The sequence below is a fragment of the Pantherophis guttatus genome, chromosome 16, assembly GCF_059756535.1.
Source record: "Pantherophis guttatus breed Tessera chromosome 16, ASM5975653v1, whole genome shotgun sequence".
Classification (NCBI taxonomy): domain Eukaryota; kingdom Metazoa; phylum Chordata; class Lepidosauria; order Squamata; family Colubridae; genus Pantherophis; species Pantherophis guttatus.
Genome location: NC_142078.1, coordinates 5,936,285 through 6,007,129, shown reverse-complemented (window position 1 = coordinate 6,007,129; position 70,845 = coordinate 5,936,285). Strand labels below are relative to the sequence as shown.

General features: G+C 45.4%; 2 protein-coding genes across 5 annotated transcripts in view; one reads left to right on the top strand and one right to left on the bottom strand.

Annotated features, from left to right (window-relative positions):
* The window catches only part of CDK9 (cyclin dependent kinase 9), a 17,417-nt gene extending 6,414 nt beyond the window's left edge, over positions 1–11,003 (bottom strand). The window contains exons 1-4 of the mRNA XM_060687041.2: positions 10,799–11,003; positions 6,751–6,832; positions 3,587–3,677; positions 1,010–1,176 (exon numbers count right to left, since the gene is read on the bottom strand). Coding sequence (XP_060543024.2) covers positions 1,010–1,176; positions 3,587–3,677; positions 6,751–6,832; positions 10,799–10,992 — 534 coding nt within the window. The 5' untranslated portion in view covers positions 10,993–11,003. The remainder of the gene's footprint in view (positions 1–1,009; positions 1,177–3,586; positions 3,678–6,750; positions 6,833–10,798) is intronic.
* Positions 11,004–14,853: 3,850 nt separating this feature from the next.
* On the top strand, positions 14,854–70,352 carry SH2D3C (SH2 domain containing 3C). Of its 4 annotated transcripts, none has more exons than XM_087879528.1 (12): positions 14,854–15,054; positions 21,525–22,359; positions 37,482–37,521; positions 53,602–53,730; positions 55,444–55,892; positions 56,706–56,830; positions 59,035–59,606; positions 62,247–62,362; positions 62,617–62,788; positions 64,215–64,326; positions 65,638–65,844; positions 68,839–70,352. In XM_087879528.1, exons 1-12 carry the CDS (start codon positions 15,018–15,020, stop codon positions 69,012–69,014), a joined length of 2,970 nt encoding a protein of 989 aa, XP_087735654.1. In that variant the 5' UTR covers positions 14,854–15,017; the 3' UTR covers positions 69,015–70,352. The 4 variants fall into 4 exon arrangements, with proteins under 4 accessions (XP_087735654.1, XP_034294602.1, XP_087735655.1 ...); XM_087879529.1 differs by lacking the exons at positions 14,854–15,054; positions 21,525–22,359 and adding exons at positions 24,350–24,540; positions 43,520–43,653; XM_034438711.3 differs by lacking the exons at positions 14,854–15,054; positions 21,525–22,359 and adding an exon at positions 24,275–24,540.
* The last annotated feature ends 493 nt before the right edge of the window (positions 70,353–70,845 follow it).

Sequence of the window (70,845 nt, the reverse complement as noted above, 5' to 3'; positions counted from 1 at the left end):
TAAAGGTGGTGACCAACACTTTGAATTGCACTCGGAAGACCACTGGGAGCCAGTGCAGCTCGCGCAGGAGAGGTGTTACATGGGCATAACGAGGTGCGCCCATAACCTTGATAGTACAGTGGTTTAGTGCACCCTGTTATTAACACAGCTGCCTGCAATTTACTGCTGGTTCGAATCTCTCCAAGGCTCAAGGTTGACTCAGCCTTCCATCCTTTCTAAGGTAGGTGAAATGAGGACCCAGTTTGTGGGGGCAATAAGCTGCCTTTGTATAAATATACAAAAGGATGAAGGCTATTGCTTAGCGCATTGTAAGCCGCTCTGAGTCTCCGGAGAAGGGCGGCATATAAATCAAATTTAAAAAAAAAGAAAAGAAAGAGAAAGAAAGAGAGAAGGAAGGAAGGAAGGAAGGAAGGAAGGAAAGAAAGAAAGAAAGAAAGAAAGAAAGAAAGAAAGAAAGAAAGAAAGAAAGAAAGAAAGAAAGAAAGAAAGAAAGAAAAGCTGACTTTGTATAAAATATACAAAAGTATGAAGGCTATTGCTTAACGCCTTGTAAGCCGCCCTGAGTCTCCGGAGAAGGGCGGCATATAAATCAAATTTAAAAAAAAAAGAAAAGAAAGAGAAAGAAAGAGAAAGAAGGAAGGAAGGAAGGAAGGAAGGAAGGAAGGAAGGAAGGAAGGAAGGAAAGAAAGAAAGAAAGAAAGAAAGAAAGAAAGAAAGAAAGAAAGAAAGAAAGAAAGAAAGAAAGAAAGAAAGAAGCTGACTTTGTATAAAATATACAAAAGGATGAAGGCTATTGCTTAACGCGTTGTAAGCCGCCCTGAGTCTCCGGAGAAGGGCGGCATATAAATCAAATTTAAAAAAAAAACCACCCGCGCGGCCGCATTCTGGACCAGCTGGAGCCTCCGAGTGCTCTTCAAGGGGAGCCCCATGTAGAGAGCGTTACGGGAAGGGACGAGGGCGTGAGTGACCGTGCGCAAGGCGTCCCGGTCCAGAAAGGGACACCTCTCACCTTATTCCGGTGGATGTAGTAGAGGCCATTCAAAAGCATCTGCATGACTTTCTTGATCTCGGAGAGCGTGAACTTGACGTGGGCGTTGCTGAGAAGGCCAGCCAGGTCGTGCTCGCAGAAGTCGAAGACCAGGTAGATGCTGCCTTTGCAACGATTGTAGGGAGAAGCTGCAGGGAGGAAAGGAAAATAATTTTGAGATTTTATCCGCTGTTCCCAAAGATGGTTTTTTTTTCTTCTTCTTCCAAGAAGCAACTGGACTTTTCTGGGGGGTTTTTTTTTTTCTTTGAAGACGTTTCGCTTTTCATCCAGGAAGCTTCTTCAGTTCTGACTGGATGGTGGTGGGGAATGGAAGGATTGATACTCCTGGCAGACAGCTGGTCCTTTTGCGTCCTTTTAAAGGGTCGTTGGGGCCCGTGTCACAAACCGAAGCGCAAATGGTTCCCGCAGTCCGTTAATTTCAAAATTAACGAATAATTTCGTTAAATAATTCGAAATAAAATAAATAAAAAATAAAATAAAAAAAATAATAAATTTTCCCGGAAATAAAAAATTTCATTTTTTTTCTTCCATTCCCCGCCATCCAGTCGGAGCTGAAGAAGCTTCTTGGATGAGGAGCGAAACGCCTTCAAAGAAAAACCCAGAAAGTCCAGTTGCCTCTTGAAAAAAAAAAAAAAGAGCACCTTTGGTGAACCATGAGCTGAGAATCTCCAGAGACATTGATCGGCTACTCAAAGAGCCATTTGGACCCGTTTCCCACAGAAAAGAAAACACCGGGAGCCACAAAACCTGGGTGGGCGTGGCCAACTCGATGCCACTCACTTCCACCAGTCACATGACCCCCCAAGCCACGCCTACCCAGCCGGTCATTAGGGCAGAGAACCGGTTGTTAAAAAAACACCGGGAACCACAAAATCCTTTTGACATATCTCTCTCTCCCCTCCCTCCCTCTCTCTCTGTATCTCTCTATGTCTCTCTCTCTCCCCCTCTCTATCTCTCTCTGTCTCTCTCTCTCCCCCTCTCTATCTCTCTGTCTCTCTCTCTCCCTCTCTCTCTGTATCTATGTCTCTCTCTCTCTCCCTCTCTCTGTATCTCTCTATGTCTCTCTCTCTCCCTCTCTCTCTGTATCTCTCTGTCTCTCTCTCTCCCTCTCTCTCTGTATCTCTCTGTCTCTCTCTCTCCCTCTCTCTCTGTATCTCTCTGTCTCTCTCTCTCCCTCTCTCTCTGTATCTATGTCTCTCTCTCTCCCTCTCTCTGTATCTCTCTATGTCTCTCTCTCTCCCTCTCTCTCTGTATCTCTCTGTCTCTCTCTCTCCCTCTCTCTCTGTATCTATGTCTCTCTCTCTCTCCCTCTCTCTGTATCTCTCTATGTCTCTCTCTCTCCCTCTCTCTCTGTATCTCTCTATGTCTCTCTCTCTCTCCCTCTCTCTGTATCTCTCTGTCTCTCTCTCTCCCTCTCTCTCTGTATCTCTCTGTCTCTCTCTCTCCCTCTCTCTCTGTATCTATGTCTCTCTCTCTCCCTCTCTCTGTATCTCTCTATGTCTCTCTCTCTCCCTCTCTCTCTGTATCTCTCTGTCTCTCTCTCTCCCTCTCTCTCTGTATCTCTCTGTCTCTCTCTCTCCCTCTCTCTCTGTATCTATGTCTCTCTCTCTCTCCCTCTCTCTGTATCTCTCTATGTCTCTCTCTCTCCCTCTCTCTCTGTATCTCTCTGTCTCTCTCTCTCCCTCTCTCTCTGTATCTCTCTGTCTCTCTCTCTCCCTCTCTCTCTGTATCTCTCTGTCTCTCTCTCTCCCTCTCTCTCTGTATCTATGTCTCTCTCTCCCTCTCTCTGTATCTCTCTATGTCTCTCTCTCTCCCTCTCTCTCTGTATCTCTCTGTCTCTCTCTCTCCCTCTCTCTCTGTATCTCTGTCTCTCTCTCTCCCTCTCTCTCTGTATCTCTCTGTCTCTCTCTCTCCCCCTCTCTATCTCTCTCTGTCTCTCTCTCTCCCCCTCTCTCTGTATCTCTCTGTCTCTCTCTCTCCCTCTCTCTCTGTATCTCTGTCTCTCTCTCTCCCCCTATCTCTGTCTCTCTCTCTCCCCTTCTCTATCTCTCTCTGTCTCTCTCTCTCCCCCTCTCTGTATCTCTCTATGTCTCTCTCTCTCTCTCTCTCTCTGTATCTCTCTATGTCTCTCTCTCTCCCTCTCTCTCTGTATCTCTCTCTGTCTCTCTCTCTCCCTCCCTCTCTCTGTATCTCTCTGTCTCTGCCCTGGCCGCTTCTCCATCCCCCACCGTTGCCCTTAACTTCTCAGGCCAGGCGAGGAGTGACTGGGAGGGGAGGACGAGGGGTGGGGCCAGCCAGTGGTGGGACCATTCGACAGGGAGCCACAGCAGAGGGCCCAAAGAGCCACATGTGGCTCCGGAGCACCAGATTGCTGATACCCGTGCTATTCCTGGCACCACGAAGCCAGTTCAGATTTAACAGCCGTTTGATTCGAACATGCAGCTCTTCCCTTCCAAAACCGTCTGTTGAATTGACATTGGACGCTAATTTATGCCAGCAGATTAAAATTAAGCCCTAGCAGTTTGCAGACAAATTTACCTTTAGTCCGGCAAATTTCAATGAGATTGACGACATTTTCGTGTTTCAGCAACTGCAGGATTTTAATCTCCCGTAAAGCTGTGATTGGAAACTAGAAGATAAAAAAAAGAGATGCACCATATTTGCACACAAAAAGCAGGAAGGGACACACTTCACCATAATTTCAAGCTGGGGAAACAGGTCATTTAAAAGAGAGGATTCGTGCCGATGCAGAAGGCTGTAAAAATAGGATGCATTGTTATGTTTGTCTTGTTTTTTTAATGTGTTTTTGTCCTTTTTTTCCCCTCTTCGGTTTTTAAAAATGTTTAATATCATTTTTTAATAATGTTTATAAATAAAAATTTAATAATTTTAAACTATCTTTAAAAAAAATAAAAAATAAAAGAGAGGATTCAAAAAGAAACAAAATTTCTGGTGGACATGTCCCGATGCGGAAAAAAAAAATTGGATTAAAATTAGAAGTTGGAGAGATAATTGGCTATAATATGGATTGGAAACCAGAAATGTTTTTTACTGAGGATATTGAACAGAACTTACAGTAAAGAAATTAGATATTTGATTCTGCATATAATTACAAGGATTGTCTATGCACAGTCCTGGAAAAGTGAAAAGATCCCAACAGAGGAAGAAATAATTAAGAAAATCCTGGACTGTGCGGAGATGGATAAATTAACGAAAGAAAGAAAAGGAAGATACAGAATATTATCAAGTATGGAATAAGTGGTATGATTGGCTCGAGATTAGGGAAAGTAAAGGTGAATAAACGATGGAGAGCAGAAGGTGACAAACATGTAAAATATTATAAATGAAGAAAATTAAAAATAAAGGGACGATAAAGATAATGATAATAAAGGATGAGAAAAAAGGGGAATGTATATAGTAGAAAGTAGGAGGAACGAAACTGATATGTAAAAAGAAACACATATCCGTGTATTTTGCTTTGTATGTTGTGTTGTGGTGTTGTTGTAAAATCAATAAAAAAAAAAAGAAACAGAAAAGATCCGCCAAGGCCAGCTAATCATCACACAGATAAGCAGGGATTAATACCAGACCAACAATCAAGTAAACAATACCCCAATCAAGGAACTATGGAACCAAACAGTAAAGAAAAGCCTTATCCAAGCACAATCAAGAACTCCAACCAACACAATCCACCAGTAGATAAACAGAGAATAAACCCCCCTCCCTTTTTAGCACTGATGATTTTCCCCAGTTGGGCAATGAAATGTTTTGCAAGACAATCCTAAAGGTGTTTTTTTCCCAAGAGGCAACTGGATTTTCTTGGGTTTTTTCCCTGAAGATGTTTTTGCTTCTCCTCCAAGAAGCTTCTTTGGGTTCTGACTGAATGGTGGAGAACGGAAGGGTTCATGCGAACTGAAGACGCTTCTTGGAGGAGAAGCGAAACGTCTTCGAAGAATTAAGGAGGAAGTCCAGTTGCCTCTTGAAAAAAGCTCTTTTGGGACCTGGATGACTGAGAATCTCTATAGACATCGGCAAGAAAACGACCAAGGACTCCATGATCCACCATTCAAGTGGTGACTATTTAAAACTGAATAAATTCTATTTTAGGCTGCAAAAAACACAATGGCGAGTCCCACTAAATTCCAGTTGATTTGGTCACCGAGGAGGAAAATGAACCGCGCAGCTACAAACACACAATCAGATGGATCCCCAAAGGTTGTGAAGGAAGAAAACAAGTTTTGCAATAGTAGATCAACTGATCAGGTTTACCCATTTTGCAAAACCTGGTGTGTGACTTATAAAGGAGCAAAGTTCACGCACCACACTAATCCCACATCCTTTCCAATAAATTAAATGCTCAGTCAAAGAATCCATCGCAAATCCATCGTTGATTTAGGTAGGTTTAAGGGGTTTAATCGGATTTTAAAGTAAAGGTTCCCCTCGCACATATGTGCTAATCGTTCCCGATTCTAGGGGGGCGGTGCTCATCTCCGTTTCAAAGCCGAAGAGCCAGCGCTGTCCGAAGACGTCTCCGTGGTCATGTGTCCGGCATGACTCAACGCCAAAGGCGCATGGAACGCTGTTGCCTTCCCACCAAAGGTGGTCCCTATTTTCCTACTTGCATTTTTTTTAATGTGCTTTCGAACTGCTAGGTTGGCAGGAGCTGAGACAAGTAATGGGAGCTCACCCCGTTACGCAGCACCAGGGATTCGAACCGCTGAACTGCCGACCCTTTCGATCGACAAGCTCAGCGTCTTAGCCACTGAGCCACCGTGTCCCTTAATCAGGTTTTAGACTTGGCAAAATTAAAGAGGATAAGATCTGCTGAGTGGCACAGAGCCACAGATCAAAGTAACAGGGGGGTCCATGACGGTCTCTTGAGCTCGGTGGATTTTTTTTGGAGACGTTTCGTTACCAAATTAGGTTACATCAAACTGGGCTAGACGAGTGGGGTTTGTGGAGAGGAGAATGATGGAAGAGAAGGAAAGGAAGGAGGAAGAAAATGGCTAGAAGAGTGGAGCTTGTGAAGAGGAGAAGGATGGAAGAGAAGAGAAGAGAGGAGGAGGAAGAAAATGGCTAGAAGAGCAAGGCTTGTGGAGAGGAGAAGGATGGAAGAGGAGAAGTTAACTGTAACAGAGTTGGAAGGGACTTTGGAGGTCATCTAATCCAACCCCCTGCTCACACAGGAGATCTGTATTAGGGATTCGAACCGCCGAACTGCCAACATTTCTGAAAGGGCTGTGAGCTTGGTGGTTTCCTTGGAGACGTTTCATTACCAAACTAGCTTACATCATCTGGGCTAGAAGAGTGAGGTGTGTGGAGAGGAGAAGGAGGGAAGAGAAATAAGAAGGAAGTAAAGGGCTGGAAGAGTGGGGCTTGTGGAGAAGAGGAGGATGAAAGAGAAAGGAGAAGGAGGAGGAGGAGGAAGAGGAAGAAAAGGGCTGTGGTTTTCCTGTAGACATTTTATGACCAAACTAGGTTATAGCATCAGTGCTGCTATAGCAAGAGTTCTGTGCTTGATTTTCATGTTTCCTGAAAGCGTCTGCCCTTTAAATTTGCTGCTCTGCCCCTCCTTTCTCTGAAGAAGCACCCCAGATTTTCCTTTCCCCCCTCCCCTTCACAGTTTCTCTCCCATTGCCTGTTTATTCCACCCAGATGTGTGGGGCGAGTCCCCCCCCCCCGCCCCGAGACAGTCAACTCACCCCCTCTTTTTCATTCTCCATCAGCACTTTCTTCAGCGCCACCTTCTTGCCCGTCTGCCGATGTTTGGCTTTGAAGACCTCCCTGCAGAGAAGAGCGTTAAGAGGGGAAGCCGGTTAGGCAAAGCTGAATCAGCCGAGTAAACCAGGAATGATAGCTTGTTGGGACGGAGCCCGATGGAAGATAATTCTCCCCTCCACTGGGTTCCATCAGCCTCTGCTCCGGAATCTCCGTTGCTGGGAGACCAACAACGATGGCAAAGGCTGGGGCTGATGGGCCCACAATGCGGGAGGACGGAGGACCGGCTGCAGGAGCTCGTGAGGTCTCTTTCTCCCTCCGTGCCGAGATTCAGAGGCTCGAGGTGGGGTGAAAAAAAAAAGGGGGGGGTCCCTGTGCCAGGGGCCAAAGATCGACGGATGAGCTCAGCTCACCTTGGTGGAGCAGCGGACTAAAGCGCTGTCAAAGTAGCACTTAGCTGCCTGCAATTACTGCGAGTTCGAATCTCACCAGGCTCAAGGTTGACTCAGCCTTCCATCCTTTCGAGGTAGGTAAAATGAGGACCCGGTTTGTGGGGGCAATAAGCTGACTTTGAATAAAATAGAACACAGCTCAGGGCCCCCCAAAAAGCCCTACTAAGCAGGTATATACAAAAGTATGAAGGCTATTGCTTAACGCATTGTAAGCCGCCCTGAGTCTCCGGAGAAGGGTGGCATATAAATCAAATTAGATAGATAGATAGATAGATAGATAGATAGATAGATAGATAGATAGATAGATAGATATAGATAGATATAGATATAAATATAGATATATATAAAAGTATGAAGGCTATTGCTTAACGCATTGTAAGCCGCCCTGAGTCTCCGGAGAAGGGCGGCATATAAATCAAATTAAATAGATAGATAGATAGATAGATAGATAGATAGATAGATAGATAGATAGATAGATATAGATATAGATATAGATATATATAGATATAGATATAAATATAGATATATATAAAAGTATGAAGGCTATTGCTTAATGCATTGTAAGCCGCCCTGAGTCTCCGGAGAAGGGCGGCATATAAATCAAATTAAATAGATAGATAGATAGATAGATAGATAGATAGATAGATAGATAGATATAGATATAGATATAGATATAAATATAGATATATATAAAAGTATGAAGGCTATTGCTTAATGCATTGTAAGCCGCCCTGAGTCTCCGGAGAAGGGCGGCATATAAATCAAATTAGATAGATAGATAGATAGATAGATAGATAGATAGATAGATAGATAGATAGATAGAGATATAGATATAGATATAAATATAGATATATATAAAAGTATGAAGGCTATTGCTTAATGCATTGTAAGCCGCCCTGAGTCTCCGGAGAAGGGCGGCATATAAATCAAATTAGATAGATAGATAGATAGATAGATAGATAGATAGATAGATAGATAGATAGAGATATAGATATAGATATAAATATAGATATATATAAAAGTATGAAGGCTATTGCTTAATGCATTGTAAGCCGCCCTGAGTCTCCGGAGAAGGGCGGCATATAAATCAAACCAATAAATAAATAAATGCCAGGAGGGGCAATTAAGGTCTCTAACACAAGGGAAGATCCCGTGTTGTGTGTTTGTGTGTGTTTTGGGGGGGGGGAACGGGGTGGAGGATTGAAAAAGGAAGATGATGGCAAAGGAGAGAAGTTACCTACTGATGATGAGATTATTAAGAAAATCATGGAACGTGCTGAAACGAGTAAATTGACATTTGAAATTAGAGAACAGGAAGATAAAACAATGTTATTTGGGATTTGTTTGATCAATGGATAGATAATAAATCACGGAAGCATGAAATATGAGGTTGATGCAAAGATAAAGTATCCGATGTTTGTTTTTTTTCCTACAAAAGATATAATTTTTTGTTATAAATTGGTATTTTAGAAATGGATTTACGCAAAAGAGACTAGGAACCATTCGACTCACTGTCTGTTATTGTTTGGAAGGATGATGGTTTTATGTTTTTGTTTTTTTTTAATTTGATTTGTTTTAATTTGATCTGTTGTTCCGCCAGGCAGGGCTATCAATATAATAATTTTAAATTGGGGTATTTTAATTTTTGGGGTTTTAAATCGGCCAAATTTATTTAATTATTTTAATTTTTAATCATTGTTGTGTCCTGTGTTTTTAAATTGGCTGTACACCGCCCTGAGTCCTTCGGGAGAAGGGCGGTATAGAAATAAAATTATTATTATCATTATTATTATTATTATTATTATTATTATTATTATTATTATTATTATTATTATTATTATTATTTATATGCCGCCCTTCTCCGGAGACTCAGGGAGCAATAGCTTTCATCCTTTTGTATATTTATACAAAGTCAGCTTATTGCCCCCACAATCTGGGTCCTCAATTTACCTACCTTAGAAAGGATGGAAGGCTGAGTCAACCTTGAGCCTGGCGAGATTCGAACTTGCAGTAATTGCAGCAGCTGATGTTAATAACAGTGCTTTAGTCTGCTGCGCTACCAAGGCTCTGTTCTGGTTTTGGTTTTAAAATAAAATAAAAATTCTCAAAAAAAAAAAGGAAAAAAAAGGGAGATGATGGCCATAGGATCAAAAGCACATGGGGAGAAAGGGGCAAGAAGCGACTAACCCGAGACTACAAGCCCACCCACCCACTCATTGCAGCTTCCTGGACTACAATCCCCATCTTCCTGAGCTGGGGTATTGGGGGGGAGGAGGAAGAGCTCTGTTTCTTTCTTTCCCCATCCTTCAATAGAGGATGCTGGGAGGGGGCTCCCCAAGGAGATGGAGGGTGGGGGGAGCCCGTGCTAACAGCAAACAAGAGTCGGAAGGGACCTTGGAGGTCATCTAGCCCAACCCCAACCCTTCCTTCCTGCTCCCAACAGGGAGACCCGTACTAAGAGATTCGAACTTTTCTGATTGACCAAGCTTCAGGGCTGCCTCCAAATGGGGAAGGGTGCCCTCTGGCCGGGAATGATGGGTCTTCCAATCCCTTCGCCCGTGCTGTGCACCATGGGAGAGTGGGTGGGTGCGAACAGGCAGCGCAGGGGCAGGAGGGCCTGCAGTCTGGGGGGCTGGGGAGGATGGGGCTTGTAGTCCAAGGATGGTGGTGGTGGTGGTGATGGGAGGGGGTTGTGTGTCCCCAAACGGGAGGGCACGATGGGTCTTCCAAGCCCGTGCAAAGGGGGGTCCGGCTGTGCACCATGGGAGCGGGGGTGCGAACAGGCAGAAGGGGGAGGGTCTGGGGAGGATGGGGCTTGTAGTCCAAGGGTGGTGGTGGTGATGGAGGAGGGGGTTGTGTGTCCCCTAACGGGAGGGGACAATGGGTCTTCCAAGCCCATGCAAGGGGGGGGCTGTGCACAATGGGAGCGGGGGTGCAAACAGGCAGAAGGGGGAGGGTTTGGGGAGGATGGGGCTTGTAATCCAAGGGTGGTGGTGGTGATGGTGGGGGGGGGGGTTGCGAGAGGGAACGATGGGCTAGGGAGTCCCCCCAAGCAGAAGGGGGAGGATTTGGGGAGGATGGGGCTTGTAGTCCAAGGGTAGTGATGGTGATTGGGGGGGTTGTGTGCCCCCAAATGGGAGGGGACGATGGGTCTTCCAAGCCCGTGCAGGGGGGGGCGGCTGTGCACCATGGGAGAGGGGGGAAGGGTGCGAGCAGGCAGCGCAGGGGCAGGACGGGCTTGGAATGGGATGGGGCCTGTAGTCCAAGGGTGGTGGTGGTGGGGGGTGTTGCGAGAGGGAACGATGGGCTAGGGAGTCCCCCCCAGGCAGTAGAGGGAGGGCCTGGGGAGGATGGGGCTTGTAGTCCAAGGGTGGTGGTGGTGCTGGGGGGGTGTTGCGGGAGGGGACGATGGGCCAGGGAGTCCTCCCCAGGCAGTAGAGGGAGGGCCTGGGGAGGACGGGGCCTGTAGTCCAAGGCTGGTGGTGATGGTGGGGGGCTGTTGCGGGAGGGGACGATGGGCCAGGGAGTCCCAGCCCACGTGGGAGGGGAGGGGAGGGGAGGGGGGGGAGGGGAGCCTCACCCGAAGGTGCCCTGCCCGATCTTGGCCAGCTTCTCGTACTTGGAGACCTCGTCGCAGTAGGGGCACTCGGCCGCGTCGTACTGCTTGGCCATGGCGGTGCCCGGCGCGGCCCCAAACTCCGAGGGCTGCCGGCAGCCTCCTTCCCCCGAGCGCGCAGGGGCGCTTCCGGCACCGCTTCCGCCCGGCCCCTCCATCGCCCCTTCAGCACTTCCGGCGCGCGCGACGGGGAACAGGGGAGGGAGGGGGGAGGCGGGGCCCGCCGCGGGGCAGCCTGGGAGGAGCAGTCCGAAGCTCCACGCCCCGCCCACCCCACGCCCCGCCCCGCCCGGCTCTTCCACGTGCTCCTGGTGGGGGGGGGAACAGCAGGCGGAGGCGGAGGAAGGGGAGGCTATGATGAGATCGGAGAGGATGATGGGCTCTGGGTGGGAGGGGAGGATGGGCTCTGGGAGGGGATGATGGGCTCTGGGAGGCTATGATGAGATGGGAGGGGATGATGGGCTCTGGGTGGGAGGGGAGGATGGGCTCTGGGAGGGGATGATGGGCTCTGGGTGGGAGGGGAGGATGGGCTCTGGGAGGCTATGATGAGATGGGAGGGGATGATGGGCTCTGGGTGGGAGGGGAGGATGGGCTCTGGGAGGGGAGGATGGGCTCTGGGAGGGGATGATGGGCTCTGGGTGGGAGGGGAGGATGGGCTCTGGGAGGGGAGGATGGGCTCTGGGAGGGGATGATGGGTTCTGGGAGGCTATGATGAGATGGGAGGGGATGATGGGCTCTGGGTGGGAGGGGAGGATGGGCTCTGGGAGGGGATGATGGGCTCTGGGTGGGAGGGGAGGATGGGCTCTGGGAGGGGATGATGGGCTCTGGGAGGCTATAATGAGATGGGAGGGGAGGATGGGCTCTGGGAGGGGATGATGGGCTCTGGGAGGCTATGATGAGATCGGAGGGGATGATGGGCTCTGGGAGGGGATGATGGGCTCTGGGAGGCTATGATGAGATCGGAGATGATGGGCTCTGGGAGGGGAGGATGAGATCGGAGGGGAGGTTGAGATGGGAGGGGATGATGGGCTCTGGGAGGCTATGATGAGATCGGAGGGGATGATGGGCTCTGGGAGGGGATGATGGGCTCTGGGAGGGAATGATAGGCTCTGGGTGGGGAGGATGGGCTCTAAGAGGGGAGGATGAAATCAGAGGGGATGATGGGCTCTGGGAGGGGATAATGGCAGGGGTGAAATCCAGCAGGTTCTGACAAATTCTCAGAACCGGTAGCGGAAATTTTGAGCACTTTGGAGAACCAGCAAATACCACCTCTGCCTGTGCCCAGAATGGGGTGGGAATGGGGATTTTACAGTATCCTTCCCCTGCCACGCCCATAGAACCAGTAGTAAAAAAATTTGGATTTCACCACTGGATGATGGGCTTTGGGAGGAGATGATGAAATCAGAGGGGAGGATAGGCTCTGGGAGGGGAGGATGAGATCAGAGGGGATGATGGGCTTTGGGAGGAGATGATGAAATCAGAGGGGATGATGGGCTTTGGGAGGAGATGATGAGATCATAGGGGAGGATGGGCTCTGGGAGGGATGATGGCTTCCAAGGGGGATGATAAGCTCAGGGGAGATGATGGGCTCTGGGAGGGAATGATGGTTTTTGGAGGCAAGGCTTTACCTCTCGTCCCCGTTTTTGCAAGGGAAGAAGCCTGAAACAAAAATTTCCTCGCCTTTCCAAGGATGCATATTTGCAAAGATTCATGCAATTAAATTTGGGGGGAAATTGAAAAAAGTTCTCATCTAAAGTTACCCACAAACTGGACTTTTTATTTATACACCTAAACATAAGAAGGACTAAATTTACTGTCATTCATTTAATTTTGCTGAAAAATCCTTTTCGTTTTATCTCTCTTTCTCTCTCACTTTTTTCTTTCTTTCTTTCTTCTTTCTTTCTATCTTTTTCTTTTTCTTTCTTTCTCTTCTTTCTCTGCCTCAGTCTTTCTTTCTTTCTCTTTCTGTCTCCGTCTCTCTCTCTCTCTTTCTTTATTCTAACCTGACTCATTGTCTTTTGAAATATGGTTGCAAATTTTTTTTTAAAAAAAAAACTTGCGCCCCATTCCTGCCTGGGAAATAACACAACCGTAAACACAAACTACTGCTATTCTAAAAATAAGAGTTGACGAAAACAAGGGAAAGCTATAGAAACGACATGATGCAACACAACGCTGACTTTTTTTTCCTAAAAATACACCAAAAGTCACTCTTCTTGTTTCCTCTTATAAAAACTCAATGAGGAACAGAAACATGTGCGACTTCTTTTCTACAACCGTGGATTGAATCAAGATGCAGAGCCTGTTTTGGTTAAATTTTAACCCCGACACGAGGCAGATTTATCTCGGCCCGTGTATGTCCTGCGCTGGAAAAAATAGTTTTGTTTTGTTTTTACATGCTTTTTCCAGTTAAGATCAAGAGATTTGATATGCTGGAGAATTCAGATGGGTAACCTACCTACCTCCCTTGCAAATTCAAAGGCATTTGGTTTTGTTCCTCCCCAGTTTCCAATTTTTTATTTTTAAAAAAAGGTCTTTTGGAAAATCAAGAGAGAGGAAGTGAAAAAAAAGAGACAGTTTTTTTTAAAGTTGTTTTATTTTTTACATACAGACAAACAAAACATACAATGTATTTTTTTCTGAGCAGAGTATTTGCCGGTTCACAAATTTAAACAGTTTTTAGTCATTTCAACTAAATTTACAATTTATATATTCCCTTTTTGCCATAATAATCATTTTCTCTATTTTTTTTTTAAAACCAATATTATCCTTCATCCTAACCTCTAATCTTAACCAAATTCAGTTTTTCCCTTCATCTCTGTTAAATATTCGGGCCAAAATTATTTAATTGTTTTTTTAAATGTTTTTAAATTTTATATGCTATGTTTTATCCTGGCTGTACACCGCCCTGAGTCCCGCAGGAAAAGGGCGGTATAGAAATATAATAAAATAAATAAATAAATAAATAAACCCCTTAAATTTAAAATCTCACAAGTATAACTCCTAGCATTCCCTTATATTCCTTGAATATAATCACTAATGTTTTCCATTATCAGCTGTTTCAATATCTAATATCGTAATACAAATCAATTAATTATGTGGCGTTACAATCATTCGTTTCTTATAAAAGTAGTAAACCCAATTGTTTCTTGTTCCAAATAATGTAATCCAACATCTTAATAAAGACCAGTTAATTATATAGCCAACTTTTCTCTTTATATATTAATAACAAACCAAATAACTTTCTGCCATATAATTCCTTGAATCTTATCTCTAATTTTCAATTATTTTATCAAACATAAAATAAACATAAAATCAAACATAAAAGAGCCTGAGCGGCGTAGGAGGTTAATGCCTCCTACTAAGGCAGCATTTAACATCCAGCTGCCTGCAATTACTGCGAGTTCAATTCTCACCAGGCTCAAGGTCGACTCAGCCTTCCATCCTTTCTAAAGTGGGTAAAATGAGGACCCGGTTTGTGGGGGCAATAAGCTGACTTTGTATAAAAATATACAAAAGTATGAAGGCTATTGCTTAACGCATTGTAAGCCGCCCTGAGTCTCCGGAGAAGGGCGGCATATAAAAATAAATAAATAAATAAATATGTATTTATACTTCTTCAAACAACATCTTAATCGTTTCTGCTTTCACCACAATCTAATTAATATTTTAATTAATGGGGCCAAATCTATATATATATATTTTTAAATGTGTTTTAATATTTGTATTTGATGTTTTTATTTGGCTGTTCACCACCCTGAGTCCTCAGGGAGAAGGGCGGTATACAAATTCAAAAATAAAATTAAAATAAAATAAAATAAATATGCAATATCATTTCAATTTTTCTTTTTTTGGATTAACCCACTTCCCTCCCTTGTAAATTCAAAGGCATTTGGTTTTGTTCCTCCCCAGTTTCCAATTTTATTTTATTTTTTTAAAAAGGCTTTTAGGAAAATCAAGAGAGAGGGAGTGAAAAAAAGAGAGATTTGAGAGAGATTGGCAGGGTGCAGTTCTAACTTGTGCAAGGAGGGAGGAAAAGAGCGAGCAAGGGAGGCGTTGGTGGGTGGGTGAGTTGGGTGGCTGTGGGAGAGGAAGAGAGGCAGGACAGAATTGATGATGACACATCATTTGCAAAACTTCTCTTGGCCGAATCGGGGAGGGAGCCAAAAAAAACAGAAAAGAAATGGCTGAAAGCCAGAAGAAAAGAAGCGGCTTTAAAAGTAAGTGTGGCATCAGGTGGGGGAAAGAGGGCAAGCAAATTTGATGGCTGGGTCATCTTTGGGCAGGAAATGCCCAAGGGGACCAGGTGGCACGTCGTGCGCTGAGTGGCTTCCACGATGCTGGTTGCCCCCCCACTACTCCAGCAAAATTCTTGGACATCAATTAATTGGCCAACTTTCTCCCCCCCCCCACTATTGATTTTAATTGGGTTGTTTTGAATTGTGCCCAAAAATATTTAATTTAATTCCAGCAAACTGACCTGGCCTAACTCTCCTCTTTTAAATTTTTTTAATTCGTGATTTTATAAATTGGGTGTTTTAATCTGTGTTTCGGCCAAAATATTTAATAATTTTAAGGGATTTTTCATATTTGTATTATCTGTATTTTATCTTGGCTGTTCCCCGCCCTGAGTCCTTCGGGAGTAGGGCGGTATAGAAATTTGATTAAATAAATAATAAATAAATAAATAAATTATTTTTAAACTGTTTTTAAATTTTGTATGTTCTGTTTTATTCTGGCTGTTCACTGCCCTGAGTCCTGCCGGAGAAGGGCGGTATACAAATTAAAACAAACAAATAAATAAATATTGTGTGAATGTTCAAAGGGGGGGGGAGAGAAGAGAAGGAGAGTTAGAGAAAAAAAAACCCCACATTTTTGCAATTTTTTTTTTAAATTTGATTTATATGCCGCCCTTCTCCGGAGACTCAGGGCGGCTTACAGTGCGTTAAGCAATAGCCTTCATCCTTTTGTATATTTTATACAAAGTCAGCTTATTGCCCCCACAAACTGGGTCCTCAATTTACCTACCTTAGAAAGGATGGAAGGCTGAGTCAACCTTGAGCCTGGTAAGATTCAAACCTGCAGAAATTGCAGGCAGCTGTGTTAATAACAGGGTGCATTAAACCACTGTACTGCCAATTTTGGGGATAGTGCAAAGGACTTGGGAAGGCTTGGGCTGCAGCTTGAATTCCCCCCCCTCCCCGAAATTTGGCATTTGGATTGCTCAGCTCCTGCTTCGATTGAGTGAGAGAGAAATCCTGATTTAAAGCGCTGCTTTTATGAGCTGGCTGTTTTTAATAGTTGGTTCGGGCGCTAAGATCACCTAGACAAGCCGTTTAAGCAGGGTAAGCAATCGGCAGTCAGGATGTTAAGATTTAAGTTTCTAGCTCTCATGATTCTGGGGGCAAAGCTCTGCCCAGATTTGGGCTGAGCTGCTGTAAAAAGTAAAAATTCAGAATAAATTCAGCTCTTAAGCGTTCGCCGATAATTGTCTTGGCTGCAGGGCAGAAATGATTTAGAATTGGATCCAGTATTTACAATTTACAATTCCATCCAGTTGTGTTTTGGTGTTTTTTTTAAAAACTTTATTTTAGAGCCTGGGGTATTCCTTTCTAAATCCTGTGTGTGTGTGTGAGCTACAGCAGTATTTCTCAATCTTATTCATGGTGTCTTGGACTTCAATTCCCAGAATTCCCCCGTCAGCAGGGGAATTCTGGGAGGTAAATCCATACACCTTCAGGGGCAGCGGTCACCAACTGGCGGTGGTCCACGAGAAAATTTTGGTGGTCCTCAGGAAAATTATTTGCATTTTTTATTTTGCACTAAATCAGAAGTCCTCAAACTACGGCCCCTGGGATGGATACGTGCAATGAAGGTTTGTGTTGCTGCAGAGAGTCTCCCTCTTCGGGGTCTTCTTATGTGGGTCGGAGGGGGGCAGAAATTCCGACTCGGGGTCTGCTTCGGCCTCCTGGTGTGGGGCTTTGGGTGAAGGCTGGAGGGAAGAGCCGCTGGTGGCGAAGAGCCGGAGGGCCTCGTTCCAGTGGGACTGCATCATGGCCTGGAACTGGCTGACCATCTCAGCCCTCTGAGCTTCCAGGCGCCGGTACCTGGCCTTGCACTCCTGCAGGTCTTCCCTCTGCTTGGAAAGCCCATGTTCCTAGTCCTCAGTGAGGTGCTTCTGCTGAGCCTCCTTCTCGGCCAGATCCAATCTGAACTGAGCTGTTTTGCCAACTCTTTTCTCATGGTGGCTGCTTAGCTCCAACAACTGTTGGAGCCCTAAGGAGGCCAGGCAGGCAGGTGAAGAGGGGAGGGAGGAGTAGAGACCGGTGAGGTGCCCCTCCACATGAGTGACATCGAGTTGGCCACGCCCGCCCAGTCACATGACTACCTAGAAACGCCCACCCAGCCGGTCATTAGACAGATCGTATTAGTGGTCCGCGGGATTTAAAATTATGAATTTAGTGGTCCAAAATATTGGGGACCCCTGTTCAAGTGGATAAGGTTGAGAAAATCCCGAGCTGGAAGCTGCCATATAAACGTTTGCCCACAAACTGGAGGCAAGTCCTTGTATGTCAGGAGATTTAAACTGGAGCTGACTTCAGGAGGAGACTGTGCTATTGATTTGCACTCTCTTAAGAGGCTAGTCCACATGGTCCAAAATAAGAGTTGATTGAATGGCGAACCTAGAAGGAATCTGTCTATGGAGATTCTCAGTCCTGTTCCAGGTCATGTTTGTCCCAAAGGAGCCTTGGTAGTACAGTGGTTTAATGCACCCTGTAATTAATTTGCCTGCAATTTCTGCAGGTTCGAATCTCGCCAAGGCTCAAGGTTGACTCAGCCTTCCATCCTTTCTAAGGTAGGTTAAATGAGGACCCAGTTTGTGGGGGCAATAAGCTGACTTTGTATAAATATACAAAAAGGATGAAGGCTATTGCTTAACGCATTGTAAGCCTCCCTGAGTCTCCGGAGAAGGGCGGCATATAAATCAAATAAAAATAAAAATAAAAAATAAATAAAGCTGCTTTTTTTCAACTGGACTTTTTCGGTTTTTCTTTGAAGACGTTTCACTTCTCTTTCAAGAAGTTTCTACCCCTCATCCAAGAGCTGAAGAAGCTTCTTGGGATGAGAAGCGAAACGTCCAAATTGTCTCTTGAAAAAAAAAAAAACACCGAAGAACCTCTCTTCCATCAAATCTGATGCGTGGCTAATCTTAGCGCAATATACGACTGCCAGTTTCTACCTTGTAGTAGCTACAAACAGGGCAGAGGCCTTGCACTTACTGAAAGCAGGTGTCAGCAGAAGGAAGCGTGAAACGGGGAAAACACCACCTACCACCCCCCCCCAGGAAGTGGGCAGATTTTTATCTTCACAACATGCACATCCGTCGCACGCTATTCGTGCTCCACAATCTCTAGGCACTCTAACCCCAAAACAGTGGCTTCCTGTTGTGTTGAACTAACACCCATCCTCCCCAGCCGACCGGGGTTGTGGAGTTTGCCTCCCAGGCAGGATGATGATCTCAAATCTGGGATGAACTGGCCAGACCTTATGCCCGTCATATGAAGCTCAGATGTGTCAAAATGTTGTTCAAAAGCATAACCCCGATTTCAGAGGAAGAATAGAATAGAATAGAATAGAATAGAAACAAGATAGAATAGAAACAGAAAATAAAGTAGAATAGAATAGAAACAGAAAATAGAATAGAATAGAATAGAATAGAATAGAATAGAATAGAATAGAATAGAATAGAATAGAATTCTTTTATTGGCCAAGTGTGATTGGACACACAAGGAATTTGTCTTGGTGAATATGCTCTCAGTGTACATAAAAGAAAAGATGCATTCGTCAAGAATCATCAAGAATAGAATAGAATAGAATAGAATAGAATAGAATAGAATAGAATAGAATAGAATAGAATAGAATAGAATAGAATAGAATTCTTTTATTGGCCAAGTGTGATTGGATACATAAGGAATTTGTCTTGGTGCATATGCTCTCAGTGTACATAAAAGAAAAGATGCATTCGTCAAGAATCATCAAGAATAGAATAGAATAGAATAGAATAGAATAGAATAGAATAGAATAGAATAGAATAGAATAGAATTCTTTTATTGGCCAAGTGTGATTGGATACATAAGGAATTTGTCTTGGTGCATATGCTCTCAGTGTACATAAAAGAAAAGATGCATTCGTCTAGAATAGAATAGAATAGAATAGAATAGAATAGAATAGAATAGAATAGAATAGAATAGAATAGAATAGAATTCAGTGTACATAAAAGAAAAGCTACATTCGTCAAGAATCATAAGGTACAACACTTAATGATAGTCATAGGGAACAAATAAGCAATTGAATCATAGTAGGAAACAATCAATATAAATCGTAAGGATACCAGCAACAAAGTTACAGTCCTACCCTCATAAGTGGGAGGAAATTCACACGCACCTAAAACTACATTTCTCCTCTTGATTTAAATCTTTATAGATTTAAAAAGTTGGGAAAACAAAGTCACGTTTTTATACGCGATACTCGCAGAAAGGTTATCGTGGGCACAAAGAACGAAAGTTTTGGCAATACATATAACAGAGGGATAGTTGATGAAGATGCTTGTACCTGCTGAAGTCATTAGATTGATTAGGTGAAAAAAAGACATTATCTATATTTAATCGGTGGCTGGAAAAACCCCTTACGGAGTTTTTCTGCGGGGGGGAAGAAATGAACTCATGATCTCTGGTTTTGACGATTCTATAGAATTCTTTCTTGGCCAAGTGTGATTGGACACACAAGAAATTTGTCCTTGGTTCATACGCTCTCAGTGTACATAAAAGAAAAGATACATTCGTCAAGAATCATATAGAATAGAATAGAATAGAATAGAATAGAATAGAATAGAATAGAAGTAGAGTAGAGTAGAGTAGAGTAGAGTAGAGTAGAGTAGAGTAGAATAGAATAGAATAGAATAGAATAGAATAGAATAGAATAGAATAGAATAGAATAGAATAGAATAGAATAGAATAGAATTCTTTATTGGCCAAGTGTGATTGGACACACAAGGAATTTGTCCTTGGTTCATACGCTCTCAGTGTACATAAAAAGAAAAGATACGTTCGTCAAGAATCATAAGGTACAACACTTAATGATAGTCATAGGGTACAAATAAGCAATCAAATCATACTAGGAAACAATCAATATAAATCGTAAGGATACAAGCAACAAAGTTATAGTCATGTAGTCATAAGTGGGAGGAGATGGGAGGTAGGAACGGTGAGAAGATTAATACAGTGGTGAAATCCAAATTTTTTTACTACCGGTTCTGTGGGCATGGCTTGGTGGGTGTGGTGTGCCTTGGTGGGCGTGGCAGGGGACGGATACTGCAAAACCTCCATTCCCACCCCATTCCACGGGAAGGATACTGCAAAATCCCCATTCCCTCCCCACTCCTGAGGGAAGGATATTGCAAAATCTCCATTCCCACCTCACTTTGGGGCCAGCCAGAGGTGGCATTTGACGGTTCTCCGAACTGCTCAAAATTTCCGCTACCGGTTCTCCAGAACCTGCTGGATTTCACCCCTGGATTAATAGTAATAGTAATACAGACTTAGTGAATAGTTTGACAGTGTTGAGGGAATTATTTGTTAAGCAGAGTGATGGCGTTCGGGGGAAAAACTGTCCTTGTGTCTAGTTGTTCTGGTGTGCAGTGCTCTATAGCATCGTTTTGAGGGTAGGAGTTGAAACAGTTTATGTCCAGGATGTGAGGGGTCTGTAAATATTTTCCCAGCCCTCTTTTTGACTCGTGTAGTATATAGGTCCTCCATGGAAGGCAGTTTGGTAGCCATTGTTATCCTCCGAAGTCTGTGTCTGTCTTGTTGGGTTGCAGAACCAAACCAGACAGTTATGGAGGTGCAGATGACAGACTCAGTAGTTCCTCTGTAGAACTGGATCAGCAGCTCTTTGGACAGTTTGAGCTTCCTGAGTTGGCGCAGGAAGAACATTCTTTGTTGTGCTTTTTCTGATGACGTTTTTGATGTTGGGTGTCCGTTTTAGAACCTAGACATTTGAAGGTCTCTATTGTTGATACTGTGTTGTCTAGTATTGTAAGAGGTGGCAGTATGGGAGGGTTTCTCCTAAAGTCCACCATCATTTCTACGGTTTCGAGTGTGTTCAGTTCGGAGTGCGTTCAATTTATCTATAGGATAAATTATAGAAAGAAGAAGAGTCACAATATAACTTTAGAAGTAAGTTGGCCACTCTTCCCATAACTGCTGTAAAGATAGACAAAATAAATCTAAAGAAGAAACTTTCTTTTCTATTTTTCCTTCGATCTTTTTTTCCTTCTTCCTTCGATCTTTTTTCCTTCTTCCTTTATCCTACTTGCTACCGATTTTTACTCGTCAACTTTCAACGGAACTCTTATTCAAAAAAGAAAAACCCTGCTAATTTTCTGCATCCTGTTAAGCAGAATTTTTGTTTAAAAAAAAACAAACCTTCCAAATCACGCTAGGAAAAGAGAGCTCTGGGGGAAGGAAAAAATTACCCCAACAATGTGCAGCTTGTTTCCGATAATTAAGAGATAGAAATAGGTTTGGGGGGGAAGCTTGTGGAAAACACACATAGAGAGAGACACACATCTTGCAAATCTCAGCCGGTGTCGTTCCTGGGAATTAAGTGACCCTTGTCGTTTTTATTTCAGAGTTTTTGAAGCTCAAAGGGTTCGGAAGCCTGAGTAACATTCCTCGCAGCTTCGGCTTCCGCAGAATCTCCGTTGCCCCCAGACTCTCCGAGACCCACGGAGGGGGGTCGCTGTCTTCTAAGGGCTTCCTGACCTTCAGCTTCGAGATCACTCAAGACGAGTTGGGTGCTGGGCCCAAAAGCCTGTCGCATTATGCCCGTTCCAGCCACATGTTCACCCACATGGGCACCATGCCCAGAGGCAGCTCAAGGCAGAAGGTTGAGAGACACGGGGAAGAGAAGGCCTTGGAGACGACGTTGCCGAAGACCCCGGAGCTTGGAGACTTGGGGAGGGTTGACGTTCCACAGACAGGTTCTCCATCGTGTGGAGAAGGAGCAGAACCCAACGAGAAAGAGAGGTCGTCTTCTGTAGTCAACGTTGGTCCAAGTGGTCCCTCAGAAGTGATGGTCCAGGCTGAGAAGCCCTCTCAATGTTTCCTTGAACCTGGAGAGGTGTCCAGCCCAGGAACGAAGGAGAAACCAAAGCAGGTAGAACGGGATTGTCTTCAAGGAACAGGTAGATCCTTTGAGTGGGCTCAGGATGACCTAGAGGTCTTCCCCCTAAGTCCGTCTCACTATGCCCAGTCTTGTGACGCCTACAGCCACCTGGGCACCATGCCGAGGGCCCGCGCTGGGCAGTCCAAGAAGTCCACCAAAGAGAAGAAGCCTACGATGGCTCAACAAGACCTCAAGCAAGATCTGCCCACAGAAGCAATTCCGTCCCGTGAGGAAACTTCCAAGGAGGCTAGAAACCAAGAGGCTGCAGAGACAACTTTAGAAGAGGACCTAGAACACAGGTGAGATAGGTGAAACCTTGTTGTAAACCAAGGGCTTGTGTTAATGGTCCATCACACTTAGCTCTCTAATGTCGATCTATCTCCATTTGACAAATCCCCTCACTCTCCCCCAAAATTATGGCCAGGAAGGTCCTCTAAGGATAGTGTATCTCAACCTCAGCAACAGGTGTGAACTTCTCTGGCTAAGGAATCCTGGGAGTTGAAGTCCACCCCTCTAGAAGTTGCTCAACTCTAGATAGATTTACCTGCTTACTGAACTCGTCTGCAGCCAAGAGGAACCAGGCCTACTACAGTAGTGGCCAAAATTGTGGAAACCTTTTGGGGAAAGTGTACTTTTGAGGTTTGATGGCTAATAACACCACTTTTTGGGGGGCAGTTTCCAGATAATCCTAATCCATTGCTAGAATGGCCTGGGAAGAGCTCAGAACTTCACCCTTTAGAGCGCTCCATGGCTTAGGACCTGGTTATCTACGGGACTGCCTGCTACCACCAATAGCCTCCCACCGGCCAGTACGCTCCCATAGAGAGGGGCTCCTCCGGGTGCCGTCAGCCAAACAATGTCGACTGGCGGCCCCGTAGGGGGAGAGCCTTCTCTGTGGGGGCACCTACGATCTGGAACGAGCTCCACCCGGAGATACGGAGGATCCCGGATCTGTGCACCTTCCGTCGCGCGCTTAAGACTTTTTTATTTCATCAAGCTGGCCTGGCCTAAATCTTCTCCCCTTTTAAATGTAAATTTTAATTTGTTTTAAATTATGGAGTTTTTTAAATTCAGCCAAATTATTTAATTCATTTTTAATCTATTTTAAATTTTTGTATTTATGTGTTTTATCTTGTGGCTGTTCACCGCCCTGAGTCCTTCGGGAGAAGGGCGATATAGAAATTTAATAAAATAAATAAATAAAATAAAATAAAAATCTATGGAGCCGACGAAAGAAACTGGTTAGTCAGAAGCAACCCAGTCATAAAACCCAGTTAATAGAAGCCATCATTCAATCTTGGTTTCACATGATAAAAGCTGCAGAACTCAAAGACTTGGTTCACTCCCTGGGAAGACGTTGTAAGGCCGTCATTCATGCTAAAGATTACCCAACGAAGGATTAACTGACATGGGGATCATTTTTGCATATCTCATTTTTTCTATGGGGATCATTTTTGTATATCTCATTTTTTCTATGGGGATCATTTTTGTATATCTCATTTTTTCTATGGGGATCATTTCTGCATATCTCATTTTTTCTACGTGTTTCCCTTTTCGTCTTTATCCCGTGACTGCTATTCTAATAGCAAATCCTTCCTAAAAGTAATGCATTACATCCTTGATTCAATTATCTTTCCATCGATGATATAATTTTAGGGTAAAAAAAAAAAAGTGGTGTTATTAGCTAGTTGTAGAAAATACAACTTTCCCCAAAAAGGTTTCCACAATTTTGGGCACTACTGTGTAGTAAGCAGGAGGAGGCCATTATGTCAGGCAGAAGATGATGGGCAGGTGGGCGGGAGACGTTGCAACGAGTAGGGAGAAAAGGGCACAACCCATCTCACACAAGGGACACAACCCTTTTTGGGTGATGGACAAGAGAAGATCAAGGAACCGGGCAGGGGATTTTTGCCAACCGTTGCAAAAAAAACAACAACAACAACGAAAGAACTTTGGTCTCCTGCCATCAAAATTGTCCTCAACTGCCCCAACTTGGCTGGTGCTTCCATGCTCCAGGTTGTTGATTTAAGGGGTCTTCTCTTACCTTGCTCTGACCCCAGAGATGGACACCCCCCCTTCCCCAATCTCCTGAGAAGCTGTCTCACCCTCGGAAAGGGGGGGGTGGGCTTTGTAAATCTCAGGGGACTGGGATTAGAGAGGGATCCAGACCCAACTGGACGAAGAGGAGGAAGCTCTCAACCTCGGCTGGGCTGTGCATTCCAGGGGAAGAGGGAGGGACGGGGACTTGGGAAGGAGGAGAAACCGAGGCCCGGAGGGAGGGAGGCGCCTGGATGGTCAAGGCTGGCAGAGCAAGAGAAGACGGAGCAGCTGGACGGAGGGGGGCAGCCGGTCTGGTGAAGCGTTGAGAAGATTCCCCACTTCTTCCTCCTCCTCCTCCTCCTCCCCTCTGGGGTGCAACCAGGCAGGAGAGAAGCGATGGCCGAGGTGGGGATGCAATGTCCCAACCTGGATTCCATCAGGTATGGTCAGCGGGAATTCGTTTGGCCGGGATTTTGCGTTGAGGTTCACATCTCAGTTCTTGGTTAGGTTCTTCAGGTGTCGTTCTGGAATCTCAGTTAGATAGACGGGCCGAAAACATCTCAACCAGGGTTTGGCTATGATTTGCAATTGTTGCCACAGTACGACAACAATCCTGGTTTTGCCCATTGTGCTAAACTGTGGAGTTTTTTTTCTTCTTCTTCTAACTATGGGGCATCAAGTCAGTGACATTAGCCAGACGATAATCCAGAGTTTGCAAGCAACAACAGCTGTGTTCTCACAGGGCAGGTGAGGAGATCGTTGTTTTTTTCCCGAGCAAAAACAGCTGGCTTCACAGATCACGCTAAGCCAGAAATCATGGCTTGCGAACCACAGTAACCCGGTTTACATGCCAGGTTGAAAACGAAAGCAAGCGAAGACAAAAAAAAACCCATTGTATTCTCTTTTTCAGCGTTAGTTTTCTGACGTTTCTGACACTTTCCCACTTTTCAAATCTTCAGAAAGTTCCTTGACATCTTTGGTCCATTCTCTTTAGGGCCACTGGTGTTTGTTTTTTTTTTAAATGCATTTTTTAAAAAATTATTTTCTTTTTTTTTTTACCCCCCACTCCCTCTTTTCTCTGCTGGTTTATCACCTCTTGTCTGGCCAATTTCTAGGTTGCTCAACCCTCTGCTTCCAAAAGTTTTTTCTCTACCTCCAGGGAAAAAAAAAACAAAAAAAATCTCTGCAAGAGTTTAATCAAAGGATCCAATTGATTGCTTTGGGAGGAGAAACGAGGTCCCTTTACTCTCAAAACCGTTTGAGGTTTCCCCGTCTGCGGAGAGAAATAAGCCGTGAAGGTTTTTTTAAAAAATAAATAAATAAATAAATAGAAAAAAGTGGCGCATTTCAAAAAAAGACCCCAGCCGTTGAAAGAAAGAGGCTGGTAATTTAGAGAGCAAGGAAATTGGAGGGAGCCGGTATTTTTTTTTTTTTTGCATCCTAATAACGATCGGTTTGAATCAAATGGATCCCTCCAGAACAATTTGCTCAGGATGCTAATGATGCCTGATTAGAACAGTGGCTAGTAAACCATGATTAATAACGTTGCAGCAGCTTCTACAACCGAAAGTAGCCGAGATGCAGGAAACGTGGCTTCTTATCTCCCGCTTAACTCTTCTAAACTGCCTCTTTGCACCGTCCTGTGAGGTACAGCTTCACAACAACCCTGTGAGGTAGGCCAGGCTCCAAATTCCCCTCCATTGCAGGGATTATAACCCTGATTTTTTTTCCCCCCTGTTTGAGTTCAGCTCCTTTAACTATCTCTCCACTCCACTTCTCTGACTTTTCCCTAATAATTGGTTGACTCTGTCCCGATTTGACACTCCTACTCGGTGGAAAAATTGCACAGATCCTAATTCGGTCCCATTGCTTTGGGGTATCATTCCAGTCTCACCTCGCTGGGGAAGATGGGAGGTGTATTCCAATAGTAAAGAGCTGGGAGTATACTGATTGGGAATCCAGTAGTAAGATTGGGATAATTCTTATTTTTTTTTATTAATAACACAAAATTAAAAAAACATTGGACATAGATATGACATCACTTGTTCCAAACATCTTCCGTCACTTTACAATAATATTAGTACATATAGTTCTTAAGCTTTGTTCATTATTTAAACATAATATAATATGATATTAATACTTTTCCCCTTATTTCTGTATATTTATTTATCTCTTAAACATACATTTATCTATAATAACATCTATATTTTTGTTCTAAGACTATACATTTGTCTTGGCTGCCCTCTTGTTCTCTATAAGATTGGGATAATTCTTCAATACTTTGTTTTCGTTCGTTCAGATAAGTTTAAAGACAGAATTGTCTGGTTCGCACACAACTCCTATAAACTCAGTCTCTGGGGTGCGCAAGACAGATTTATGCCTTCCAGGGTTGGGTACAAGACCAACTTGGTGGTCTTTCAATCCAAAAAGGGAGGATATTTTAGCATTTTACACAGAACGTTGTTAGGCTTTCTTGTACCCTTAAAAAAAAAAACTGATTTTATTTTGAAGGGCAACGTTTCAAGATTGCCCTTTGACCGGCTAGGAAAAATAGTCATCTTCCTTCAAAAATTCCCACCATCTTTTCCTTCCCGAATTAAATTTCCCGAGCTGACCTTGTCATGGGAAGCAGACGCTGGCTGAGGACATCTGCAAGCAGTTAGGAAGCCAGAAAATATATATATATATATATCCGTCATGCCGTGTGACAGCTCTTTTAGCGAACTCCCCCATCCTCTTATTTTAGTGACTTTTATACATGGTTGTAAAATCGTTTATTTTTATCTAATATGAACTGAGTAAAGCTCTTTTATTAGGAGGAGCGATTTTAGGTTGAGGATTAGGGAGAGGATTAGGTTTTAGACTACGAGTTCTGGAATTTATCAGCTTCAAGCGTTCGCCAATGAAGTAGGGGTATGTTTGAAAATCCTTTAAACCACCCCGAGGATGCAAAACCAAAAGCTAACGTTTAAATGCAAAAAAGGGGGACTCGAAAAGAAAGTTTAAAAGGAGGCATAAACTGGATGTACAGTCGGGAGGAAGCCTTAAACCCAACATGGCGGCAACGACACCCAGACAATCAAAGATAAAGGACTTATTTCAGATTTATTTACAGTAACAGAGTTGGAAGGGACCTCATCAATTCAATTTCATTTTGAATTGTTTTTATAGGATTTTATTCACAACTTGTGTTTGGAAGTCTGTATTTTGATATGGCCTATGGGCTAATCATGCTAATTTAGCACTTATAGCTTTTATGTACACTGAGAGCTTATGCACCGGAGACAAATTCCTTGTGTGTCTCATCACACTTGGCCAATAAAGAATTCAGTTCAGTTCAACTCTCAACTCAACTCTCAACTCTCAACTCTACTCTACTCTACTCTACCCTACTCTACTCTATTCTTTTCTACTCTACTCTTCTACTCTACTCTATTCTTCTACTTTACTCTACTCTTCTACTCTATTCTTCTACTCTATTCTTCTACTCTACTCTACTCTACTCTTTACTCTATTCTTCCACTCTATTCTATTCTATTCTTTTCTACTCTACTCTTCTACTCTACTCTACTCTACTCTTCTACTCTACTCTATTCTTCTACTTTACTCTACTCTATTCTTCTACTCTACTCTTCTACTCTACTCTATTCTTCTACTCTACTCTATTCTATTCTTTTCTACTCTACTCTTCTATTCTACTCTACTCTACTCTTCTACTCTACTCTATTCTTCTACTTTACTCTATTCTTCTACTCTACTCTATTCTTCTACTCTATTCTATTCTATTCTTTTCTACTCTACTCTATTCTTCTACTTTACTCTATTCTTCTACTCTACTCTATTCTTCTACTCTATTCTATTCTATTCTTTTCTACTCTACTCTATTCTTCTACTTTACTCTACCCTACCCTACCCTACCCTACCCTACCCTACTCTACTCTACTCTATAAACTAAACCTGTGTGTTTTATTTAAGAATATATATGAAAACTAGGTTATCCATCAATGTTTTCCTGTTTTAATTATCTTTTAAAATAATACAGGTAGTCCTCGAATTACAACAGCTCACTTAGTGATGTTCAAAGTTACAACGGCACTGAAAAAAGGGACTTACGGCCATTTTTCACACTGATGACCGTTGCAGCATCCCTATGATCACATGATCAAAATTCAGAACTGTTGGCAACTGACTCACCTTTACGACAGTGGCAACGTGCCGGGGGGGGGGGGTCCTGCGATTTCCCCCCCCCAATTGGGAAGCCGGATTCACTGAACAACGGTGTTATTAATTCAACCACTGCCGCACTTAACAAATGCGGCAAGAAAACGGGGTCAAACTCATTTTACAAGTGTCTCACTTAGCGATGTCAATTTTGGGCACCATTGTGGTCCTAAGTCGAGGACTGCCTGTATATGTATTTAATGTAAATGTATAAATATATATATATATATTTTCTGAGGTTTTCGCGGGTGTTTGTATGTAGGTCTTTGGTTATTTGGGTTTTCTCCCGCGTAAAATTGGAGGTTTCACAGTGCTCCTAGAAGCACGAAGCCGAAGACACCAGCCTGAAGATGACGAATGAGACTTCGTCGAAACGTTGCCAAGAAACCTCCAATTTTACGTGGGAGAAAACCCGAATAACCAAAGACCTACACACACACACACACACACACACACACACACACACACACACATATATATATATATATATATGCCCTGTTTCCCCAGAAATAAGACCTCCCCTGATAATAAGCCCAATCAGGCTTTTGAGCGCATGCACTAAAATAAGCCTTCCCCAAAAAATAAGCCCTCCCCAAAAATATTTAAACGCAGAGCTGGAAATCAGATAAGACGGCAAGAGGAGCCCCGTCTTGCTCCACGCGCCCCAAAATAAGACCTCCCCAAAAAATAAGGCCAAGCGCTTATTTTGTGGTTCAGAAAAATATAAGACAAGGTCTTATTTTCGGGGAAACACGGTAGACAGATTCATTGAAACTTTAATTCTTTATCGTTTCCTTGAGTGGGAGTCTGGGGGTGGAAGATTTGGGGAGGGGGCTTTAGTTCAGCAAGGCTTAAGATGAGAAATTAGGAAGGAGGTTTGGGGGGGGGTCTTCGGGGGAACAGCAGCTGGGAGATTTCTCCTTTTTGTTTTGTTTTTTCAGATTTAGTCCCCAGTTGCTCTCAAAATTCTTGGTTTCCTGCCCAGAAACCCCCCCCCACCCTGATTCACAACCCTGGAATTTTTCTCACGGTCCCCTCTCCACCCCCACCCACCCCCCGCTCCACCTCGATCCTGCAGCTTCGAAGCCCATCTTCATCTGATGCTCTGGCCTGCGTGGAAAACTTTGACGGCAACTGGGGTGAGAGCAAGAGGGTTGCAAAAAAAAAGGCCCTTAGGGTTTTTTGGGGAGGGGGGGCGAAGCTGAGATCACGAAGGTCTCCCTTCGCGCTTTGCCGATCGGTTCCCACGCTTCCGATTTCGTCCTTGGCCGCTGGCCAACTTTGCGCAAAGGTTTTGCAACCAGGGTCGGCTGGTTCAGCTCTTCGCCCTCCTCCCACCCCCCACCAAACTCAACAGGGCGGTTTGAAACGCTTAGCATGCAAGGCAAATCTGGCCTGTCGTGACAGGTGGCCGGGGGGGGAATAAACTATGGTTAACGATAAACCAGGATATCGTTGCCTACACCCCGGAGCTCCCTCTTGCTCCTCCCTTTCTTCGCCCTGCTGTTGGGCTAGCAGAAGATGCTCTTATGATTTAAGCGTTTCGCTCTTAAATGGAGATCGGCAGCTCGGGGAGAACCGGTTCGTCTCTGAATGAGTCGCCGTTCTGTGTCTCATCCGAACCGCTCAGCAAAGAGTTTTACTCAGGGTTTTATATGTCAGAAAATTGCCCTCGGGCTGAGCGTGGAGGAAGCAACAGCTCTTTGTGGATGGTGGCCTCCCCTTCCCTCTGTGGCAGATTAGATTATATTAACAGAGTTGGAAGGGTCCTTGTAGGTCATCTAGTCCACCCCCCCACCTCCCACCCAAGCACCATTTCTGACTGATGACAGTCCAGTCTCTTCTTGAAAGCTTCCAGGGATGAAGCTCCCACAACTTCTGAAGGCAACTTCTGTTCCATGGGTTGATTGTTCTCACTGTCAAGAAATTTCTCTTTATTTCTAGGTTGAAACTCTCCTTGATCGGTTTCCATCCATTATTCCTTGTCTGGCCTTCAGGTGCTTTGAGAGAATAGCTTGACCTCTTCCTCTCTGTGGCAGCCCCTCAAATATTGGAAGATGCTCTCATGTCTCCCCTGGTCCTTCTCTTCACTAGACTAGCCATGCCCAGTTCCTGCAACCGTTCATTGTATGTTTTAGCCTCCAGTCCCTTAATCATCTTGGTTGCTCTTCTCTGCACTCTTCCTAGAGTCTCAACCTCTTTTTTACAAATTAACAGAGTTGGAAGGGACCTTGTAGGTCATCTAGTCCAACCCCCCACCCAAGCAGGAGTCCCTACACCATTTCTGACAGATGGCCATCCAGTCTCTTCTTGAAAGCGTCCAGAGATGAAGCTCCCACAACTTCTGAAGGCAACTTTTGTTCCATGGGTTGATTGTTCTCACTGTCAGAAAATTTCTCCTTATTTCCAGGTTGAATCTCTCCTTGATCAGTTTCCATCCATTATTCCTTGTCTGGCCTTCGGGTGCTTTGGAAAATAGCTTGACCCCCTTCCTCCTCTCTGTGGCAACCCCTCAAACATTGGAAGACTGCTATCCTGTCTCCCCTGGTCCTTCTCTTCACTACACCAGCCATGCCCAGTTCTTGCAACCGTTCTTCATATGTTTTAACCTCCAGTCCTCTAATCATCTCGGTTGCTCTTCTCTGCACTCTTTCTAGAGTCTCAGCCTCTTTTTTTTTATATAGTGTGGTGACCAAAACTGGATGCAGTACTCTAGGTGTGGTCTTAAGATAGACTGCCTCTGAATGGGGAGGCTCTAAAGGCGCTAATAGCCGGCGTGAGCCACCAGCCGCAGGGTTAGGATAGCCTATAGTTGGGTTCGTCTTCACTATCGTTCTAAAACATTTTTTTCTTTTTTTGCTATTTTCTTATTGATGCGTGTCTTTTCAGCTAGAACGATTGGGACATGGAGCAGCAGAAAAATACACATATTTTCCTAAAAGAGATTATTGTTATAGTAATCACTTTTTAAAAAAATGGGCTGAGATCATTCCTCCAATGAAGGAGGCTGGTTGAATATTTAAAGAGCTGGTGCATTGCCAACCTTCCCATTTGAACCTGTCTCCCTGCATCCGAATTAATCTCCCATATCGACAAGGACTTTGCCGACCTCAGCCTAACTTTACACTCAGTTTACCACTCGGCCAAAACCAGATGAAGGAAGACCCTTAGGTTCAGGGGCTGTTTTTCTTCACTTGTTATGGTGGGGGTGGCGGGAATTCAAAATGTTCCTTTGCTCGCACTACAATTTCTTTTTGCTTTTTTTCCCCTTTCTTCGTTTATAAGCCTCAAATCGAATTGAGGTGCAAAAGTCATTTGCTGGATTGTATTCAAGAGGGCAGCAGAAGCGATGGCTGGCGGGTCTGAGACAGAGAGACTGCTAGAAAAGAATATAAATTAGCTGATAAGATGGAGGATAGAAAGGAGAGGTTAAGGGGAGATTAGACTAGACTGCACTACACTAGATTAGATTATAGACTGGGCTAGGACATAAGAGTAGAATAAAATAGGATAGGATAGAAAATAGAATGGAATGGAATAGGGAATAAAAATCAAAATTAGGATAGGATAGGATAGGATAGGATAGGATAGGATAGGATAGGATAGGATAGGATAGGATAGGATAGAATAGAATAGAATAGAATAGAATAGAATAGAAAGTGGAATGGAATGGAATGGAATGGAATAGAATAGAATAGAATAGAGTAGAGTAGAGTAGAGTAGAGTAGAGTAGAGTAGAGTAGAGTAGAATAGAATAGAATACGGCATACAGAATACAAAATACAGAATACAGAATACAGAATAGAATATACTGTGTTTCCCCGAAAATAAGACCTCCTCAGAAAATAAGCCCTCCCCCAAAATATTTAAACGCATACCCAGCTGGTCCCTGCCATTTCCTCTGGTTAGGGTTAGGGAGACAGAGCTGGAAATCAGGTAAGACGGCAAGAGGAACCCCGTCTTGCTCCACGCACCCCAAAATAATAAGACATCCCCGAAAATAAGGCCAAGCGCTTATTTCGGGGTTCAACAAAAAATATAAGACAGGGTCTTATTTTCGGGGAAACATGGTAGAATAGTTTATTTATTTATCAGTTTATTTATTAATCTTGGGCAGGATTCAAAAGCATAACCCCGATTTCAGAGGATTTATAGAAGAATAGAATAGAATAGAATAGAATAGAATAGAATAGAATAGAATAGAATAGAATAGAATAGAATAGAATAGAATAGAACAGAGTAGAACAGAGTAGAATAGAATAGAATAGAATAGAATAGAATAGAATAGAATAGAATAGAATAGAATAGAATAGAATAGAATAGTTTATTGGCCAAGTGTGATTGGACACACAAGGAATTTGTCTTGGTGAATACGCTCTCAGTGTACATAAAAGAAAAGATGCATTCATCAAGAATAGGATAGGATAGGATAGGATAGGATAGGATAGGATAGAATTCTTTATTGGCCAAGTGTAATTGGACACACAAGGAATTTGTCTTGGTGCATACATATATTTTTATATTGGTGCATACATATATATTTAAATGTATATTTAAACATAGACTAGACTAGACTAGAATAGCATAGCATAGCATAGCATAGCATAGAATAACAGAGTTGTAAGGGACCTTGGAGGTCTTCTAGTCCAACTCCCTGATTAGGCAGGAAACCGTACACAATTTCAGACAAATGGTTATCCAACATCTTCTTTAAAACTTCCGGTGTTGGAGCATTCACAACTTCTGGTGGCAAGTTGTTCCACTGGTTAATTCTTCTAACTGTCAGGAAATTTCTCCTTAGTTCTAAGTTGCTTCTCTCCTAGATTAGTTTCCACCCATCACTTCTTCTTCTACCCTCGGGTGCTTTGGAGAATAGCTTGACTCCCTCTTCTTTGGGGCAGCCCCTGAGATATCGGAAGACTGCTATCCTGTCTCCCCTTGTCCTTCTTTTCATTAAACTAGACATACTTAGAGAAGGGTCCCATTCCTAAGAAGGTCTTGTAAGGAGCGTGCATAAGTGCACCAGTGTGCCTACCGTCCCTGTCCTAATATTCCTTTTTACTTACTCTTTTCATGTATTCAAATTATGTTTATATTTTTACCTGTTATCTTATATGCGCTTGACAAATAAACTTACGAGTATGAGTATAAGGGGAGACATTTACAAGCAGAAAGTAGGATGAACTTAGGTAGGCGACTGAGTGGAGCTGACAGAGAAGGATAAAGGATAAGAGAAAATAGTTAGGGCTGTAAAAAGTTTCCTGCCCTGGAAAACAATTTAACCTGCACGACAGGCAGGAAAAATATGTGCTAATGTTTACCCACTTCTCGATGGAGAAATCAGCCTAAAGGGGAGAAAAAGGATGAAGGCTAACCACTTCCAGCACAGGATGTCCGCCTGGTTGCTGACCCCGGGACCCTCCCGGCTATTTTCGTCCCTCTTCTCCAGCCCCACCGTTTCCGTCCTTGCAAGATGGGCCTTGGTGTTCCTACCGTTCGCGGGGGGAAACAGATGGGGCGGGGAAGCGTGGAGGAAATGGGTGTGTGCCCACATCGATGCGATCCTCGGCTTCCTCTCTGATCCTGGGGGACAGGCAGGGAAAGCAGAAGCCAAGCAAAGACGGGTTGAATCAAAGCAAAGAGACCCCACCCCTTTTTCATTGTCATGGCCAAACAACACAGCGCAGCTGTTTACAAAGAGTTTACACAGGCCACCAGCTTTGTCTACAACACAGCAGTGTGCGGCGGCGGCCAAAAAAGCCAACGCAATCCTAAATTGCATGAACAGAGGGATACAATCAAGATCAAAGGAGGTCCTAATACCACTCTATAAAGCCTTAGTAAGACCACACTTAAGAGTACTGCATCCAGTTTTGGTTACCACGCTATAAAAAAAGATGTTGAGACTCTAGAAAGAGTGCAGAGAAGAGCAACCAAAAAGATTAGGAGCAGTGGTGAAATCCAGTTTTTTTTTACTACCAGTTCTGTGGGCATGGCAGGGGGAGGATACTGCAAAATCCCCATTCCCTTCCTACTCCTGGGTGAAGGATACTGCAAAATCCCCATTCCCTTCCTACTCCTGGGTGAAGGATACTGCAAAATCCCCATTCCCACCCCACTCTGGGGCCAGCGAGAGGTGATATTTGCCGGTTCTCCAAACTGCTCAAAATTTCCGTTACCGGTTCTCCAGAACCTCCTGGATTTCACCCCTGATTAGGGGACTGGAGACTAAAACATGCGATGAACGGTTGCAGGAACTGGGCATGGCTGGTCTAGCGAAGAGAAGGACCAGGGGAGACAGGATAGCTGCCTTCCAATATTTGAGGGGCTGCCCCAGAGAGGAGGAAGGGGGTCAAGCTATTTTCCAAAGGCCAGACAAGGAATAATGGATGGAAACTGACCAAGGAGAGATTCAACCTGGAAATAAGGAGAAACTTCCTGACAGTGAGAACAATCCACCCGTGGAACGGAAGTTGCCTTCGGAAGTTGTGGGAGCTTCATCCCTGGAGGCTTTCAAGAAGAGACTGGACTGCCATCTGTCAGAAATGGTGCAGGGTGTCCTGCTTGGACGGGGGGTTGGACTAGATGACCTACAAGGTCCCTTCCAACTCTGTTGATCTAAATCTATCTAAGATGATCAAAGGCCTGGAAGCTAAAACATACGATGAACGGTTGCAGGAACTGGGCATGGCTGGTCTAGTGAAGAGAAGGACCAGGGAAGACAGGATAGCATCTTCCAATATTTGAAGGACTGCCACAGAGAGGAAGAAGAGGGTCAAGCTATTTTCCAAAGTACCCAAAAGCCAGACAAGGAAGAATGGATGGAAACTGACCAAGGAGAGATTCAACCTGGAAATGAGGAGAAATTTTCTGACAGTGAGAACAATCAACCCATGGAACAGAAGTTGCCTTCAGAAGTTGTGGGAGCTTCATCCCTGGAAGCTTTCAAGAAGAGACTGGACTGCCATCTGTCAGAAATGGTTTAGGGTCTCCTGCTTGAGTGGGGGGTTGGACTAGATGACCTCCAAGGTCCCTTCCAACTCTGTTAATCTGTCAAACAGCGTTCTGAATTCTCCAAAGGAATAAATGGATGCCAAGTCTTGAAAAGAGCGCAGTTGCTGATACAGAATTATGAGCAAAATACTCTTGTTAATGCAGCGATCTCATTGTTTAGTTTTCAAGGCGCAAAGGGAAAAAAACTTGGCTGAAAAAAACTTTTCCGTGTATTCTGAACTAGAAAGCGAGGCAGCTTAAAGCTAGAGGAAAATATTCATTGATAGATACACAACAAAATGTATCTTGAGAGCTACCAGAGGTCATTCAATGGAGGTCATTCATCCCACTTAAGCCATGGTTTGCTGAAATGTAGGTTTGTGCCTATGCTCGGTTCAGCCTGTGCATGGATAGCAATAGCCCTTAGACTTATATTTATTTATTGGTTCGATTTATATGCTGCCCTTCTCCAAAGACTCAAGGCGGCTTACAATGCGTTAAGCAATAGCCTTCATACTTTTGTATATACCTGGTTAGTAGGGCTTTCGCCCCCCCCTCCAAGCGGTGTTCTTTTTTATACAAAGTCAGTTTATTGCCCCCACAATCCGGGTCCTCATTTTACCTATCTCGGAAGGATGGAAGGCTGAGTCAACCTTGAGCCTGGTGAGATTCGAACTCGCAGTAATTGCAGGCAGCTGGTGCTACTGAACAGTGCTTTAGTCTGCTGTGCCACCAAGGCTCTTATATACTGCTTCACGGTGCTTTACATCCCTCTCTAAGCGGTTTACAAAGTCAGCATTTTGCCCCCAACAATCTGGGTCCTCATTTTACCCACCTCGGAAGGATGGAAGGCTGAGTCAACCTTGAACCGGTGGGAATCGAACCGCCAGAAGTACTGGCCGTCAGCAGAAGTAGCCTGCAGTACCGCATTCTAACCACAGCGCCACTACGGCTCTAAACCAGAGTGGTCAGTCTAGAAACCTCTGAGGAGCCCTTTCTTTCTTTTTTTCTTTCTTTCTTTTTTTCTTTCTTTCTTTTTTTCTTTCTTTTTTTCTTTCTTTTTTTCTTTCTTTTTTTTTTGTAGACAAGTTTTATTGAATTTTTTTTTTACATGCATATTTTCTGAACTGAGTTTTGACCGGGTCACATTTTTTACAACTCATGACATAATTATATGTTGATTTTTATGATCTATTCCAAACTTCTTTTTTGTTTTTACCATATTTCATTTTCTGCCATGATATTCTTTTTCTCCACTTCTTTATCTTAATCTCTTCTTAATATATTAATGTATAAACAGTATCACCATCCGCCCTTCCAATCTTAATTTCTTAGCATTGCTTCAGTTAATTATCTTTTTTCTCCATTTATAAAGTATGTTTCTTGTAATCCTCAACACATTTTTTTGGTTACAAACAATAAACTTCATCTTATTCCATTCTTACATTGAAACCCTTTAATTTGACTGATCGTCCACATCTTATCTTATCTCTTCTTAATACATAATAAGCAATATCACTATTCGCCTTTAATTCCTAACTTCTATTATAGCATCAATTAATTATTTTGTTGCATCATTTACAACATATTATTTCAAAATCCCCATCACACTTTTTTTTGTCTCTTAATTTCAATTATTTTCATCATTAAACCTAATTAAACCACTTCATATTTCATCCGCTGTTCCATTTTACAATACACAATATACCTCATCTATTTACTTTTTGCATTCACAATTACTAATATTAATACATTTCCCTTAGATCTACTACTATATACCTTATTTCCCTTCCTCCTTTTCTTGGCGGTGAGGCCGGTGGCATTTTTTTTTTTTTAATTTGATTTATATGCCGCCCTTCTCCGGAGACTCAGGGCGGCTTACAATGTGTTAAGCAATAGCCTTCATCCTTTTGTATATTTTTACAAAGTCATCTTATTTTATTTATTTTAATAAGTAACATAAAGTGCTGTCTAAAAGATGATTTTCAATATTTAAAAGCGGGTAAAGTGTTAAGCGTCACACATTTTGTCTGCTACGAACTGTGCCTTGTTAGTTTCCTGTTGGTTTATTTTAGCAATATTTTTTTTACTTTCGCCGAAGCTTCCATTAAATTGCTGGTATTTTGACTGATTTTTGCTCATTTCTAACAATGCTCTCTATTTCTAGGCATCCTGACGGATTAGGATCTTCGAGCGAATATGTTAAGGTAGGGAAACCGTTACTCTCTCTTCTTTTTCCTCTTTCGGTAACCTGCGATTATAAGGGATATGAATCTTATTGAGCCCCCCCCTCCAAAATGTGTCCCTTGCAAAGATTGAGCTTCGATGCTCGCACCTCATTTCTTCAGTTTAAGAATATCTGGCATTTTAAGACCCACTTGGGTGATTTTAACCCGTCACGATAGACAGCGAGATGTGCCCGCGGGAGCTCCTGACCACTGCGGCTAAATATATGGGAGCGTGACACAATAGCCATGGCACAACAATTCAGGCCTCAGAGACGCAACCCTGACCGAAGGATGAAAGGAGGAGGCATAAATTTTGCAGAAGGAAACAAGAGCAGGGGTGAGAATGAAGATGGTAAGATACCCCGTTTCCCCGAAAATAAGACCCAATTGGAAAATAAGCCCTAGCATGATTTTTCAGGACGTTCGTAATATTTTTATTTATTTATTTATTTATTTCGAATTTATATACCGCACCTTCTCCCGAGGAACTCAGGGCGGTGTACAGCCAGCTAAAAACATACAATACAAACATTAAAAACAATTAAAAGGGTATATATTGATTTGGCCCCAATTTAAAATGACAAACCAGTTAAAAATGTTTAAAAATATGTTAAACCAGCCCGGTTTATATAATATAATATAAGCCCTACTCCCTAAAATAAGCCTCGGTTAAGATTGTCAGCCAGATGGGTGCATTTAGTACCGTATTTCCCCCCCACACACAAAGTAAGACCTAACCAGAAAATAAGCCCTAATGCGTCTTTTGGAGCAAAAATTAATATAAGACCCGGTCTTATTTTTGGGAAAACATGGGTAAAAAATGCTGATTATTGCAAAGGGAGTAACCAAAACTGGGTGAATTTATGGGGAGATAAATGGATGCAAACAGAGGTGGGTCCCAGCAGGTTCTGACCGGTTCGGGAGAACCGGTAGCGGAAATTTTGAGTAGTTCGGAGAACCGGTAGTAAAAATTCTGACTGGCCCTGCCCTCCATCTATTCTCTGCCTCCCAAATCCCAGCTGATCGGAAGGAAATGGGGATTTTGCAGTAACCTTCTCCTGGAGTAGGATGGGAATGGAGATTTTACAGTATCCTTCCCCTGCCACGCCCACCAAGCCACACCCACAGAACTGGTAGTAAAAAAATTTGAAACCCACCACTGGATGCAACGTGGTTGAAAGCCAGTTTCCTCTGCAGCCAGTTCTTTACAAGGGGCACCAAAATAAATTTTCAGCGGGCATCGACGGCTTCTGCCTCTGGATAGGAAGGCGTCAATGCTCGGAAGCTGCCAAGCGTCAACCAGAAGGTGAGAATTCTTCTCAAACCCACTTGAGTCCCTGCCAGACATTCTTGCTGCCTGGCATTCGCCTTCCAATGCAGCTGCCACCTGGGTCCCCAAAAACCGGGCAAGAGAAGAGTTGGCATCGCTGCAAAGAAGCAAAAAGGTTAAGGGGCCATTGCCCTGAGGAGCGGAGGGTCACTCTGCAGAGTTTAAAAAAAAAACGCCAAAAAGCTGGAAGGGGACGATGGATGGATGGTTACCCCTCCCCCCCCACCGTCCCCCTAATGGGACAGATGGCCCTGGGACATTAAGCAAGGAAATTTACAATTGCAATTTAAAATGGGAAAGATTGCCAGCAATTTGCAAGCTGCTCCTAAGGACACCGGGAACGGAAACTCCCCCCCCCCAAACAGCTCTCGGGTGCTCAAAACGAGGCCGAGGGAAACGGCTGCGCTTAAAAAGAAATAATTCTCAGGATTCTTGAGAAACCATTCCAAATATTTTGTGCGGGGCCCGAAAGAGAAGGAAGAGTGGAGCCGCAAAAGTCCCCCGCTTTTTTGGAAGTGGCAGATGGATAATAGAGACTTGTTGCACAGCTACAACTCAAGTTTTCCGGCTCCCCTCCCCCCCAAAAAGAGGTTTTATTGAATTTTGTACGGAGACCTTAAACTTCCCGGGTGGCAAATTAGACACTAAGCCGGGCAGAAACGGGATTTTATCATCTACCCATCCGCCAGCTGTGTGAAAATAGCCCCCCCCACTTAAAAATGAAGAAGATCATCACAAATCTCCACCCAATGTTGTGATCCTCTTAAGACAGGGGTCAGCAACCTGCGGCTCTGGAGCCGCATGTGGCTCTTTCACCCCTCTGCTGCGGCTCCTTGTCACTCAAAATATGCGTCACAACCGCCAATGTGCGACACCCGCCCGGCACGCGATTTATTGAGCTTTTCAACCCCCGGTAGGCCAACCATGGATAAATCCAAGGAAAGAAAAGTTTCAGAAGAAAACAGAATGTTTAATTCAACTACATTTGCTAGTTTTGCGGCCGTTTGAGAAATAATCAAGGGTTTTGTGGCTCCCGATGTTTTCTTTTTTGTGGGAAACTGGTCCAAATGGCTCTTTGAGTGTTTAAGGTTGCAGATCCCTGCTCCTCTTTTAAGCATCTGGTTGCTATAAAGATGCTCAGGGGAAATCCTAAGAGAGGGGGGGTCTTTTTGGGTGGGGGCTGCTCCCAGACTGTGGAACTCCCTGCCACAGGGAATAAAACCATGCCACGCTCCCCTTCATCCTCTCTTTTTCAGCCAAAGGTAAAAATACGTTTGCTTAAATGGTCCTTTAGTTGGCAGGCAGGTATTAGATGCTGGAATTTTGGAGATGGGAGTAGTAAAAAAAAAATTTCATTCCGGTTTCTGTCAATGGGCTTTCGAGCGCTCATCGTTTGTCCCCCCAAAAGACCCATGAAGACCCCACCCATTTCTTCCAAGCCGTTGGACTACGCTGCACCTTGTCACTGCATGGGGCTAAGGATGATGGGTATTAACAGCCCACTCCTGGCTTTGGAAAGCTTGCGCTGGGAAGAAAGATGCACGCCTACGTAGCTCGTCCGGTTGGGCTACGAGCCCTTAACTGAACATTGGGGCAGGACGTGCCAGAGGCCGGAAAAACTTAAAAACCTGCTTGGAGACATTAAAATGATATTTAATGCACCGTTGTCGAGAATCAGCCAAGGTCACACTCTGGGATAAACTCTGCATTAAGTTTAATGCCTGGCAGTACGTGAAGGATTTAAAGATTGCAATCACCATGCCAAGTCCAGCCGTTTCCACAGCAATCGGGTGTGACTTGCTTTAACAACCACACTGCTTAGCAAGAGTAGTCCAGGGCCCCCAATTGTGGTCATAAATCGAGGATTCCCCGTAGGGTTGTCCTTCCATTCCCCACCATCCAACCCGTCAGAGCTGAAGAAGCTTCTCGGATGAGAAGCGAACTGTCTTCAAGGACACTGCATCGGTCGTAAACGGTGAAAAACCGTCATACGTCATTTGTTTTCGGGGCCGTTGTAACACTGAACGGTCGCTAAATGTTGTAAGTCGAGGACTATCTGTTCTACCAGCCTGCCCTACAGGGTTGTTGTACCACTGATCGACAGAATCGACCCGTCAAACCCACCCGTGGAACAGAAGTTGCCTTCGGAAGTTGTGGGAGCTTCATCCCTGAAAGCTTTGAAGAACAGACTGGACTGCCCTCTGTCAGAAATGGTGGCGGGGCGGGAGGGTTGGACTAGATGACCTCCAAGGTCCCTTCCAACTCTGTCAATCTGTTAAAAACCAGAAAGTCCAGCTGCCTCTTGAAAAAAAAAAAAGCCCCTTTGGGATACTCCCATAGGGTTATTTTCAGCTCCTAAAGACACATTACGGAGGTAGAAACAGCTTTCTACCTATCTGCAGGGATGGGTTTTTTTTTTGGAGTCCTTTCCTGAACCCGCAGCCAGATTAACACCCAACCTGGAGCAAAGAGGCTGATCCTTCAGGGCTAACTTTTAGCCATGCGTGGTTTTTGGTTGGCCAGCCGTCGTGGTGAGATCTTGCACCCGAGACTGACAAATCCAGGTTTCTCAGGCTGCAAACCTCTGGATTTAACCAGAGGGTCTTTTAAGTCGGTTGTGTGAATGCGTTCTTGAGACTGGCAGCCCTGTAGCTTCTTCTCCGGTAATGTTGTACTACTAACTAGAGCATACAAAACCTTTGCTAGACCAATTCTTGAATACAGCTCGTCTGTCTGGAACCCGCACTGCATATCGTACATAAATACAATCGAGAGAGTCCAGAGGTATTTTACGAGAAGAGTCCTCCGTTCCTCTAACCGCAATAAAATCCCTTGTGCCACCAGACTCCAAATTTTGGGCTTAGACAATTTAGAACTATGCCGACTTCGGTCTGACCTAAGCGTAGTACGTAAAATTATCTGCTACAACGTCCTACCTGTCAATGACTACTTCAGCTTCAACCGCAACAATACACGAGCAAATAATAAATATAAACTCAAGATAAACCGCTCCAAACTCGATGGCAGAAAATACGACTTCAGCCACAGAGTGGCCAATGCCTGGAATGCACTACCTGACTCTGGGGTTCCTTCCCCCAAACCCCCAAAACTTTAACCTTAAAACGGTCTACTGTGGACCTCACCCCCATTCCTAAGAGGTCTATAAGGGGCGTGCATAAGCCCACCAGCGTGCCTTACCGTCCCTGTCCTATTTATTTATTTATTTATTTATTTATTTAATTTTATTTGTATACCGCCCTTCTCCAGCAGGACTCAGGGCGGTGAACAGCCGAGATAAAACAGAGCATACAAAATTTAAAAAACAGTTTAAAAAAGTAATTAAATAATTTTGGCCCACAATTTAAAACAACCCAATTAAAACCAATTTCAAATGAAAACGGATGGGATCAAGCCAGCCCGGCTAGGTGAAATAAATGAGTTTTCAGGGCCCGACGAAAAGTCCGGAGGTCTGGTATTGTGCGTATCTCTAGGGGGAGGTCGTTCCAGAGGGCGGGTGCCGCCACAGAGAAGGCTCTCTCCCTGGGGAGACCACCGGGAGCCAGTGCAGCTCGCACAGGAGAGGTGTCACATGGGAGCGTCCCGTCGCTCCCATAATCCCCCATGCGGCCGCATTCTGGACCAGCTGGAGCCTCCGGGTGCACCCCAAGGTGAGCCCCATGTAGAGAGCATTGCAGTAGTCCAGGCGGGAAGTGATGATGGCATGAGTGACCGTGCGTAGGGAGTCCCGATCCAGAAAGGGACGCAACTGGCGTATCAGGCGGACCTGATAAAAAGCCCCCCTGGCCACGGCCGTCATGTGCTCTTCTAAAGACAGCCGTGCATCCAGGAGGACGCCCAAGTTGCGAGCCCTCTCCGTGGGGGCCAGTGATTCGCCCCCAATAACCAGCGATGGCGTCAGCTGGCTCTATCGGGACGCCGGAAGCCACAGCCACTCAGTCTTGGAAGGGTTGAGTCGGAGCCTGAAAAGGAAATTATTCCTTTTTACTTACTCTTTTCATGTATTCAAATGATGTTTATACTTTTACCTGTTATCTTTATTTATTTAATTTATTTATTGGTGCGATTTATAAGCCGCCCTTCTCCGGAGACAATGCTTTTAAGCAACAGCCTTCATACTTTTGTATATACCTGCTTAGTAGGGCTTTCGCCCCCCCCTTCTTAAGCGGTGTTCTTTTTTTTATACAAAGTCAGCTTATTGCTCCCACAATCCGGGTCCTCATTTTACCCACCTCGGAAGGATGGAAGGCTGAGTCAACCTCGGTGCTTGACAAATAAACTTTATGATTATGATTATGAAAAGGCAGAAGGTGGGAGGGGGGCAGGGAGGGACAGGTGAGAAACAAAGCAAAAAAAAAAGGGGGGGAGGGGAGATACCGACCCTGAGGAGGGGGTTTGATAAGGATGCAACCCAGCAGAGATAAAAAGACCCCCCCAACCTTGGCTGCATCCTTCTTGAGCCCAGGGAAGGGATGTTGTGTGTAAAGGGGGGGAGGGGGGGCTAGGGGACTCCCCCACCCTGGCTGCCTGCCTGCCCCCCCCTCTCCATCGTTAGGCTCCTCCCCCGCCCCGCCCCCGCCGAAGGATGAGGTAATGTGGCTGAAGTTAAAGCATCGCCCGCCGCTGCAGAAGCGGGAGCTGGATCTCCAGCCGGGTGCCCGCGCCGGACGGACGGAGGAACCATGACGGATCGCTGCAGCCTCTGGAGCGCCTTGTCGGCCGCCGCTTGCTGCTTCTACCGCGGCTCCTTCATGCAAGTGCAGGTGAGGGAGGGGGAAGGGGGAAGGGGGAACCCCCCCCCCACTTACCACCCCCCCACTGCTTGGGGCAAGGCAAACCCCAGGGCTGGGGTGGATTGGGCCCCCTCCGCTTGCTCAGGGAGCCTTTGCACAAAATTGGGGAGGGGGCGGCTGCATGCATGGATGGGGAGAGTGGGGTGGGGTAGGGGGGTCGCAGGAGCATGCCTCCTCCAAAGGTTTGCAAGAGCTTGCTTTTTTTCTTTTTCTTTTTTCCCCTTTGTGTGTTGCAAGAAGCCCGAGCCGGCAACCCCGGAGGTGGGGAGGGGGCGTCGCGCGGGGACCCGCTGGGTGGGTGGGCGGACGGGCGGAGACTTCGATCCCCGGCGCCAGGCAGCGAGCGGAGGGGGATTCCCCTCTTCCCAGGCATGTGCCGTGGAGAAATCGCATCTCCCACCCGTGTTTGATGCCCGAGGGGGATCCAGGTGGAAGCCCACACCTTGGGGAGGGAGGAGGAGGGGGTCTCTCCTGTTCGGAAGGAACGAGGGGTGGGGTGGGGCTTTTATTTCTGAATTGGGTAGGTGGGGGTTTAATTCTTGGAAGGAAGAGGGAAGGAGGGGGGGCCCGCTGGTCCCTGCATCTTGGTCGAGCATCTTTCAGCATCCGCCAGGTGAAACCCACCAACTCACCCACTCTGTAAAAAAAAAAAACCCGGCTGTCCCTTCGGTCCTCCTCCTCTCCAGCCCCGGAGGGCCCTTAGGAAGTGGGGCTCGGACTACAACTCCCCATCGTCCCCAGCCAGCGGAGAGGGACTGGCTTGGAGAAGGTGGGGTTTTTTTTTCCTCCTCCTGCCTTTGGGGAGAAAGTGCCTCTAGAGGAGAAAGCGAGGGGTGGGATGGGGGAAGGTTTGGGTTTAGAAAAGCAGGTAAGGAGGCACCAAAGCGACACAAACTACACCCCTGCTCCTGTGCAGAAATATGAGGTGGGTGGGGCAGTTTTTCCCCCCCCCCCACCCACCCCTCCTGTCACCTCCCTTTGGGCAAGGGCTGGTTGCAGAGGTCAGAGGTCAGGATAAGATCGCCACCCCACCCCACCGCAGCCAAGCTGAGATTGATGGTTAACATCCCCCCCCTCCATACACACATAAACCGCCCCCCATCCTTTCTTTCTTTCTTTCTTCCTAGCTTGCAGCGATAAAAGAGAAATTGCCTCTCCAGAAGGATTTACAAGCAGGGGAATCCCTGGGGCAGGGCAGGAAGGAGAATAATGGAGACAGAAAGAAAAAAAAAAAGGGGGGGGGAAGAATCGGTTGGACTACAGTTCCCATCGTAACTCAACTGTGGGGGTCTTGCGTCTTCGGGAAGGGGAAGAGGGAGCCTGGCGAGCAACGAAAGAGAAATTCCCATCCATCCGTTCTGTCTATCCCTCTTCTCCATCTATCGCACAAAGATAGGCGTTAAGAGCCCCTTGAAGAGAAAAAAAATGAGACAGGAGAGTAGGCCGGTTGGGAGAACGGGAAAAGATTGTGTGAGTTCAACACAAGAGAAAACCCCTGTATGTGTGTGTGTGTGTGTGTGCGTTCTCTCCAAATCCATCCTTTGCCTATGATGTCATTGGCAATGCAGGCCTCCAAAAACACCCCTCCGAAATTTGCATCTTGCCATCACTCGGCCGGGGCTGCAGCTCATCATCCTTGTTGAATGACAGCTGTCTTCTTCCCCGCCTCTGTCTCCAGAAGAGGAGGAGGAGGGTGGGGGGTTTCTAAAAAGGGGCTTCCCTTTTGAGGAAGGGGATTTATTTTCGGCTCCCAACGGCACTCCCACTATTTCACACCCATGCCCCCTCCCTTCGAAGGGGGCTCCGGTTTAGGCAGAAGCTTCCCTGCAGGGGAAGAGATGCTTGAAAGAAAGAGGGGGGGGGGGAAATCATCATCATCATCATCATCATTGAAGGGGGCTAGGGATGACGTCCCTTGCCAACCGACGGAAAGAAAGGAAGAAAATGATTTCTACGCCCACACCTCTTCCTGACTTTGGCATTTTCTTAGTCATGCCGGGCCAACGTGTGAAAGTAGCTGAGTGGGAATTAGCCGGCATGGTTCCTCAAGAGAACCATCCAGATTTTTTTAAAAAAAAGGGGGGGGGAGAATGCTGGAGGGAGCAAATAAACCTGGTTAACCTGTCAAACCTGGGCCTGTCAAAAATCAGATGGGAGTGGTTGGAGGAAGCCCATCGGAACTGTCCGTGGTGCTTAAATGGGTTTATTAAAAAAAACCCAGCTCAGTTGAAAAATTTAAGAGTTTGCTGGAGGTTTGGCAGAACCTCGGTGGGATTTTCATTGAGTTAATAATCAACTGCTGGCGATTATGTGGCTTGTATGGATGTATCTCTTTAGAAATAGTTATGGAAAAACCTCTTCTGGGTTTTTTTCCCCTTGGTTCTAAGGTTTGGGAGGGGACGCAGTGGCTAAGATGTTGAGCTTGTCGATTGAAACATCAGTAGTTCAGCAGTTCGAGTCCCTAGCGCTGCAGAATGGGGTGAGCTCCCATTACTTGTCTCAGCTTCTGCCAACCTAGCAGTTCGAAAGCACGTAAAAAATGCAAGGAGAAAAAATAGGGACCACCTTTGGTGGGAAGGGAAGAGTGTTCTGTGCGCCTTTGGCATTGAGTCATGCCGGCCACATGACCACAGAGACGTCTTCGGACAGCGCTGGCTCTTCGGCTTTGAAACGGAGATGAGCACCGCCCCCTAGAGTCGGGAACGACCAGCACGTATGTGCGAGGGGAACTTTTACCTTTACCTAAATGTTGTTAAAAGAAGGAATCGATGAAGATGGGTTAGGTGTGGCAGGGAAGAGAGAAATCAAATTTCTCCTGAAATATTATTTTGCTGACATTCGTGCTGAACTGAGCCGCCACCTCTAATATTTTAATTATTTTGCTCCTTTTTTTTTTATTTTTTTTGCTTCTTGGCTTAGAATTTCAAGAGGAGAGGGTTGATATTTTACGACCTACAAATCTGGTTTGTGTTTTATTCAGGTACAAACCCAGATACCCCACAAATGTTAGGCGGAGGCTCCATCTTTGAGGTTAGAGAAATAGGAGATCATAGGTTTTGGCTTCTTCTCTTTACCCAGGAATTCGTCTTGCCAGGGTGAAGGATTCTGGGTTCCGATTCAGCCCCAGTTTTTTCTTCCATTCTTGGCATTTCTCTCTGGGAATCTTATAGCAATCCCACGTTGGTCACGTTGGAAAATATCTTCTCCACATCTAAACGTCCGCTGCCCTTGAAGTCGATCCAGATTCGATCTTGGGAGTCACTTGATTTCTTCTGTTCTTATTGATCAGGCAATTCAGATGTTGATTTTGCCCGGAAAGAATTTTATTCCCCACTTTTTATGTCCTTCTTAAGAGCTCTCTGAAGGTGGGCAGTTTGCTATTTACCAGGTTTAAACCTGGATTTTCGCCATATTTTTTTTTTCATTCTTTCAATAGCCACCTTCCAACATGGCTTGTCGGAAGCCAACTGGGAAAGTCGCAAACGGCAGTGTGATCCCGGGACATTGCAACTGTCATAAGTACATGTCAGTTGCCAAGCGCCCGAAATTTCGATCGTGTAAGCTGTGGGAATGATGCTGGGATGGTCATAAGCGCAAGGAGCTGTAGAGAGTCACTTTTATCAGGGTTGTAACTTACAACTGTTGATTTAGTGACCGTTGTAAATCGAGGACTAATTGTACAGCTCCGATTTGAGCAACATATCCCTTTTTTCTTTTTGCATCCTCGCGCCTTCCTCTCTGCAGTCAAAAGATTGGGGTCCCAGAGCCCCCACATAATCGCAGGACAGAGTCCCGTTTTAAACATCGGGACGTCTTGGATCAGTTTTGATCCTTCTGTGTGTCAGGGTTTCAAGTAACACCCCCAACGAAAGAAAGAAAACTCCGAGGCTTGAAGTTCCTCAAAGTTCCATTTTATTAGAGATGTCATATGGGCACATCTAGGAAAACCCGAATCTGAAAGTTTCCAGGTTTTCCCCACCCAAGACGGCCTTGACTCTCTAAGAAAGGAATGTTATTTTGACTACATATCCCCACAACTCCCTGCAATTCCCCCCTCCCGGTTTTCCCACAGCAGTAAATGTGACAACCCTGAAGATCCAAAGTAAAAAATGGCCTCCGGGGCTGACACCGATAACTCCAACGCTCACGGACAATGTGAATTACTAATAGATTTGCTGAAGCTTTTCCCAAGCTGGATCCTTCCAGACATTGATTTGCACCTGTCCGGAGCGACACCTTTGAGGAGCTGTTGCCCGACCCTGTCACCCCACAACTCGTCGGCTCCCCACCTGTTCTTTGGGGCAGAGATATCTCTTGGCACGGGGTCAAATGTGTCTGGTTGCCTGCCTTGATGAACTCTGCGTGAATGATTTGGTGTGTGCGTGCGGGGGGGGGGTGTTTCAGCTGACAGCAGCATCTCTGCCTCTCCCCACCAATGGCAGCGCAGCCGGTCTTTTGAAACAATTACATCATTGGCAGCCAATGGGAAGCCGGGGAAAGGATGCAGCATTTAGAGCAAGGGAAGGGATGGAGAAAGAGAAAGAGAGAGATGATAGATAGATAGATAGATAGATAGATAGATAGATAGATAGATGATAGATAGATAGATAGATAGATAGATAGATAGATAGATAGATAGATAGCTAAATAGATGGAAAGAGAGAGAGAGAGAGAGCTAGCAAGCTAGCTTGGATGGATGGATAGATGATAGATAGATAGATAGATAGAGCTAGCTAGCTAGCTTGCTAGCTAAATAGATGGATCGATGGATAGATAGATAGATAGATAGATAGAGAGAGAGAGAGAGAGAGAGCTAGCTAGCTAGCTTGCTAGCTAAATAGATGGATTGATGGATAGATAGATAGATAGAGAGAGAGAGAGAGAGAGAGAGCTAGCTAGCTAGCTTGCTAGCTTGCTAGCTAAATAGATGGATCGATGGATAGATAGATAGATAGATAGATAGATAGATAGATAGATAGATAGATAGATAGATAGATAGATAGATAATGTTTGGGACAGATTCCCATTGGGTGGGACCCAATTCACCTTAAAAAGCAAGCTCTGTTTCTCTAGCCGAACTTCCACTGGAGCAATTTAATTATAGGGAATTTGACCCCCTCGCCCCTGGTGCCCCCTTCTTCTCCTCCTCTTCTTCCTCCCTCTTTTGGCCTGGGTCCAAGGCAGTTGGGCCCCATGGAGCTGAGACATGACATCATCGTCTCCCGCCCCCCCCCCTTTCCCCAGGGAGGCTGGGGAGAAATGGAGAGGGTGGGGATTGTATGCTTAAGGCTCAGGTGTTGGCCAGCAAAGGCAAAACTCATCTTTATGCAAGAAGGTTCCCCTATCTAAATCTGTCATTATTATTCATTACCCCAGCAGGCTTCGAACCACAGAAGGGGTTTATTTAACCCTTTGCGGAACAGAGCCGGTTGGTTAAAAGCTTTCCCCCCACCACAACGCCAAGAAAGCGGGATCCGACGTTTTCTTCCTCCTGTTTTCCCCCCATAACCACTCCCCACAGGGGCAGCGATGGCACAGACCCCCCCCCAATGAAATCCATCCTTTAATACATTTGCACCCGGAAAACGAAAACATCAGAGTTATTATCTCTTGAAGTGTTGGTACCGCTTTATAATGCCTGGATAAGACCATGTGCAGCAGCTGCCCAAAAAGCCAACACAGTTCTAGGCTGCATCAACAGAGGGATAGAATCAAGATCACGGGAAGTGTTAATACCACTTTATGATGCCTTGGTAAGGCCACACTTGGAATATTGCATTCAGTTTTGGTCGCCACGATGTCAAAAAGATGTGGAGAGTCTAGAAAGAGTGCAGAGAAGAGCAACCAAGAGGATTAGGGGATTGGAGGCTAAAAAATATGAAGAATGGTAGCAGGAACTGGGTATGGTTAGTCTTATGAAAAGAAGGACTAGGGGAGACATGATAGCAGCCTTCCAATATCTCAGGAGCTGCCACAAAGAAGAGGGAGTCAATATAAGAACAGGGACAGTAAAGACGCTGGTGCACTTATGCGCACCCCTTTACAGACCTCTTAGGAATGGAACCCTTCTCTAAGTATGTCTAGTTTAATGAAGAGAAGAACCAGGGGAGACATGATAGCAGTCTTCCAATATCTCAGGGGCTGCCCCAAAGAAGAGGGAGTCCAGCTATTCTCCAAAGCACCTGAGGGCAGGACAAGAAGCAACGGGTGGAAACTCATCAAGGAGAGAAGCAACTTAGAACTAAGGAGAAATTTCCTGACAGTGAGAACAATTAACCAGTGGAACAACTGGCCTCCAGAAGTTGTGAATGCTCCAACACTGGACGTTTTTAAGAAGAGGTTGGATAACCATCTGTCTGAAATGGTATAGGGCGAACCTGTGTCATGCGTAGCCATATCGGTGGGCATGTGAGCTCAGCTGGGACTGGAGGTTTGCAAATGGGCTGTTTCCGGCCTCCGGGGGGGGGGGGAGGCCGTTTTAACCCTCCCCAGACTCCTAGAAAGGCTCTGGAGGCTGGGCGGAGCAAAAAACAGGCCTACCATGCCATCACATGTCAGGAGCGGGGGGGGTTCACGGACGCATGCGCAGGGGCACGGCACATAGAATTATGGATGTGGGCACGCGCACGCACGAACCCCCCCCCTTGCTCCCGGCACGCAATGGCAAAAAGGTTAGCCATCACTGGTATAGGGTTTCCTGCTTCAGCAGGGGGTTGGACTGGAAGACCTCCAAGGTCCCTTTTTCCAGCTCTATTCCGATCGATTGAGCTCGTACGGCCAACGTCACAATATGCGCACATTTTCATCCGCAGCGATTAGGAATGGGAGCAGGGTCTGCCAAGTAGCTTGGACAGTGACAATAATTGCCACAGAGTCCGGGGTGAGTTTAAATCGTCTTGGCTGCTCCAGCATCTTAAGACTTTTCACCAGAGCAGTGATCGGAGCAGTAGAAAAAAAAAAAAAGCAGAAGGGGAAGAATTTTTGCATGCGCTCAGCGTTCTCTTTCTCTCAGTCTCTTGGCTAAGAGGCTCATCTTCGTGGGTTTTTCCTTCAGCTGAATGCACTCAATTGACTTAGGTAATCGGAGCACCGAGACTCCGAAGGGACTCGGGCAGCGTCTGCCTTCCCCCATCCCCGTCACAGCCGTCGGGATGGTGTTAATTTTCCACGTCTTTGCAAATGTCTTCCTCGTGCCTATGAAAGAAGTGTTTGCACGCACGTACCCCGTGGCGCAATTGTTGGCAAACAAGGTTGGGGATTCATTCTGCGGGCATGCCAGAAGTCTGCCCAGTTTGTTTCAGCTTTATTGGCTGGGTTGTTAGGAAGACTGTGAGCCAGGAAACGGTGTTTTTGTCTCCAAAGGTGAGAGAAAGCAGAGTTTGGGTGGCAAGCAATTAAGACGCTTTCTTTGGTCTCAGTGATGTCATCCCCATGCCAATTTTCTCCTTTTAAACCAGGTGGAAGTTGTGCTGTTGAATTATTATTGTTGTCGTACGATAGAAATGGTCTTACATTTGTGGATTTTAGGGTTTGGGGATCTCTCCTTCGAGTCAAATATTAATTTGGCTTATTATAACATTCATTCATTCATTCATTCATTCATTCATTCATTCATTCATTCATTCATTCATTCATTGGTTCGATTTATATGCCACCCTTCTCCGGAGACTCAAGGCGGCTTACAATGCTAATCCCCCCCCACCCTTCATAGCGTAAGGGTGACACCCATCTCTAAATCCACGCACAGTAAACGATGATACAATTGCAAGCAAAATTCAACCGCGATGGCATTAAAAAATAAACCTCCTACAATTCAGAAAAGCTAAAAACCACAGAGGCTGTTTAAAAAAGGCTAGCAGCCGAAAAAGGGAATTATTATTTTTCTTTTTTTTTTAAAAAATATATTTTCTTTTAATACAAACATTCCATCTTTCATTAAACAGTGTGTCATCTGGATATAAAATTCTTTGTGTCTTAACAATTAAACTTACCGCCGTATTCATTTCTTACATTCATTCTTATATTAATACTAATATAATAATAATACTGATAAAGTAACATAAACCTAACATTTCTTCTTTACTTATCTATTTTTACAATACACTGCTTTCATATTTATTCTCTAACCATTGATAAAAGAACTCCTGTGTATTATAATAATCTGATTCTTCCTTTCCTTGAATTGCAATTTCCTTGAATTGCAAAATCTGTTCATTTCTGCACATTCTAACATTTTCTTAATCACATTTTCGGCTATAGGGATCTCTACGCTTTTCCAGTTTTGTGCAAATACAATTCTAGCAGTGGTGGATTTCAAATTTTTTTACTACCGGTTCTGTGGGTGTGGCTTGGTGGGCGTGGCATGGTTTGGTGGGCGTGGCAGGGGAAGGATACTGTAAAATCTCCATTCTCACCCCACTCCAGGGGAAGGATACTGCAAAATCCCCATTTCCTCCCGATCAGCTGGGACTTGGGGGGGCAGAGAATAGATGGGGGCGGGGCCAGACAGAATTTTTACTACCGGTTCTCCAAACTACTCAAAATTTCTGCTACCGGTTCTCCAGAACTGGTCAGAACCGGCTGAAACCCACCTCTGAATTCTAGCTGCGGTTATTACATGAATAATCAACTATACAGTTTCTTTACTATAAATTCCCGCTAAGATCCCCAACAGGAACAATTCCGGTTTTAAATCGATATGTTGTTGCGTCATTCTTCTCCAGCCACATACGAATTTTTTCCCAATATCTTTTTGCTTCCACACACATATGATAATACGACCCTGGTAAGGGAATTATTTTCCAAGGGCAGAAAACGGTAGGTAGACATTTTTAGGAGGAGCGAGGCGGAAATGAGCCTGAAAAAACTTCACAAATCAAGATTGGCCGTCAATCAGGACCCCCTCCCGAGATAGGAGCAGGTTCCTTGCTTTCTACTATACTGGGAGGGTTTTTGCCCCTAACTCTCCGTGATCCGGAGAGCAGGGGAGGGAAGCAGCTGCTTGCAATAATTGGTCAAGCAAGGTGGAGGGCATGTGGTTAACCTGCTGGGTTTGCCTGCCGGCAAAAACGTTGGCTATCCTCCGTCTCTCTGGAGATGCTCAGACCGCATCTGTGTCTCCCCAAATAACCAGCTCTTCTGCTCGGAGAAGCGGAAGGATGATTGTGTCGGGGTTACAACGGAGGCAAGGGTGACAGAAGCCTCCGAGAAGAGATTCGTCCTAGGCTTCAGCTGCCAGCCACGCACCACCAGTCGTGCCCTGAACAATCGAGCGGATCTCCGCCGTCGAGCATCTGCTGTTAAACGGCCCTTCGCCGCCCCTCGAAACCACTTCAACAACTCATGTTAGCCGACAGCCCCCCCCCTGTTTCCTTTTGGCTGCCTTCCCAGTTTGCAGGGAAGCATGGCGACCACGTGGGCACGACTGTGCTGAACCGAAGGTCCCCCCGTTTGTGCTGAACCGAAGGGCTGATGGAGAAGTGGCCCATCGTCGGTCTGCCGTTGGATGGCAGCTTTCAATGAGTTTGTACAACCCTGTTTTTTTCTTAAAAGCGCCACGAAAGAGCGCTCGGCACAACCTGGTTTTCTGCCCTCAGAAGTCGAAAACATGGTTTGCAGCGGTGACGTTAGGATCGCAGGGCGGTCCCCAGACAAACCAAGTTACTCGTTGCTTACTCCGGTTTGCCTTTCAAAAATAAATGGGCTCTCTGGCCAGGCTAACTTCGAGGAATCAATCCATCCGCTCGTCCTGTTCTTTTTCTTCTACTTTGCCTTTTTTTAGTTTAAAAATCAATCCTTTTTTTTTTTCTTCAAAAGCTTCTATTTGGAGATGCCACAAGTTATTGCTTCAAAGCTCTCCCCTTTCATTTCGGGTGGTGGTTAGCGGCTGACTGAAAAGTCCCTTCTTCTTCTCCGCAGTTCTCCAAGGAGAAGTACATCCTCGACTCCTCGCCAGAGAAGCTTCACAAGGAGTTGGAAGAAGAGCTGAAGCTCAGCAGCTCCGACCTAAGGAGTCACGCCTGGTATCATGGCCGCATCCCCCGGGAGGTGAGAGCTTCTGGCCGAGAGGACCTCTGGCCAGCATGGGACCGGAAGTTGGGTTGATCAAGAGAATGGAAAGGAATCAGCTTGGGAAGTGGAGGGGGGGTATGCGGGTGGATCCCTCAACCTGGGTGTCTTAGATGGGTGGTACAAATGGAGGAACATGCAGTTGAATCTCTCCAGGATAGGTAGGCCGAAGGTATGTTACATGTGCTGCATCGCATGATTAATTGTACGGAGAAAATAATTGTGTGAGCAGGGGTGGGATTCAGCTGGTTTAGACCAGTTTTGGCGAACCGGATGCTAATTTTACATCTGTTTCGTCGAACCAGTAGTTGCAATGACTGGCTGGCCCCTCCCACCCCACCCCGCCCCTCTCAGTAGTTTCCACGCGGCCTGTTTTGGATGTGAGGTAAGTGCAGGGCCCGCGTGGAGGCTCTGGGAGGGCGAAAAATGGGAAGTTTCCAGCCTCCTGAGGGCCTCTGTAGCCCAGGGGAGGCCATTTTTGCCCTCCCGGAGACTCAAGAAAAGCCTCTGTAGCCTGGGGAGGGTGAAAAACAGGCCTCCCAGAAGTACCGGAAGTCCAAAAATGGGCCCATTTCCAGCTTCCAGAGGGCCTCTGTGGCCCAGGAGAGCCCGTTTTTGCCTTCCCAGCAGCTCGAGGAAAGCCTTCAGAGCCTGGGGAGGGCGAAAACACTCAGCCTCACCATGGAGCAGGAGGCCGAGTAGGCCACGCCCCATGACCACGCCCACCCAGCAACAGGGCAGAAAACCAGTTGCTATAATTTTTCAATCCCACTCGTGTGTGAGGAATGCAAATTAAGCTAAAAACTCTTTGGAGATGAGAGAATCACTGCTGGCTCCTGAATGGGCTTCCTCTCCCCAGAGGGATCCTCTATATTCTTGGGGTAACCTAGGATGCACCTCAATATTGGAAGCAGATACCCAGGGACAGGCACTTTTCAATGTTTCCAAAACCGAAGCAATGTACCAAATGTTTCTTATCCTGCTTCCTCTCCAGCATAGGGCCAGGCTTATTATTATTCTCTGCAGATGCTCAGAGGCCCTGCTGCAATCCTTGCACCTGCGCCCTGCCACTTGGAAGACTAAATAGCGCTAGCTAGGTTCCTCGGATAAAAACCCTAACACTGGATTATTATTATTGTTATTATTTAAGTTCCTCATTGATTTGCATTTATATTTATTAATCAAGTTGGTACCCATCTCAAGGAATGCGGTGGCTCAGTAGCAAAGACGCTGAGCTTGTCGATCGAAAGGTCGGCAGTTCAGCGGTTTGAATCCCTAGTGCCATGGAATGGGGTGAGCTCCCGTGACTTGTCCCAACTTCTGCCAACCTAGCAGTTCGAAAGCACGTTAAAAAAAATGCAAGTAGGAAAATAGGGACCACCTTTTGTGGGAAGGGAAGAGCGTTCCGTGAGCCTTTGGTGTTGAGTCATGCCAGCCACATGACCACGGAGACGTCTTCGGACAGCGCTGGCTCTTCGGCTTTGAAATGGAGATGAGCACCGCCCCCTAGAGCCGGGAACGGCTAGCACATATGTGCGAGGGGAACCTTTACCTTTACCTTTTATCCATCTCACCAAAGGGATTCCAAGCATGTAGGCCAGTTTTCCAAGCAGGGCACAGCAAGGCTCACCTCTTCATATCCCCATCTTTGATTGATTCGTTCTTTATTTATTCATAAAAAATATTTTCCAGGTGTCGGAAAGCCTAGTGCAAAGGAACGGGGATTTTTTGATCCGCGACTCGCTCACCAGCCTGGGTGATTACGTGCTGACTTGCCGCTGGCGGAACGAACCCCTCCACTTCAAGATCAACAAGGTGATGGTGAAATCCGGCGAAGGGCGCACTCACATCCAGTACCTCTTCGAGCAGGAGAGCTTCGACAACGTCCCGGCCTTGGTGCGCTTCTACGTAGGGAACCGTAAGCCCATCTCGGAACAGAGCAATGCCATCTTCTACTGCCCCATCAACCGCACCTTCCCGCTGCGCTACCTGGAGGCCAGTTACGGACTCGCCAATGGGAAGCACAGCAGCTCCCATAGCCACTCGGGACACAAAGGCGGGCACATCAAAAGGAGGAGCATCACCATGACGGACGGGCTGACCGCCGACAAGATCACAAGGAGCGATGGGTGTCCCACCAGGTAAAACTCTCGGGATAACTCCATTCTTGGAATATGGACGGGGTGGGGTGCTGTGGATTCGGGAGAACCTCTAGCTAAGGTTCTGTACAGTTCGGAGAACCCCCAAATCCTACTCCTGGCTGGGCCCTCCCACCCCTCCCCTCCCCTCCCCTCCCCTCCCCTCCCAGGAGACCCCACGCGGCCCGTTTTGGATGCAGGTAAGTGCAGGGCGCGCGTGGCGGCTCGGGGAGGGTGAAAAACAGGCCTATTGGAAGTTCAGGAAGGCAGGAAACAGGGCTGTTTCCGGCCTCCAGAGGGCCTCCGGAGCCTGGGAAGGCCGTTTTCGCCCTCTCAGAGGCTCAAGAAAAGCCTCCAGAGCCTGGGGAGGACAAAAACTCCCCCACCCCCGCTGTGGTGCTGGAGGCCAACTAGCCACACCCACCATGGCCACACCCACCCAGCAACTGGGCAGAGAACCCCTTACTAACATTTTTGAAGCCCAGCCCTGAATATGGAGGTTCCCTTTGCGCCCACGTCCCAAAAGGGCGATTGGGAAATTGTAGAGTCGAATCTTCAGTTTTGCAATTACTCCAGCTCCAACTGAAGGGGTTAAGGTGGAGAAAGAAGGCTTAGTTAATTCAACCAGATCGGAGCTTCTGCTTTTCAAGGAAATTGGGTTTTCTAGGTTACTATGTAGTTTCTTTTCTTCTTCTTTTTTCCCCAACGCTACCTGTCATAGCTGGGTTTCATGTCTCAGGCCCCCACGCTACAACTCTGCTCTGTTCTTTGGGGCGTGGGGGATTTTCACCCATTTTAATCTCGTCCTCCTTTAAGTGTCTCCTTGCCGCATCACCGGGACATCATCCGGAACTGCGCCGTCAGCGTGGATCAAATTCAAGACCTCCACTCCCCGATGTCGCCCATCGCCGAGACCCCAGCCACTCCAGCTTATAGCACTGGTAAGGCAGGGCATTGTCCGAAGGGGGCAAAAAACAGTGGGGTGTGTGAATTTATTTAAACCCTGCGTATATGTTTTCACCAATATAAAATAGAGGCTTAAAAGATTCAGAGTTTCAAAACACAATAGCTGTAACTGCATAATACCCAGAGGTGGGATTCATCCGGTTCGGACCAGTTCAGGCGTACCAGATTCTAATTTTACATCTGGTTCGCTGAACAGGTAATTGCAAAGACTGGCTGGCCCCACCCCTCGCAGGAGTCTCCACGCTGCCCGTTTTGGATGGAAGGTGAGTGCAGGGCCTGCACGGAGGCTCTGGGAGGGCGAAAAACAGCCTCCCAGAAGTTCCCCAAGTCCAGAAATGGGCCTGTTTCCAGCCTCCAGAGCCTGGAGGAGGCCATTTTTGCCCTCCCAGAGGCTCAAGGAAAGCCTCCGGAACCTGGGGAGGGCAAAAACACACCACCACCCCGCCGTCATGGTACAGGAGGCCGAATAGGCCATGCCCCATGGCCACGCCCACCCAGCAACTGGGCATAGAACTGGTTGCTAAAATTTTTCAGTCCCACCCTTGATAACACCCTTCATCAGATTCCTGAATTTTCTGGGTTTGTTGCAAACATCCAACTACGGGAATCCGCCTCAGTGACAAAATATGCACGCTGCGGACAGCGCGACACGACTTCAAGCCTTTCGTGCTCGCGTCGTGATCTCTCAGGCAAGAGTTTTTGGGGCCTCCGATGTTGCAACACCTGTTTTGTTATTTCCCTTCCGTTGCTCCACCGGTACAGAAAAGCAGTCGGTCTGACCACAAATACACCGGTCAGCTGGGTGCTTGCAGGATGCTGAACCACAAAGTTGCTAGCTGAAGTTCATTTTTTTTTTTTAAGCTTGCGAGAATGCGGCCTCCAGGTTTCCTCTGACCCAGATAAGCTCCTTGTTTTAAAGAAGCAGGCAAAGTAATTTCATCATAGGGGGAGCAGAGGTGATGAACTAAATTGTAATCGTCTAACGGTGACTTGCAAGATGTCATTCTTTTCTTTGGACACTTTAATTTTAAAATGCACTTGCAGTCGTGGCCAAAATTGTGGAAACCTTTTGGGAAAAGTGTATTTTTGAAATTTGATGGCTAATAACACCACTTTTTTGGGGGGGGGGGAGTTTCAAGATAATCCTATTCCATTGCTGGAATGGCCTGGGAATAGCCCAGACCTTAACCCAAGTGAGAATCTATGGATTTTCCGACTAAAGAAACTGGTTAGTCAGAAGCGACCCAGCAATAAAACCCAGTTAATAGAAGCCATCGTTCAATCTTGGTTTCACATGATAACAGATGCAGAACTCAAAGACTTGGTTCACTCCCTGGGAAGACGTTGTAAGGCCGTCATTCTTGCTAAAGGTTACCCAACTAAGTATTAACTGATATGGGGATCATTTTTGTATATCTCATTTTTTCTATGGGGATCATTTTTGCATATCTCATTTTTTCTATGGGGATCATTTTTGTATATCTCGTTTTTTCTATGGGGATCATTTCTGCATATCTCGTTTTTTCTACGTGTTTCACTTTTCTTCTTTATACTGTAACTGCTATTCTAATAGCAAATCCTTCATAAAAGTGATTGCATTACATCCTTGATTCAATTATCTTTCCATTGATATATAATTTTAGGGTACTACTCTACCCCCCAAAAATAATGTTATTAGCTAGTTTTAGAAAATACACTCTTCCCAAAAGGTTTCCATAAATTTTGCCCACTACTGTAGACCAAACAGCTCTTCCAATTGGCTATTCTTTAGAAAAAGAACAGAAATCATGCAGGAAATGTGATTATCTTAAAAATTAAGAGCTGAATCCAGAAGGCTCCAGTTTCTATATCTTTAAGCTCTTTTGGCCATCTGCACTTATGAAGATATAACATTCGTAACTTGACCAGCTGAACTGACTCTTCCATTTATCTTTTTGAAGGTTTTTGAAGAGTCCTCATTCTCAGAACTACTAAGTGTACTCAGCTAGTAGCAACACCACTTTATGCACATATCACGGGCACAAAATGCCTCTCGGTGCTTCAATTTCATGTGCATGCACTCCTTTCCAAAACCTTGCACAACGTCGCGCCGAGCCGAGTCATTCTTGCAGGTTTGACGGCTTGCAAATATTCAATCTGTGGGACAAACGAGCTTCTCTGCTTCTTTATTTTTTTGCAGTTACTCATCTCAAACCACAAGCGAGCCAAGCTGGCAACGGTGCCACCCCGTCGTCCCCGGTCATCCGACGCTCTAGCGAGCCGCAGCTATGCCAGGGGAACGGCAGTAAGAGCGAGCTGTCGGACAGCCCCCACTCGACCCCTTCCCACGGATGCTCCAGGGCATCCCCTTCTCCATCTGCCAGCAGTTACAGCGACCCAGATTCCGGACATTACTGCCAGCTTCACCCGCCTTCTCCAGTCCAGTGGGACAGGCCAACACCCGACAACAAAGTAATGCCAACCAAGAGCTACGTGGAGAGGCTAAAGGGAGACGAATGCCAGCGAGGGTTTGTCCTGAACGGCTCGGAAGGAGAAGCAGGGTCCAGAAAGAGGCTGGAGCAGGACATGGCGGGTTTTGTGATCCCGGTGGTGGAAAGGACATCCTCGTTCAACCCCGCCCTGTTCCACTCCTTGCTTATTCCGGGAGAAAACAAGCCTTTGGAAATGATGGTGCTGAAGAAGATCAAGGAACTGCTCGCCGAAGGGGACGCGAGGACTCTCGCCAAGCATATCACCCACGTGGATTGCCTGGTACGGGGATGTGAGGACAGCGGGAGGGTGTTAAGGATGCTCGATAAGAAAAAGGTGGGGATGCGCCGGTCTGATCCTTTTCACAGCCAATATAACTTGTGTCAGGCGATCCGCTTGGTCGCCTCTCCGCAGGGGAGACGTCGCGATCTGCACGTCAGCAGAAAGTCCAATTCAGTCCCGCTCGGAAAAAAAAAAATCCACGAAATTGCTAGAGAGAAGGGATTGCACGATCCCAAGCAAGGAAGAAGAGGGCAAATCTAGGCAGATAAGAAATAGTTTGCTATTTATTTTTATTTTTTTTAAAGAATCTCTCTTTTGATCTGGTTTGAAGCCACATCTCTGTAGTTGTCGCTCAGCCATTTCTCCCAAGCGTTATCTTTTACTCCAAGTACTGGTTCGAGTGCTTGTGGTGGGGGTGTTTTTTTGCCCATCTCTTGCCTTCTGGTCTTTTCTTTTAATCAGAGGCAAGTGTGCTTGGAAAGGAGGATAGGAATAAAAAAAGGAAAGCTGTAGAGGTTAAGATCCGGGCTAGAAACTGGGGTGGGAGGGGTTGGGAATTCTAGTTCTCCCATAGGGCTGGTGTCTTTGAGTTATTTTCTTTCAGCCCAACTGGTGGCAAAGATCGCTTAGGATTGTCTTTTTGGAGTCAGGGGGTCATGGTGGCTCAGTGGCTAAGATACTAAGCTTGTCGATTGAAAGGTCAACAGTTCAGCGGTTCGAATCCCTACTGCCGCGTAATGGGGTGAGCTCCCATTACTTGTCCCAGGTTCTGCCAACCTAGCAGTTCGAAAGCACGTAAAAAATGCAAGTAGAAAAATAGGGGCCACCTTTGGTGGGAAGGGAACAGCGTTCTGTGAGCCTTTGGCGTTGAGTCATGCCGGCCACATGACCACGGAGACGTCTTCGGACAGCGCTGGCTCTTCGGCTTTGAAACGGAGAGGAGCAGCGCCCCCTAGAGTCGGGAACGACTAGCACATATGTGCGAGGGGAACATTTACCTTTACCTTTTTTGGGGGGGTCAGATCTACTCAGCTTCTCTATCTGCCCAGAATACATTGCTCCAGATAAATCAACTTCCAGAAAATTGGGGGAAGACTTTTATTGTAGGATTTCTCTCCCCATTATGGTGCCAAAGTCAGTTTCATCCCACCCACCCCGTATTTTTTAAAGAAAAACTGAAGTCTTTTTTTTCTTCTGAAGAGCATTTGTCAGGGAGAAGTTTTAACGCTGGGGAATAGCCCTTGGAGAGTTTTCTTTTTGGATTTTTATACAAATATTTTTGTTCATTGCGGTGGTTTCTCCATGTAAGGCTCTCCTGAATCAGGGGGGGAATAATAAATCTGTGATAATGCCAATTTAAACGTCCTTCTCTCCTTCTCAACCTTCCTGTTACCGGCTAAGAAACATAACAGCTTCTCCAAGACATATGAAGGGCATCAGGTTTGGAGAGAGGTTCATTTAACGTAATCCTTATTGTCTCTTGGGGTCCTCTCCTTCCCTTAGGACTTTGTAGCGCTAGCGATGTCATTATTTCACTTAGTGACGTCATGCTATCTCTATTCTTAAAAGGGGAACGGGATGAGACCTTGTTTTTTAACTTGAATCGAGCACGCGAGTCGTTGGAGTCATGGATGATTGGAGAGAAGTGTAAACGGGGTTTCCTGATCGAGGAAGGCATCCAGGGGTGGGCTTCAAAAATTTTAGCAAGGGGTTCTCTGCCTGGTTGCTGGGTAGGCGTGGCCATGGTGGGCGTGGCCTAGTCGGCCTCCTGCACCACAGTGGGGGGGCGTTTTTGCCCTTCCCGGGCTCCGGAGGTTTTTCTCGAGCCTCCGGGAGAGCAAATATGGCCTCCCCAGGCTCCGGAGGCTGGAAACAGCCCCATTTTTGGCCTTCCCGAACTTCCGGTAAGTCTGTTTTTCACCTTCCCTGAGCCTCCTCGCACGCCCTGCATTTACCTGCATTCAAAATGGGCGCGTGGGGACTCCTGGGAGGGGAGGGGCTGGGTGGGCGTGGCCAGCCAGGAGTGGGATTTGGGGCTTCTCCGAACTCCACAGAATCTTAGCTAGAGGTTCTGCCGAACCCCTGCGAAATTCCTCCCCCCCCCACGAGCAGCCCACCCCTGAAGGCATCCCAAATAAAAAGATGTATCTGCCACGATTGCAAAGAGAAAAAAAGGAAGGAGCCATTTTTTTCCCCCCAGCGCGTCTTCATCCACAATTCGTGGCCTGCAAATTTACTTTTTATCGCTGCAGAAAGACAAAGAAGGGACAGGAGAAGAGGCAATCCACTTCAGGAAGGATCACAGTGCAATTATGTTGGGGAATCCTTAAAGGCGCATAGAGACTCTTGATCTGGGTCAATAGAACACAGCATGCCTTGCAGAAGAAACTTTGGTTCTATTTTATTTATTTATTTATTTTGCTGAAGCAATGATTCCTCGATACGATTTGACTCGACAGCACAGGGCAAATCCTCCTGGCAGCACGAAAGCACGGAAAGGCGAGATAGGGAAAGCAAAATTTATTGCAGTCATTAGGATTCCCGTTTTTTTCCCCCCACTGTTCTTTGCGGAGGTTTTCCCCCCCCCTCTCCATTCAAGGACCCCGGAGAGATTAAACCACTTCATCCTCTTTGTTGCAGGTTGCTAGGATACTAGGGGTTACCAAGGAGATGCAGAGGCTCATGGGAGTCAGCTCAGGGATGGAGCTGCTCACCCTGCCCCACGGACATCAACTTCGGCTGGATTTGTTGGAAAGGTAAGCGTCGACAAAGCAAAAAATTTTTTTAAAAAAGAGTCGAGAAGTGATGGAGAAAGAAGGGGGGGCAGATCTGCAAAGTTGGTTTCCACCTTTTTTAGATGGGAGAATTTGGCGATTTGAACGGGACTTGATTGCAAGTTTCTAGTCCTCAACTACTCAAAAGTCCTTGAAAACATCTCGTCGCACAGAATCCAGCCATACATGGCTGCTAAACAAGGTTTGATGGCGGCTTCTTTCCCGTTACGCCTTAGGTTCCACACCATGACCATCATGATCGCGGTGGATATTTTGGGGTGCACCGGCAGCATGGAGGAGCGGGCCTCTCTTCTGCACAAGACCATTCAGCTGGCGGCCGAGCTGAAGAGCACCATGGGCAATATGTACAGTTTTGCCGCCGTGATGAACGCGCTGGAAATGACCCAGGTATTTACCGGGGCTGCTGTGAGGAGGAAAGCTTCACAAGAATGTGGAAATCTAAGGGGGACCCAGAGTAAAAATTCTGGAACATCTTAAGAGAAGCTCTGCCTAGTCTCCACTTAAGTCATCATTATCTTTTAATGACCTTGCGAGGTGGAGTCTAGGTAACTGAATGGAGCTGAATATTTACTGGCTGGATGCCTTTCCTGTCGCCAATGCGGAGTTATATTCCGCAGATATAATCTCAAGGTGCCCAGAGAGCGAAATATCTGCCTCTACCTAGGATCGAACTCACAGCCTCTCGATTGTGAGGCGAGGCTTCCACCTCTAGGCCACCACATCACTCTAGTCTTCGCTTAAGTGTCACTCCAAATTCTTATTTTTCTTCCCCTCCCCGCATTGCTGAGCTTATTCTTGCACGGGCCTCTTATATTCTGAGGAAAAGACCCTGCCACCCTCCTCAAATGCTATTGGCTGGGTTGTCCTTATGGCCCCCAGACCAGAGGTATTATTATTATTATTATTATTTATTGAATTTCTATACCGCCCTACTCCCGAAGGACTCAGGGCAGTGTACAGCCATGAAATAAAACACATAGATATACAAAATTTAAAATCAGATAAAATGAATTAAATAAATTTGGCTGAATTAATACCCATAATTTAAAATACCCATAATTTTAAAATACATTAAAAATTTAAAATTTACACTTAAAAGGGAGAAGATTTAGGCGAGGCCCGCTTGATGAAATAAAAGCGTCTTCAACTCACGGCGGAAGGTGCGCAGATCCGGGATCCTCCGTATCTCTGGGGGGAGCTCATTCCAGATCGTCGGTGCCCCCACAGAGAAGGCTCTCCCCCTAGGGGCCGACAGCCGACATTGTTTGGCCGACGGCACCTGGAGGAGCCCTTCTCTGTGGGAGCGTACTGGTCGGTGGGAGGCTATTGGTGGTAGCAGGCGGTCCCGTAGATAACCAGGTCCTAAGCCATGGAGCGCTTTAAAGGTGGTAACCAGAACCTTGAAGCGCACCCGGAAGACCACCGGGAGCCAGTGCAGCTCGCGCAGGAGAGGTGTTACATGGGAGCTCCATGTTGCTCCCATAACCACCCGCGCGGCCGCACTCTGCGCCAGTTGGAGCCTCCGAGTGCACCTCAAGGGGAGCCCCATGTAGAGAGCGTTGCAATAGTCCAGACGAGAGGTGACGAGGGCATGAGTGACTGTGCGTAATGAGTCCCGATCTAGAAAGGGACGTAACTGGCGAATCAGGCGAACCTGATGAAAAATCCTCCCGGTCACGGCCGTCAAGTGCTCTTCTAAAGACAGCCGTGAATCCAGGAGGACGCCCAAGTTACGAGCCCTATTGTTGTATCTTGCCAGGTTAGTGTCGCTGACCCACAACTGGCTATTTCCCCTTATCCTTTTGTCCTTCAGATCTCCCGCCTGGAGCAAACCTGGATGGTTTTACGCCAGCGTTACACAGAAGGTGCCATTCTGTACGAGAAGAAGCTGAAGCCATTTTTAAAGAGCCTCAACGAAGGAAAAGGTGAGCCGGGCAGCTTTTTGCGTATAGATTTTTGCACACCTGATGAGCAAACTCCATTCTTTAAGGAGTTCAAAGAAATGTATTTGCAAGGAGCAGAAGTTTTATACTTCTTCACTGTGCCTCTTAATTGTGTACACGCATGTGCATTCTCGTTTTTTATTATCAATTAGAGCTTTTTTTAAATATATAAAATAAGGGTAGTCCTTAATTCACACTGGAGAAAGTGGGGTGGGAATGCAATCGAGGTATCTTCAGTTGAAATGAAATTATCGGGATCTGCCATTTCTCGCCTAGTAACCAGTGGATTTAGGACTCACTAACATAGCCCTTAAGTTTATAAATTTTGGGGGAAAGTTGCAATTAGGAACAATTTAGGAAAAAAAGAAACATTTGTATCTGAAGAGGAGACTTTGTAGATCAATAACAAAGTAGAAGTATGAAGGAGATCTCATCCCCGTCCCTGTCCGTCTCTTAGTTCTGGTTTCAGCATAGTTTTAAAATCTTAAATCGGTGTGGTTTTAATATTTTAATTTATTTTTCTACTTGTTTTGTAAGGCGCCCAGAATCTCCCTATATAGGGAAGATAGGTGGCATAAAAATGCAATAAATAAAGGCAGAAATGTGCGTCCCTCCTGCAAATCCTCCTTCAAATGTTGCCTCCAAGCTAGTATTACAGATGAAGCCTGACCAGGAGGAGACAATGTAAAGCAGCGATGGCGAATGTTTTCGGCACCGGAGCACTGGAAACCCGAAGATCAGTTGCGTGTGTCTGTTTTTTTCACCAGTTTTGGCTGTTTTGGGGGGCATTTTCAGGCAGTTTTCAGGCTGTAAACTGCCAGAAAACCTGCCAGTTTATTATATGAATAATCAGATAGATACTGCCAGAAAATGGACTGAAAAACAGCCTGAAAAACGGCCTGGAAAATGGCCCAAAAACCAATCCAGAAAATAGCCCAAAAATAGCCCGAAAAACACCCCCAAAAGGCCTGAAAATCAGCCTGGTTTTTGGCCATTTTTAAGGCTGTTTTTCAGTGCTCCGGTGCTCGTGAAGAGTAGCTGGCAAATGCGCCAGAAATCAGAAAAGCAGCTGGCGATGGCGCACATGCCCAGAGAGGTCTCTGCGTGCCACCTCTGGCATGCGTGCCATAGGTTCTCCCTCACAGATCTAAAGAAAGTTAAGCATACTGCACCCCCAAATGTTTATCCAGAAAGCCCCAAAGACCCTCTAAAATTTTGAGAAGCAGAAGCTCGCGGGGGGGGGGGGGGGGAAGAAAGCTGACCCTGGCAACCCCCGTCTCTTTCTCCTTCCAGAAGGATCACCTTTATCTAACACCACCTTCCCACACATTGTGCCTCTCATCACTCTACTGGAAAGAGACACGGTGCTGCCAGACCACCCTGAACCCTGGGAGAACCTGGATAACAGCGTGGAGATAGTTATGGCCCATCTGGAAGCAGCGCGCACGGTGGCTCACCACGGGGGACTCTACCACACCAATGCGGAGGTGAAGCTGCAAGGTATGCGATACGGGCTGAAGCCCACCTGAGAGGTGGGAGAATTAAGTCTGTGGGCCAGTGGTGAAATCCTCCGGGGTTTGCCACTGCACGGTGTGCATCAAATGCACGCTTCGCACGGAAAAAGGAGGATTAAGAAGGTAAGTAGAAGAGTAGAAGAGGGGGGGAACAGCTGTGCCGCACGATTTAGATTCCTTGCTTTCTAGCAAATATAAATCACGCGGCACAGCTGATCATCGGAAATACCGGGTTTTTTTACTACCGGTTTGCCCGAACCGATAGCTTTTATTACTAACGGTTCACCCAAACCGGTGCTAACCAGTAGCATTTCACCCTTGCTGTGGGCCACAAAGGAACACAGGGCACTGATGGCGGAGGGAGAGAAAGAAAGGAGGGGAGAAGTCCTAGAAGAGGCCGCGGGGCAGTTTTGAGCAGCTACAGGTAACATAAACCCTGCTCCTTGTTAGAGAAGAAGCAAAAAATAAGTGAGATATGGGGTGCTTTGTAAAAAGAGGGAGCGTTGCAAGATGGACATGGGAAAGATTTGGCTTTCAGGGCTGTGAGAAAACGTCTCAAAACTGTAATCATTTCGGTGGGATTTCACAATCGCTAACTTCAATGTGATTTTATATATCTATGTAGCCCAAAGTGGCAAGATGGGTGGGTCAACAAATTTAATAAATAGCCTTGGTTTTGTAGCTCGGCCTAAAAAAAATAAAAGGCCATCCGAGAAATAAGTGGGCATGACTACGGCCAGACCCCCCCCAGAGAAGCAGTAAAGCAAAAAATGCTTGCGGCAGAGAAAATATTAATTAAAAAGTTTGAAAAGGAAAGAAACGTTTGAAGGAGAAGCTTGCTAGCCACTAGAGGGCAGGATCCAGATAGAAGTGCACCCGGTGGAAATTGCAGATCGTTTCATAGGAGTTTGATGCTGTTTCCTCCACTCCTAAAACTACAAAATGGTTGGTGGTGACCCAATCATGGCATATAAACTCTAATTAATGGGTAGGATGTGACTTTAACAGTGGCAGTTGAATCACAGGGTATTGCATTGTGTTGTGAGGACACACAACCGATCAGCTTAAGTGGCATAAATTCTATTTACAGCAAGCTTAGTTGATTAGCCCGTAGGCCAAATAAGAATAGAGTTCCAGACACAAATTATTAATAAAATCCTACTCCAAGTTGCTGATATTCGTTTGAATAGGGACAGATAAGCATAACTGACGAGTCATGCTGAAAACTTTCTTTTCCAAACTTTTGCACTGCAGGGTATATTCTAATGAACTAACACAGATTTCTTGGCTCCCCAGCAAACATGGTTGTAAAAGAATATTGTTAACCTTTGGACATATTGTTCTTCCATCGCTTGAAACCTTTCCAAGGAAATATTGCATTCGGTCAATCCGGGCATTTTATATTACCCAAATCCAGCCTGTGCTAAATCTGGGCAGAGATCCAAGACGCCAAAGGTGCCCAATTCCAACTTTGGAAATGCTAAACCATTAACGGCCAAATAAAGAATTCTCCGATTAGCAAGGATAAAAGAAGTCGATTATAGGGGGGGGGAAAGAGAGAGAGAGAATTCAGATTTACTTAATGCAAAGTTACGATTTATGGAGGATGAGGAAGAATTAATCCATCACTTGGCCACCCTTTTTTGCCCAGGAGATCAACAGTTGATTTTAAAGAAAATCGGAATAATTAGTTCAATGTTGAAATCGGGAATGAATGCAATAGGAAGTTTGAAGACTCTGCTCCCCTCTTCTGTGGAATTGTTATCAAGCTCGGTATCTGAAAGCAAATCCCCAACAAATAAAAGGAGAAGGCGTGCTAGTCCAAAGTAAAAAGTAAAGATACTCAGCGGGATGTAACAGGACAAGTCCAAATTAACCATCCAGTACAACCAGATAATAATGATCAGAATCCTTGTTCATTGGTAGAAATGCCAGTCTTAGAGCAAAATACAGGGGAATACTAGCAATCAAGATAAAGAAAACCAACAATTACAACTTACGAGGAGGAATGTTGAACGTTACAATAATTGTGCTTACACAGGAGGTATCGTCAATATTGATCCAGCTCCAAAAACAAGTTGACGTTCATTAGCCTTATTTATTCCCTAGTCAATCAACCCAAGTCAGAATATCTTGCTTTCAGGAGCCCTATACAAATTATGACTTGGAACATAGCTGACTATACAATGAAGATCAGTTTTCGTATTTTTTAGCTGTGAAATTTAGACAGGAGGAATTTTAATTAATTAATTAATTAATTCATCTTTCTTTAATTGTCAAAGTCAATCTATTCATTTCTGCATAATCCAATGTTTTCTTAACTACTTCACCCTCTGTAGGAATTTTCTCTGCTTTCCATCTTTGTGCAAATACTATCCTCGCTGCAGTTATTATATGAATAATCAGATATATATTTTCTTTACTAAATTTCTCTGGTAGGATACCCAATAGGAACAGTTCAGGTTTTAAATTTGTATGTTGTTGTATCATTTCTTCCAACCATATTTTAACTTTAATCCAATAGTTTTTTGCTTCTGGAATGTGTACCACATATGATCCTGGTATCTGATGGCATTTCCAGCATCTAGCTGATTTATCTTTAAACATTTTTGCCAGTTTTGCAGATGCTGTGTGCCATCTGTAAAACATTTTATATTTATTTTCTTTATATGCTGTGAACATTGTTAATTTGTAATTCCTTTCCCATAATTGTTGCCATTTATTTTCAAAGGTAATCTTCAGATCTTGGGAAGCAAGGATAATAGCAATAGCAATAGCACTTAGGCTTATATACCGCTTCATACCCTTACATATATTACTCAGTCCACTCAAGTAGCATGCTAGATCTCTTCTGTGTATCAAGAGATAAAGTTGATCTCGGTTACGCATACATTTTAGGTGATGAAAGTGAACAAAGAATCTAAAAATGTAAACTTGTCCAGCTGGGCAGGATTTTAACTGTATTCTCGTCTCTCTGCAGGGTTCCAACCACAAGCAGAACTTTTGGAAGTCTTTAGCACCGAATTTCAGCTCCGGCTCTTATGGGGGAGTCGGGGGGCCGAAAGCAGCCAGAGCGAGCGCTACGAGAAGTTTAACAAGGTCCTCACCGCTCTGTCCCACAAATTGGAGCCAGCAGTGCGTTCGAGCGAGCTGTAGCTGGACAACGACGAGGGGGGGAGGGGAGATTGCAACCAATGCACCTGCAGCTTGCTTTCTGGCAACTGGGGGGGGGTGCCTCAAGCAATGGGACTGTTTGACCGAAAGGGAAGCAGCTGAGCCCCCCACCCCCACCCCAAAAGGGCCTTTCCAGCATGAAATACTGACAATCACCGGGTTGACTTTGTTCCTGCAAAACTTGACAACGACCGAGTTCCTCCAGGAGAGACCATGGCTGATTTTGCAAACCAGGGACAACAATGCACCGATCAAGCATGTTAGATACTGTATCAGCCATGCAGATTCGTATTGAAGATTTGCAGTGGGGTTCACGAAAGAGGCAAAACTTCTGAGTTAAAATTCAGTACAGATTCATAGCCAAGTTTCATGCCCGGGTTTGGTGCCGCACGGTGGGGTTTGAAACAGTGGTGAAATCCAAATTTTCTTACTACCAGTTCTGTGGCTTGGTGGGCGTGGCAGGGGAAGGATATTGCAAAATCTCCATTCCCACCCCACTCTGAAGCCAGCCAGAGGTGGTATTTGCTGGTTCTCTGAACTACTCTAAATTTCCGCTACCGGTTCTCCAGAACCTGTCAGAACCTGCTGGATTTCACCCCTGGTTTGAAACCAAAAGTGCAGGAATCTTCTCCCTGGCTCATCCCATTACTTTGAGGTTCCCCTGTTCTCTTCTCCATCACCATGGAGTAGAGCAATTTACACCAGCTTTGAGGGTTTGGGGGGGAGCTGATCAGGGTTTGTTTAGTTCCCCCAAAACCTCAAAAGGACCTGGGTGACAAGGCACACCCACAAACAGTAAAACAACTCCAAAATTTAGCTTTTCTATTTTCATGGGCATCTCTGATCATCACCAACATTCATTCTACACCCAACTTAATCCATCAACCATAAACCACCCAACGAAGCCCCATGACAAGATAGATAGTAAATAAATTTAATAATACATTTTTAAAAATCAGGTAAAGTTAGGCCACTGCCATCTTCCTTTCCAGATACCCAAAGCCTCCAATTTCAGTCCTTTCATTGATGCCAAGTAACATTCCTTTATTTTCTTTTTCCTTTCCTTCTCTTTTCCTTTCTTTTTTTTGCTTCCCTTCATTTTGATGCAGGGAATGAGGGTTGTTTTGTAAATTTAAAAAAAAAATCCATATGGGGTGTATATGTACGTATAAATATATATATATACATATGTATTCAGATCTCATGTGTAAATAATTGACATTGTTCTTTTGGGTCTTGTAAATGAATGTACAGATACAATGGACTGTGTTTCCTCAATTCTTGCATACAATAAACTTTTATGCTTTTTTTCTTCAAAAAGGGTTTATGGTGGGCTTAAACATACTTTCTCACTGCTGCATTTGTCTTTTTGAAATGAGCTATAAAAATTTATTTAGGAAGAATGGAACAGTGCACTTTTGAAATAAGAACACATTGGAAAATGCAAATTTAGGCACATGGAAATAATTGTCTCCAATAAGATCAAGGATGGGTTGTTTTATGACTGCATGCTCGGCCTTTTCGGACATTTCGGACTTTTTATGTCTTAAAAAATAAAAATAAAAAATCCTTATCTTTCTTCCCAAGCTTGATCTTAAAAAGAAAGCAGTCTTCTTTAAACCCAGTGGAGCTGACTTCTGAGTAAAGCTGAGTAAAGCTACATAAGATGCAACTGGAAAATGCAAATTTCTTGCCTAAAACCCAGATTTTCATTTTTAAATTAGCAATATAGCTCAAGAACAACCATTGCTTCTTTTAAAGAAACAAAAAATGCTTTCAAATTCTTTAAGAAAACCACAGGAAACTCTCAAAA

Excerpts from the sequence above, each read along its gene's own strand:
- SH2D3C (XM_087879528.1), top strand. The coding sequence starts at position 15,018 with ATGGCTGAAAGCCAGAAGAAAAGAAGCGGCTTTAAAA. Across the intron at positions 22,360-37,481 it reads GAAGAGGACCTAGAACACAG|GCATCCTGACGGATTAGGAT; the intron begins GTGAGATAGGTG and ends CTCTATTTCTAG. Across the intron at positions 53,731-55,443 it reads ATGGCCGCATCCCCCGGGAG|GTGTCGGAAAGCCTAGTGCA; the intron begins GTGAGAGCTTCT and ends AATATTTTCCAG.